Source organism: Lactuca virosa, chromosome 5 (assembly GCF_052849685.1).
Source record: "Lactuca virosa cultivar CGN04683 chromosome 5, Lactuca_virosa_CGN04683_v6, whole genome shotgun sequence".
In the NCBI taxonomy this organism is placed as follows: Eukaryota; Viridiplantae; Streptophyta; class Magnoliopsida; order Asterales; family Asteraceae; genus Lactuca; species Lactuca virosa.
The window spans coordinates 412,447,699-412,519,787 of NC_136430.1; the positions used below are offsets into that span (position 1 = coordinate 412,447,699).

The 72,089-nt window shown below is 36.3% G+C and overlaps 2 protein-coding genes, 1 long non-coding RNA gene and 3 pseudogenes across 4 annotated transcripts in view; 4 read left to right on the plus strand and 2 right to left on the minus strand.

Moving 5' to 3' along the window:
- Positions 1-838, plus strand: part of LOC145113578 (threonine-tRNA ligase 2) — a 1,570-nt gene extending 732 nt beyond the window's left edge. Inside the window, exons 3-4 of one of the 2 annotated variants that reach the window (XM_079049650.1) lie at positions 336-412; positions 567-838. In XM_079049650.1, the coding sequence (XP_078905776.1) occupies positions 336-412; positions 567-677 (188 nt within the window). In that variant the 3' untranslated portion in view covers positions 678-838. The remainder of the gene's footprint in view (positions 1-335; positions 413-566) is intronic. The other variant, XM_079049651.1, reaches the window with a different exon arrangement.
- Positions 839-1,939: 1,101 nt separating this feature from the next.
- Positions 1,940-3,147, minus strand: LOC145116110 (flavonol sulfotransferase-like pseudogene; annotated as a pseudogene).
- A 15,883-nt stretch (positions 3,148-19,030) lies between these two features.
- Positions 19,031-20,030, plus strand: LOC145117158 (uncharacterized). Its single transcript, XR_013712530.1, has 2 exons — positions 19,031-19,461; positions 19,769-20,030. It is a non-coding gene; the product is annotated as an uncharacterized LOC145117158 (long non-coding RNA).
- A 16,046-nt stretch (positions 20,031-36,076) lies between these two features.
- On the plus strand, positions 36,077-37,333 carry LOC145116375 (cytosolic sulfotransferase 12 pseudogene; annotated as a pseudogene).
- A 1,229-nt stretch (positions 37,334-38,562) lies between these two features.
- On the plus strand, positions 38,563-39,796 carry LOC145113698 (flavonol 4'-sulfotransferase pseudogene; annotated as a pseudogene).
- Positions 39,797-45,542: 5,746 nt separating this feature from the next.
- LOC145113984 (increased DNA methylation 1-like) lies at positions 45,543-47,402 on the minus strand. The gene has a single exon (XM_079050010.1). The coding sequence runs from the start codon at positions 47,400-47,402 to the stop codon at positions 45,543-45,545; it is 1,860 nt and encodes a 619-aa protein (XP_078906136.1).
- Between the last annotated feature and the right edge of the window lie 24,687 nt (positions 47,403-72,089).

Below are 72,089 nucleotides of genomic sequence, written 5' to 3' on the forward strand. Positions count from 1 at the left end.
TTAATATGATGGAATGGAATTACAAAGAAATGGAATGGAGTGAATACAATAGTTAACCACAAAAATGTGAAAATATAGTGGCTTTTATTTTTATGTTATTTTCCCTCAAGTAAAATACCATGAAATCTTGAAATAAGTTTATAATAGAAAATAGTTTTAGTTTAGTTTTGGAAAATAACAAAAATAAGTAATTAGTATTTTGATTTTTAACAAAACATTGGTGATTTGGTGTTATAGAATAGTTTATAAATACTTTTATAACTAATTAACTAATAACTATAATATATCATTTGATTCCAACATTTTACCTGTTTCCTTTTTATGGGATTTGGTAGTTGCAGACACTGGAAACGAGGAACTATTAAATAAAGTAGCTCAACTGCAAAGAATGTTAGAAGATGAAAAAGAAAAGGTGAACTGTTGTAGTACTATACTACCTTCATCTTAAAAAACTGCAATGTTTTATTTGACACGTATTTTATATAGAAAAGCTCTCTAAAAAGTAATAAGTATTTATCAATCAAAGAGTATATAATCTTGTCATTTTTTTTATAACTATAATCCAGGCTTTGAAGGAGGCGCAAAAGGCTAGTGAAGAAAATGCAAAACTTCGTTATCGTATAACTCATCTAACAAGAGCATTACAGAAGGCTGATAGTGATTTAGCTTCGAAATAAAATGAGTAAAAAATAGTTAAATATTATATTAGTTCAATGAATTTTGATGAAAGGAGTCAGAAGCATGCTTGTTGTAAGGTGAAATGGTTCCAAATTGATTCAAAGAACAATGTATTGCAATTTAATTGGGTTTTAGTGCTGGCATTTGGCAACAATTAAAATTGCTACATAGTACTTGTCTACTCATAGGCCGAACGTGAGGGTGGGACGTGTGTGTGTGTGTTAACATCATAACATAAACAAGACGTGTATAAAACTCAATGTATGAAATGGAAGAAAAATCCCCAAAAGGACAAGTCCTAAGTCCTAACTCCTAGTGATGTTTGGTTAAATATTTATCATCAAATGAGGGTCGAATGGTATTATGCCTTAGATTCCACTCGATTGAATGGCGCGTTTAACAATACAATTACAAATGTTTTTTTTGAGCCTCTAAAACATGTCCAATTCAACCCTAACCTCTTCTAATCCAATTCCAACAAACTAATGCGATTATATTACATTCAACTACTACTTATAAACCCTAATTTACATACTAAATCACATCATTAACATGGTTGATTTATAATTTAAAGAGGTCATCATCGTCCTACTCCGTATCATAACTTCAAAACACCATTCATGACTTATATATTGGATTTCCTGCCATGATTTGTACACTTTCCAAAAATTATAAATTGAAAATTACAATTTACTAAGTTATTGCAAAGTACATCCGCCTAGACCGTTACAATGACTCTACTCAGTAACGAATCTAGAATAGAAAACCACTTGGTTCACTAATGAAAACCTCTCACCGTATTCTTTTTGGAGTCGACTTGGGACTCCTTCGTACCACCAAATATTATGTCTTTTATTGTCTATAGTTTATACTTCTTTTTTCCCTCTTTTTTTTTGTCCAACACTATAAAATAGGTTTCAATATCTATCTATCTATCTATCTATCTATTATTATTATTATTATTATTATTATTATTATTATTATTATTTGCCAAATACTAGAAGGTAGGTCTTTCATATTTTATAAGGTAGGTTATAATATTTTTGGTATATATTTTGTTATATTTTTGGTCTAGACACTTTGAATTACGATGCCTAATGGTGTATATAATACAAAAACAAACGTTAAGGCTTTTGGATCAGTTTAACACTAGTTGCTGACAGAACATGATGTGTATTCTTGTTTCTTTGTAGCCGCACTATCTCTAAAAGAAGAAAAGGGAAAGTTGAATATGTTTTTAGCAACAATATTTATTAGCACTTGAAGTAATAAGTATTCGGATATTTTATTGGTACAAGATATATAAAACTACGTGAAAACTTTAGCTATCCATTATTCCTTAAATGAGTTTCTCATGTAGCCACTTAGAAGGAGATATCCAAACCATCAAACTTTTCTTTGGTGATTTGATCCAAAATTTGGCTCATTTCATTTGTAAGATGGTTGGTCCAATCTCCAGTTTTCCCTTCCCTAAAGAAAACATCATTACGAACACCCTCAGCAAGTATCCCATGCTTATTAACCTCTCTCATATTTTCAAAACTGCATAGTGCGACAATTTCTTGCACAACACCTTTGATCTCTTCCTCCTCCGTAAAAGGATATCCCATGAACTCTGCCAGACGCTTTACATTATTCACAGTATCCTTTTGCATGTCCTCGTATGTTAAAAATAGAATCTTTGATGGGCGCTCCATAGCAGCCTTGTAGTACCCTTTCACATGATCCCAATAAGGTCCACCTGGAATCAAACCATTACTAAACATCTCAAACGCCTCCTGGAATGTCATTTGACCAAGAGATTTATCTCTCAGCTTGTTTGCATAATGAAACAAAGAAACAAAAACATCTTTTGGGTTTCTGCACATGTAAACTACACGACACTCATTATCAAGAATGGATTGAGGCAATGAAGTGTAAGGTATATGGGTAGAAAATAGACGAGGTGATTGTCCATCGGCATAACTGGGAATGGTTCGTAAACTTTCCATCTCAATGTAAGGAACGCATTTATGTGGGTTAAGAGTTTGTAGAGGGTGAGATGAAAGAGAACTGCTTTTGTACCTGGTTCTGTTCACTATAGCGAATGCAAGCGCCTTTAACCACGTTGTCCCAGCTTTTTGCAGTGTGGCCACATAGATGTCAGTTGGTTGAGCTTGAAAACTGTCCTGCGAGACCATTAGAGTTACAACCGAGATAACCCGGATCGACTCTTGCCAAAAACCCTCATACAGGCGTAGGTTTTCTGTTAACCAACCTTTCTCCTTTGGCAAAGTTGTCAACCTATCCTTGTATCTGTTAATAATTAAGGACATAGCCTTTCTCCGTTCATTATCTGCAGCAGTTGGTTGAGTGTCCATTGACCTAGGAATATCGGAGGTTACAGGCACTGACATTTGAAGGATTCTCTCTATAGGATAGATGGAGGTTTTGATTATTCACATTCTAAGAAGTCTATATATAGACAAAATAGCTGCCATAATATACAGGATCGAAGGGAAACGTTTTACCATGGGAAGCTATCGATCTTTTGAAAAAAGTGCTACAAGCTGCCATAAGTTGACTACATGGATACAAGATTCACTATGCTCTATTCGAGTAATATTATATCTTCACGAAATTACATAATTTGATCGATCTTTGAGTTTAGCATTTTTGTAGGGACATAAAGTATCAATTTGCGATTTTGCTTCAACGGCAAAAATGATATATTAAAACAAATTTAAAAGCATAATTAAAAAAGAAAATCTTTTTAAAACCTAAACAAAAAAGCGATTAAATAAAGGGATCCAAATTTGTAATTTAGTTTTATATATTTATATAGAATATTACTAGAAACATAAATAATTACTGTCATTGAACTTTAATTTTTGTTCCCATTTCTCTTTATCATCTTTATATTCCTGGTTTTGTCTGTTTTTTTTTAACAACAAGAACCATTTTAATTAAAAAAGGACCCTAGCTAGGAGGTAGAGAACTAAACAACCAATTACAAAGGGATACTCGTAAGAGGATTTTCCACCCAAGAGCCAAAGGCGGAACACGACCATTAGGGGAGGGGACGAAATCAAAACTTTAAAGACAAAACAATATAAACATTAAACACATTTACTTTGAAAAAGTTATCACAAAATTATAATTATAAAATAACAATTATCATATACCAAAATTAACCATTAATAATTAACATAAAAAGCTAACTTTGAAATAAACGAAGTTATTTTATATATCGTACCCTTGAATTTTTGTAAGCTTTTTATTCTGTATAATTTTTTTTAACAAAGCTATTATGTCATGCATAAGATTTTTAACAAAAGATGGACAGAGAAATCTTATGTAGTACTATATGATTAGGATTTTGAGTTATGATTATATACTTTTAACAAACAAAATTGTTTAGATTTTTATAATATTATTTTGTTTAATTAAATAACAATTCATAGGCTATAAATAAATAACATAGCATTTTTTAGGGGAATTTGAGTAATTTAACCCTTATAAATGACCTTTTTGACAAATTTGACCCAAAGTTTTTTTTTTTAGTTTTTGTAAAGTAACCACATTCTCCGGAATTCTAGAGTATGATTCCGGACTATGATTCTGGAATACATTTTACTTGTTTTTTTTTTTTTTCGTGTAACATATGGGTTTCTGAGTATTCTCTCGAGTTTTCTTTATAAGATGCCTTAATTTCAAAATGGTTAGAGGGAACTTATGGAATATGTTGGCGTTGTTTTAGAGATTCTAACCAAGACTGATTACAAGGACGAAATCTAATTTAAGCGGGGGAGAGTTCTAACACCTAGTTTTGGATGTTTCTTTTATCAGTATAACGGGCCGTAATTGAATTGAGTAAATGTATTGGACTTCAAGGGAATAAATCTTAGACCCTATAGGATGATGGCAATGCTTGGTTAAGTGTTTCAAACCCTCGAATTTGCGTTTCGAAGAAAAGGGTAATATGGGAAAAGTTATATATCAGGCTTCTTGCATGGGTTATGGTTTTATTTCGATATGTGGTAAGCTAAAGATAACTAGATATGATTGTGGGGCTCATCGATACCTTTATGTGCATATAAAGAACGCCGAAAACGGAGTTGAAACGAAGAAGTTATGGATGTTTGAAGTTGAAATGGAAATTGGGAACTTTTGGATTACACATGGCGTAACTAAAAGTTACGCAGGGCGTAACTTGCTGATTTTGGACACGTTTTTAATGAGTTACGCAGGGCGTAATCTGGGTAGATCAAAACCCTAATTCTTCAGTCTTGAGCCCTATTTAAGGGCTCTAACTTGTGGGAAACCCTCTCATTACGATCCTCCATCACATAAGACCATTTCTTGAGAAACCATAGCCTCCTCTTACTTGTCTTTGAGCCTTGACATCATTTATGAGCTTATTTCTCCATTGTAAGGTTGAATCTTGAAGAGCAAGGTGGTGGCAAAGTGTATTGAAGAAGGGTTCAAGTATAGATCCAACAAGGTTATATCATTCTTGGACTACTGTGAGTAAAAAGCTTCTATCTTGCGCATTGATTTCTTAGGTATAGTTATTTGTCATAATTGCCACTTTTTGGTCCTTTGAGCTTGTGTTTGGGAGTTGAGCAACTCCGACGCCTTTTGAGCTATAAGGAACACTCTTGGGACTTATTAGGCTAGGAAACTTGTGCTTTGGTGCTTGTTTATTAAGCCATGCAAGTTGTGTTAGTATTTTTGGTCATTTCAGTGCATAAAGTTTAGATCTTGAAAGTTTGTGATCTTGTTATGGATAAAGTTGGAAACTTTATCCATCTAAACATCATATTGATTCAGATCTAAAGGTTAGAGACTTGGACTTAATGGATTAAGTTGAGAAAGATGCATTTTGGTCCCTTTGAGACTTAAAGACTAGATCTTGGTTGTTCGGACTATCCTAATGGATAAAGTTGGAAACTTTATCCATTATGGAGCTATTAGGAGCCAGATATGAGAATTTGATGGTTAACTTTATGTATTAAGCACTTAATGGAAGTTTGGTTTCAGCATGAATATGTAGGGCATACATATAGGTACGCAACGCGTAGCTCTGTGTTGTCCCGTAAAAGCCAATCAATACTCTATGTAGGACGTAGATCTGGAGTACGCAGGCCGTACTCGGTCTGATGTTGACCTTTGACTTTTGATCGTTAACCGTTGACTTTGACCAAGTTTGACTTTAGGTCATTTGGGGTAATTTGAATAGTAGATTGAGGCTGGGTCCATGTTTGATGTTTAGGTGACCTGTAGAGCTGGTATTTGGAACAATGATCAGTTCAACTATCTTCTAGACTTTGAGGTGAGTTTTCCTCACTGTACTCGTGGGTCGAAGGCACCAATGTCGACCCACTAAGTTGCGTTATGTATCCCGATATATACGCAGGATTTTGCTATGCTGTAGTGACCTGTTAGATTAGTAGATATGTATGATTATTTTTATTTGCTGATTATTGTTTATCTGTTGCATATTTCGACATATTGGTGGATCGGTTGAGGCAGGAGTCCAACAAGCCCTGGATGGCTGGGTTGAGGTGGTACCGCTTTGTGCGGTAGATTAACAAACCCGGGATGGTTGATTTGAGGCTATAAACCAACAAACTCGCAATGGTTGAGTTGAGGCTATAAGCTAACAAACTCTGGATGGTTGGGTTGAGGCAATATGCCAACAAAACGTGGATGGTTGGGTTGAGGCAATACACCAACAAACCCTGGATGGTTGGGTTGAGGCCACGGGCCAACAAATTGTTGGATATAGTGTCTAAGTCCATAACTATATTTGGTATGTACTTGAACCGACCCGGCATGGTCCATTTGGGTTGCACTTCACCCGAACAATTTATGGATAATCGTTTGAGAATAGTATAAGTTATGATTTATTAATATATTATAAGTCCTAATATATTAATATAAAATCACATTATTTAATTAGTATTGATCTATAATTAATTTACAATTAATTTAGAGATCAAAAGTATGACTAATTAAATATGGGCTCTTGTATTTATATAGTGTGGGCTAATGCTTATTTGGAATGGGCTAGGCTTGCATGGAAAGTCCATGGATACTCCATGGAGCTTTAACCCATGGATCTCATGGAAATGAAAAGACATGGGTATTAGGGTTTACATGGATGTAACCCTAATCCACCACACTATATAAAGGAGGCTTTGGTTCTTGAAATCACACGAGTTGTGGTGAGTAAAGTAAGAGGGCCGATTTCAAGAAGGTGATTACTATTCTCTCAAAGTTCCAAGTTTGTGGTGATTTGTGATTTCCATTTGAGGCATCCACACTATTGGTGTTAGGCTCTAAAACTCCAAGCAATCAACTACAACTACAAGGTAAGTAATTCTACTAGCTTGATTTGATTCAAGTTCCCCATGCCATGCTAGATAGGATAAGAACCTTGGAAAAATAATTATTTGCATGTATCATAGTCAAACATAGATCCAAGGTTTCTAGGGTTGCATGTACACCATAAGAGTGTTAGAATGCTCAAAAACCCATCAGTGGTATCAGAGCCAGGTTTGTTTATTTGATACTTGATGCAAAAAAAAAAAAAAAACTTGAAAATCGAAGTTTTGTTCAAAAGCTCGTATCAAAATTTCAAGTTTTGTATATGTACTTACGATTCTTGAAATTTTTTGATATGAAAATTCATAAACATATGAGTTTAGAAGATCATAGAAATTATGTGCTAATAATTGATTAGATTAATTTTTGATCTTTATGTGTTTTAATGGAGTCCATAACTAGTTCTTAAGTTATGGATAACCAAAAGTCACATTTATAAATAACCATAAAAAGAACACATAGGTTACAAAAAATGAAGAGTCTTCATTTTTAATAACCATTAACTCATAAGTTATGAGAAATGAAAAGTCTTGAAAGTTTACAAAACTTGCCCTCAAGTTTTGCAACATGTAAAGTCATATTAAAAACTTTAGTTCCAACCCCTAGAATTTTAAAAGTTAAAATTCAACCCTTATACTTTATAATATTATAAGTTTAATAATATTTACATATGTATAAGATCAAGTCGTCTTACCGCTAGTACGCCTCATTCACGAAGCCAGTCTATAAGGGGGGTATAAGGTTGTTGCCTATAAAATGGCAACTTAATGGGTGTCCACTCTCACCCACTGCTTCCTTGATCGGTGGAGGGTCGTTAGCCGAACGGGTAGGACAAGGACTTATAAATTCTCATTAAAAGTATAATGATAATACTAAAGTAACTAAACTTTATTGAATTCCCAATCTTAGTTATTTTAGGAAAATGTGAATAAGGTGCTAATCCATGAAATTACACTTTACACTTTGTTTAAGTCGTTAGTGGAGTGTGTGTGGTTAACCGGCACACTAACTTGAACTTAACAAGGTAGGTAAAAGGTGACTTAATGTTTATCATAGTATCGATGGAGCGTGTGTGGTTAACCGGCACATCGATTGAGGGGTAATACATTAAGGGTACCAAGTAATTTGCATGGTTACTTCACACCTTGTTTTGTGATCCTCGGCATCCCAGTCACAAAACTTGAAGGGCACACTCGAGATTGAAACATGCCATTGAAGAAAGTTCAATGAATCTCAAAGAATCTAGGAGTTTCTAAACCAATTAAAACCTAATTAAATATTTCATTTTTCATGGTGGAAATTGGTGAATCGTCATTCACCTACCTTCAAATATCTTATAGCTTAGATTACGTCATCCCTCTTCTAAGTTATAAAATATTGTGTTGGGTCCTAGCCTTAATATTACATTTGGGTGTTTTGTTAAGGACTATCTCTATATCTAATCTAATCTATTCCCTCTTCTTTTCAGATGTCTTCCAATAACAATGCTTCTGGCTCAAACCCTACTAGCTCCTTCTCTCTCATGAATCTTTGTGGGAGAGTCATCTTTGATGGGTCCAACTTTACAGATTGGATCAGAAACATCAAGATGTTCACTCGGTATGAGAACAAAGAATATGTTCTCAACAAGGAGCTGAAGGTACCCGAGCCAAATGCTACTCCTGAAGAGCTTGCTGAATATGAGGTACATGAAAGAGATGCTACAAAAGTGGCATGCATCATGATGGCCACCATGACAGCCGAGCTCCAAAAGTCCTATGAGGACTATTATCCTTTTGAGATGCACCAGGACTTGATGGACCGCTACCATCAAAGTGCTCGTCAAGAGCGATATGAAATAATCTCCTCCATGATAACAACCCGAATGAAGGATGGTGAACCCATCACGGGCCACATACAGAAAATGCAAAGGTATGTGGACCGTTTACTGAAGCTGAATGTGAACTTCCCTGAGGAGTTAGCAATAGACATCATTTTGCACTCCTTGCCATCGTGTTATGATCAATTCCGCATGACATATCACATTAACAAGGAAGAAGTCACCCTCAGCAAACTTCAAGGACTCTTGAAGACCGCCGAAAGTGGTCTAAAGGGTAAGTCGGTTGTTACTACTCCTACTCCTACTCCAACTGAAGCCAATGTCTTGGCAATCGGGCATGGCAAAGGGAAGAAGAGAAAGAACCCTTCTAAGGGTACCAAGGGTAAGACCCTTGAAGGCTCCTCTTCAAGCAAAACCAAGAAAGGTTTTGTCACTCCTTCTGCTAACCCTAATGAGGCTGAATGCTTCTATTGCCATGAAAAGTCGCACTGGAAGCGAAACTGCCCAAAGTACCAGCAAGATTTGAAGGATGGGAAAGTAAAACCCAACCATGCAGGTATATACACTATATTGTCTAATAACTCACCTCATTCTAAGTCTTGGGTCCTTGATACAGGTTGTGGTATTCACATATGTTGTGATTTGAAGGGACTAAAAAGAAGTGAGAATGTGGAGTAGGGAAAGATAAACTTGATCATGGGAAACAGGAAAGCTTCACCTGTCACCAAGATAGGAGTTTATTCCTTAGTGCTAAATAGTGGGTTACATTAGATTTGAATAAATGTTATTATTCGCCAGAAATGGCAAGAAATGTTATTTCCTTTCATGCATTGTATAAACAAGGTTTTACCTTTTATTTTGATAACAATAATGGTAGTATTGATGCTTTATTTAATAATTTTCTTTATTTTAAAGCATTACCTTGTGATGACGTGTATGAAACTGTATCTGTTGTAGATAATCTAGGAAATAATGTATTGTGTATTAACTCTTCCACTAGCTTAGATAAAGCATCCTTATGGCATTGTCGTCTTGGACATGTAAGCAAGAAACGCATAGGCCAACTCCAAAAGGATGGAGTCTTGGAGTCATTTGACCTAAAGTCAGATGATAGTTGTGAATCTTGTTTGCTTGGTAAAATGACAAAGTCACCTTTTACTGGCACTTGTGCTAGGGGTGAAGGTTTGTTGGACCTCATACACACGGATGTGTGTGGACCCTTCATAACCGCCACAAGAGATGCTAATCGGTTCTATGTGACTTTTACTGATGATTTTAATAGATATGGATATGTCTACCTAATCAAGCATAAGTCAGAAACCTTTGAGAAATTCAAAGAGTTTAAGCAAGAAGTGGAGAATCAGTTGGGCAGGAACATTAAGATGCTTCGATCCGATCGTGGTGGTGAGTATCTTAGTACTGAGTTCCTTGACTATCTTAAGGAATGTGGGATTGTCTCACAATTGACACCTCCTAGGACACCACAGTTGAATGGTGTAGCTGAGAGGCGCAATCGGACCTTGTTGGACATGGTTCGTTCCATGATGAGTCGAGCTTCGCTACCAATCTCATTTTGGGGGTATGCCTTAGAGACTGCCGCCCATATCCTTAATCTAGTCCCTACAAAGAAGGTTGCCAAAACACTTCACGAGGTGTGGACTGGAAAAGTTCCCAATCTAGACCACATCAAGATTTGGGGTTGCGAGGCTTTCGTGAGACGCGAGACTCTCGATAAGCTCGAACCCCGAAGCGAAAGGTGTATTTTCATCGGCTACCCACAAAAATCCTTTGGTTACATCTTCTACAGACCCAATGATAATGTGGTCTTTGTAGCAAGAAGAGGATTCTTTCGAGAGAGAGAATTCATGAGCCAAGGAGACAGTGGGAGGCAAATTGACCTTGAGGAAATTCAAGAGTCAAGTGGTGAAGGAACCTCAAACCCTAGCCCTCAACCTGAGGAGGAAACTCCTGTTGAGCCGACTGAAGAATCTATACCTCTGAGGCGTTCCACCAGAGTTAGGAATGCACCTGAGCATTATTATGGTTTTCATATTACTGCAGAAGGTGAGACACTTATCAGTGATAACACACTGGTAAATCTGGATGAGCCTAACAGCTACACGGAAGCCATGGCAGGCCCTGAGGCTGCTAAATGGAAAGAGGCTATGGATAGCGAGATACAGTCCATGTATGACAATCAAGTTTGGAACTTGGTTGACAATGTACCTGATCGTAAGATAGTTGGGTGCAAATGGATCTTCAAGAAGAAGACCGACATGGATGGTAATGTACACACTTATAAGGCACGACTAGTTGCAAAGGGTTATTCTCAAACTCCGGGAGTTGATTATGATGAGACCTTTTCACCAGTGGCCAAGATTAAGTCTATTAGGGTTCTGTTAGCCATTGCTGCATTTCATGATTATGAAATATGGCAAATGGATGTCAAAACCGTTTTCCTTAATGGAAAGTTGGCTGAAGATGTTTACATGGTTCAGCCAGAGGGTTTTGTCAGTACAGAGTACTCCAGTAGAGTGTGTAAGCTCGAGAAGTCCATTTATGGATTAAAACAGGCACCTCGCAGATGGAATCTTTGCTTTGATGAGAAAATCAAAGAATTTGGCTTTTCATGGAGTGAAGATGAATCTTGTGTCTATATCAAGGCTAGTGGGAGTATAGTCAGCTTTTTGGTACTGTATGTGGATGACATACTACTCATAGGAAATGACATCCCAACCCTGCAGGAAGTAAAGTCCTGGCTTGGGAAGTGTTTCGCTATGAAGGACCTTGGAGAAGCTGCCTATATCCTAGGGATAAGGATTTTGAGAAACAGGAGTAAAAGACTAATTGGAATTAGTCAAAGCACCTATGTAGACAAAGTGTTGAAAAGGTTCAACATGCATAACTCCAAGAAAGGAGAGTTACCCATCCAGAGTAACGCCAGATTGAGTAAGACACAAAGCCCTAGTACTGAGGCTGAGATAGCAGAAATGAGTCGAATACCTTATGCTTCAGCTGTAAGATCGATCATGTATGCTATGACGTGTACTCGACCTGATGTAGCCTTTGCTTTGAGCATGGTTAGCAGGTATCAGGGGAACCTTGGCAAGGCACACTGGACTGCGGTAAAGAATATCCTCAAGTACCTACGGAGGACTAAGGACTGGGTCCTTACCCTCGGTGGCAGTGAGGACTTGAGAGTTGTAGGGTACAGTGATGCTAGCTTTCAGACTGACAGGGATAATTTCCGCTCTCAGTCGGGCTGGGTCTTTACTCTAAACGAAGGGGCAATTACTTGGAAAAGTTCCAAGCAGGAGACAGTGGCTGATTCCACTTGTGAATCAGAGTATATAGCAGGAAGCGAGGCAGCAAAGGAGGCTATATGGCTAAAGAACTTCATCGGAGACCTTGGAGTTGTACCAGCTATAAAGGAGCCAATGGAGATTTTCTGTGACAGCAATAGTGCGGTTGCCTTAGCCAAGGAACCAAGAGATCATGGGAGATCCAGACACATTGACAGAAAATATCACTTCATTAGACATCGAATAGAAGAAGGAATCCTCGTGGCAAAGAGGGTATCATTGGATGAGAACCCAGCAGATCCCCTCACGAAGGGACTGACTCGGGCTAAGCATCTCCAGCATGCTCGGAGCATAGGGCTGAAGGATGATATTAGTTTTAGTAGTTAGATAATCTTGAAATTTGTAAAATGTAATTGACATTTGATGATAAATAAAAGCTGTTATTTATGAGTAAAGTGTTGCTATCTCTTGTCAATCGTTTACTATTATTTCTTTTTGCATGTTTTGACTTCCAGAATAATTATGTTATGGTTTATATCATATTATTCAAACTCTCCACAGTCGGTCATATGTTGGAAGTAGATATGAATCAAGACTGTCATGGGTTGGCTTGTAGAGGTCTAAGATGTTAGACAAAGTGGGGCTACAGCACTCATGAGTGCTCATAAGTTCTGAGTATTGGATTCAACCCACGCTCACTTGTATCACTTCATGGAATTTATCTCGAGTGATCGTGAGACGGTAATATCATATAAGTCTTCAAACCTAGAGATATGATTTGTTGCCTATGAGTTGGTTATGCATTGATTGCACGAAAACGCATTGGTAACTCGATGTTATAAACCGCGCTTTTGTGTGTAATTCAACAAGTAGTAGAGCAAACATATGAGTCGAAGTTTATCTGTTCCTTCTAGAATTAGAAGCGATATCTGGGCCCCTCGATGATTTTGTTTTGACCTATGTACCGGGCCCGATCAGAACTAAATTGATGTGTTCAGTTAAGTTCTATGTCAAACAAATCGGAAATCGGGAAAAAAATGCTGGACAATAAGCAAGACCATGTTCCATGTATTTATCTGGCTGATATCTAGAACAGAGGATTATATGATCACTTATCTAAAATGGCGCTTCATAGTTCAACAGAGTTTAAAGAGATACGATTGTTGATCGGTTCCTGAAGTCATACTTGCAACTATAGTTATTAGACTTATCCAAGTGGGAGACTGTTGGATATAGTGTCTAAGTCCATAACTATATTTGGTATGTACTTGACCCGACCCGGCATGGTCCATTTGGGTTGCACTTCACCCGAACAATTTATGGATAATCGTTTGAGAATAGTATAAGTTATGATTTATTAATATATTATAAGTCCTAATATATTAATATAAAATCATATTATTTAATTAGTATTGATCTATAATTAATTTAGAATTAATTTAGAGATCAAAAGTATGACTAATTAAATACGGGCTCTTGTATTTATATAGTGTGGGCTAATGCTTATTTGGAATGGGCTAGGCTTGCATGGAAAGTCCATGGATACTCCATGGAGCTTTAACCCATGGATCTCATGGAAATGAAAAGACATGGGTATTAGGGTTTACATGGATGTAACCCTAATCCACCACACTATATAAAGGAGGCTTTGGTTCTTGAAATCACACGAGTTGTGGTGAGTAAAGTAAGAGGGCCGATTTCAAGAAGGTGATTACTATTCTCTCAAAGTTCCAAGTTTGTGGTGATTTGTGATTTCCATTTGAGGCATCCACACTATTGGTGCTAGGCTCTTAAACTCCAAGCAATCAACTACAACTACAAGGTAAGTAATTCTACTAGCTTGATTTGATTCAAGTTCCCCATGCCGTGCTAGATAGGATAAGAACCTTGGAAAAATAATTATTTGCATGTATCATAGTCAAACATAGATCCAAGGTTTCTAGGGTTGCATGTACACCATATGAGTGTTAGAATGCTCAAAAACCCATCACAAACCCTATATGCATGTATTGTAATTGTTATTGTGTATTATGTGAGGTATTTTGGAGGAAACTCACTAAGCTTTGGCTTACAATTTGATTTCATGGTTCAGGTACATCAGATGATCGGGGCAAGGCGAAGGTGTGATTGTGCACATCGTAATTGGATATTTTATTGATAAATGATTTGGGATACTCTGGTTTACGATTATGGCTTTTAGAACAATGTTTTGAATGATTTATGGATTATTAAGATGGTTTTAAAAATGAAATTTTTTACTATGATTTTTGGGATTTTACAATTTAAGATTAAAACTTAGAGTATATTGCATCTTTTTAGAATGCAAAGAAAACTATGTGTTTGAAAGAAATACATTTGTGACATCATTATAGAAATTCAATCAATGATGGTCCTTATGTAAGGTTCTTGTGACTATATGGGTGAGCTTACCTCAAGGTCCTAAGTCACACAAGCTAACATGTCATATACTAAAGAAGTATCATTACATTTTTGCTCGAATGTGACAACATCATTGTCAATAGGATCATATCGGAAGATAATCTTCCCAATCCATTCACTAAGCCAGTGTAACTGACCAAGTCTGTTAGTCACACAAAGTCTTGAGACATTTGATTTACAAATAAATTGGCTTAACCACTTGTGTTTTTTTTGATATAATTCAGAACATATAACAATATGAATTGTAACCATTTTGATGTTTATTTCGTAGATACTTAATAAAGAGCATTTGTTGCTATCAAAGATGTGTTATTCATTATTGTGTTTCACTTTTGCCTGTTCTGAACCAACTTCTAGCATACTTAATTGTATTCAAAAACCCACAATCGGTCGTACTCTCAGGAGTGAGTATTGGAATTTAAGACTGTCATGAGTATTAGTTGATTGGCTAAGTTGATTTGGATATTACAACAACATTCATGTGTACTTGAAATATAGATTTTAAGTATTGGAACAACCCAATATTAGAGATTACTTCATGGATATTATCACAAGTAATTCTAAGACGATAATATCTTTTATTCTTCAAACTAAGATGCATATGGGGTTTTTCTTATGAAATTTGTCGTGTAATGGTGTACTCCAACGTTATCTGTAATTGGTAGTCATAAACGGTATGTCCTTGTATGATTAGACTTCCAGAAAAAACTATGTAGTCAAAGTTTATTTGTTCCTTCCGCCTGAACAGGAGAAGCAATATCCTTGCCCGACTGATGATTTAGTAATGACATCTGATGTGCTTGGCCAGGTCCTGATTAAATTGATTTGTTTGATTTAAAAGTCAGTTGTGATTGTCAGAAATCTTTATCGTGAAAACAAAATTTTAAACTTTGAGATTGACCCATTATCCATGTATCAAGTTCATACGGATATCTAGGACAAAAGAATAAATGATCACTTATCTAAGGGCTAAACTTGATTAAGATCAAGGGTTTGGCAGTTGCATTGGATGACTAACTCTCTGTTAGTTATTTGAGAAGTATTAAGACCTTAAAAAGTTAACGACTTGTCTAAGTGGAAGACTGTTGGAAATAGTGTCCAATGTCATTAACTAGTTGATAACATCTCTAAATAATAACAAAATCCTTTTAGGTTGGCCTCATGATACAAATAACATTAAGGAAATAGAGAAAATAAGTTGTTAATTTATTAAGGAATTAATAAATTAATTATTTTGGCAATTAATTAAATTATTTTTAATTAATTAAAGAGTTTGAATATCAATTAATCCGAGAGATTAATTGGAATATTCCAGAAGATCCTGGAGAGGAGATATGGACAAAACCTAGAAGATATTTTAGAATATGACAGGTTTTGAATAAGGAAAGGATAAACCCTAAGAGTTTGAATCTCTTGAAGATTTATTTGCTGCCTATAAATTGGGAGCTAGGGATCAAACCCTAGATGCTTTTTCCCTCACAAAATTCTTTCACCCTCTAAACATGGATGAAAATATAACCCTTCTATAAAGGGTTATAGATTTTCAACCTAAACCTAATTAGGGTTTATTCTTTTTTTTTTTACTTTTGGAGTCTTAGGCGTGAATACATTAGAGGAGTTCTACTTTGGGCTCTTTATCCATTGTAATAAATGGTAAAAATAGGTCAATGTTCATCGGTCAAACCACTGTGAACCCCATTGTAAAAGGACTTACTGTGTATTATTCCTTGTTTTTGAATGCAATTGAAGTCATTACACCTAGAATTACACCTAGAAAGAAAGAACAAAAACATATTTTTTGAGAATTAGACAAAAGGAAAAGATAAGAAACAAAAATAAGAAGGGTTTTTGAGTGTTTTATACCAAGAAAAAGTTAAGAAACGAAAGTAAGAAAGAGTTTATGAAAGTTTCAGAGTTGGGAAAAATTATCTTTAAAATGCCGCGGTGACTACTTGACAATAACCCTTTGGGGTTGATTGCATTCCAACTTTGGGACAATACTGTCCCAACTTCTAACCTTCATAAATTCTTTGTTTCGTACTTGTTTTGATGTTCTTTAGATACACACGAAGGTGGGAACATACTCTACACTTATGTTAAGTTATATCTCATATGTTGGTTTTCTATCTGGAAAATGAAAACAGTTTCGGTTGGTGGCAGGCTTTCATTAATCAAGTTGGAGCCGGACTCTCTTCTGACTTATTATATGTTGGTTTTTAAGGCGGGTGGGGTTATTCTTAATCATGTAGAGTCGCTTCAAAATAGGTTCTTCATCGGGGATGATACATAAGAGAAAAAGATGACATGCGTGAGTTCGAAAAAAAGTCATGGCTCAAAAGCAGCTTAGTAGTCTTGGGGTTAGTAGTTTGTTTGTTATTAATAGGGTTCACATGTTCAAATGGATTTGGCGGTTCCATAATTTTCCTGATTTGTTGTGGGTTAGAGTTGTCAAGGTGATTCATGGTACACATGGATGCTTAGATCCTTCAAATCGTTTTGGAGAGTATAAATCAGTTTGGGTTCATGTTATTAAGGCAGCTGACACTTTACGTATCTTTATATTCATTATAAAAAGGGTGGGGGATGGTTCTTTTACTATAATTTGGAAAGATGTGTGGCTCGGAGATGTTACGTTTAAACATAGGTTCCCGAGACTTTATGCGTTAGCGTTTTTTTTTTATAAGTTATGTCTCGTCTAAAATGATTCAGGATAGGTTGTTATCTTCTTTTAAGCATCATCCTAGAGGTGGAGCTCATGGGTTCAATATGAGTAGATACTTAACATGCTTGCCACAATTTTGATGTTTTCGCCCAAAGACAGGTGGATTTGGGATTTGTTAGGGTCTGGTGATTTCTCGATGGCTTATGTGTGGTCTCATATTGACATAAATTTTTTGATTACGAGTCTCACCCCGACGCGATGGTTTCAATTAGTACCTATTAAAGTTAACATATTTATTTGGTTGTCAGGGTTAAATAAACTTCCTATTATATCTAACCTTACTAGTAGAGGTTTAGATATTCCTTTGGCGACTTGCATGCTACGTGACGCGATGATTGAGTATATAAATCACATGTTTTTTGGTTGCTCGATCTTTGCTGATTTATTTCTTAATTTGAGGGCGTGGTGGGATATTCAAATTCCGACCTTTGATTCATTTGATGATTGAGATTTTTGGTTTTCTTCTGTGAGATTTTAGAATTTACATAAAGATTTGGATGCGTGTTTTTTTTCACTCTTTGGTATTGTACTTGGATTTTTAGGAATGATTTTCTCTTTGGTAAGGAGAAACCTAAAAAAGCTTTGTTATTTGGTAAAATTGTCTCCCATTCTTTTTGTTTGGTGTCTAGTAGGCCTAGAAATGGTGAATTGAATAGGGTAGGGTGGCTTCAAGATCTCAAATTGGCTATTTTCTTAATGTAATTGTTCTGTTTTTATTTCTAACTTCTTGCTAGTTTTTAATGGAATCTTTGTTGTTCTAAAAAGATAACAAAGTAGCGTCTTTTAAGATAATTTTTTCAAAAAATGTAACGACTTATATGATAATATCCCTTTAAATCGTTAATAAATATTTAAAATTTAAATTATATTTGAAACAAGTACGAAATATGAATTAGTAAACTACAAGAATAGTCGATATGATTTTGCATGTTTGGTCCTTTATTCTTTTTAAACTCACATCATCTTTATAGATTAGTTTTGTTTTGATTTTATTAGCTACCATACTTTTTCTAAAAACTTTTCTTTATTAGTCGTTTTACATTCTTAGTAAAAAATAAATTAAAGAGGTCATTCCACACCCCATCCCCTACACCACGGACGACCATCCCTCTGAAAACCAATGTTTTAAAATCGGGTTTTTAGTTGAATTGGTCTACTAACAATTCACGGTTCAACCGGTTCGACCACCGGTTCAACCGCCCGTCTACAACTGACAGTGGTGTGCGTAAGCATTCGAGTAGTGTACACTTTAGATAACCTAATCGATTGAGATATTCAATTTCTTTGGAAATATATTGTTTTTTAATGGGCTAAGTGAAGTTTTACTATTCAAGTCCAATAAACCGATTCAAACGGTTTTTATCGCTTCTATCACACCGGTTCAATCCGGTCTAAAACTTAACATAAAGTCGATCGTTGTTGAACCTCTCTTGTCCTCGGTTCCAGTCCGACCGTTTCAACCGACCGACTTGAACCAGTTTTTAAAACACTGCTGAAAACCTTATCACTTACGGACTTCCTTCCCAATCACCATTGATGACTACTCAACCTTTACACATTCAGGGGCTGCTTAGTAACCTCTTAATTGGAAAATTAAGAGGTATGCTCTTAAAAATTCAGATTCAGACCATTTGATAGGATCTTATTTTTTTTCTACTTAATAAAAAATATCCTCTTATTTTCTCAGACCTCATACTACATCTGAAAAAAAAGGCACATTCTACCCTCTACCCTCGTCACTCTTTTCTCCTCTCTTTTCATGCACAACATCTTCTCTATTTTCTACAGCTATCAAAGAACACATATTCTCTCCCTTGCACCTCGTTGGACTTATGCATGTCCTTATCGCATACCACCACCCTCGCATGCCCCCTTCTCCATCCCACTCACTCTCCAATCTGCAACCTCTGCTTGCCTCCATCTCCGATATACAACCTTCGTGTGTGTGTTCATCGATTTCAGTTAGAGGAACAAAATAGATTAGATAGATGGTGAGAACTAGAGGCATAAGGGTTATGGTGGTGTTCTGATGGTAATAGACAGCATATGGTGCCGAGGATTGCCGGGTTGGCCGGAATTGACAAGGAACAACCCCCAAATGAAGTGCTTGTATGTAATTGATCATTATAAAGGTAACCTTTCAAACTCTTACAGATTTGGAGCATCAATTTTGGTTTCTTTGCCTATAATATTAGTTGAACAAACTTTTTATTTGTAGTTTTACATGCACCCTATGTGTTTGATAAAATGCTTGACTGAAATCATGAAACAAGAATAATAAGCAATTAATATGTACTCATTTGTTAATGTTCTCTCTTAACATGTTTGCTATGGTTTGTGGATGCTAACATTAATTTCAATTTCTTTGCCTATAATCTCATCTGAAATCTGATATGCTTGAAAAACTAATGCTGAAAATTTGCATTTGTTTTTCTGAAGATGTGTAGGGATTGTTGGATGAAAAGGAAGCTCAAGGTATTTCTTGGAAAGTTTTCAAATTCTGATTTTTTTTGTGTGTTCTGTTAGATAAGTTCATAAGGGTATTGATAGATAAGCGTGTTGTACTTGCATGGTATGTAAACGAATCACGTTGTATACATGTAATGTGATCCATATAAGCACACAATTCATGCTAAAATACAAGAAATAACAATGTAATTTTATTGATTTTTTTTATCATAATATCATACTTTCATTCTTTCATATTAGATCATTGGATTTTGAAAATCTATTTAATTATAGCAATATCATCGAAAACAAAACAATTTTGATTAATATAATTGGATAGATTTATCAAACATTTATGTTTGATTTGGTTTTTTGTTTAATTTTGATTTATGTTTAATTTGGATTTTGCATGGTATATATATATATATATATATATATATATATATATATATATATATATATATATATATATATATATATATAGGGATAATGTCATAAAAAGCCTTAAGTTTGGCAGAAAATGTCTGTTTTACCCTTCGACAAAATTTTGGTTCGTTTATGCCGCAAACTTGTCATTTTTTTTTGTCAGTTTTGCTCTTTTTACCTGTAATAGCAGGTTTCCAAATTACCATGAATTATTTTTTGCGAAAAAGCCCTTAAGTTTACAAATATTTTGCAAAAAAACCCTTAAGATTATAAACATATAAAATATAAATATATATTCAAAATTTGACAAAACTAAATAGTTTTTTAAAATTTAAATGTCAAAAGTTAATATCAAATTAACATAAGTTTTACTGTACTTATATTATGAAATCAAAACTGAAACATATTTTTAGTTTTACGTACGATAAATTTTATATTGGTTCGATATAAACTTTTTATATTTAAATTTTAAAAAACTTAACTAGTTTTATCAAAATTTGAATATATTCCTTAATTAATACTTCAACTTTTAAAGCAAAATTAACAAACGTCTCTTAGTTAATAATTAATTATGCTAAAATAGTTAAACATATGAATAATATGACATTAATTACATTCAATTAATTTTTATAAAAAGAAAATAAAAATATTTTATATGTTTAAAAGGTTTGTATTTCAGAAATAATAACATATCTTATATATATATATATATATATATATATATATATATATATATATATACACACACACACACACACACACACACACACACACACACACACACACACACACACTGTTTACTCGCGCCAAACAACAGGTGCGAATAGTTTTTAAATAAATTAGTTTGTACAGGAGATTAGTTATTTTGCGCATACAATTTACTACATCTAAACAATTATCAATAAAAGTCATGCTAGTAGAAACAGAATCAATAAGAATTAAAAATCAAAAATTGGGATTTTTTACAAATGTACATGAACACATGTTTGATTATGCATTATTAATTATGCAACACTTATATATACACCACATTTGATGTATAGAATTCACTGTCGTTGAATTGTTCGTCAGACTTCACTAATACTTTTGTATTGATACGTGATATCCCTCTGGATAATGACACATATAGTTGGCCATGCGAGAAAACCGATTCTGGAAGATAAATACCTACATTTGGAATTGTTTGTACATGAGCTTTGTTAATTGTCAATGCGAAACATAATCGAACTGGAAATTGTTTTCTCTTCAGCTTGAATGAGAACATGTCATCTTCAGACGGACAATGATTAGTTTCAATTCAACGATTAATTTGTTTTAGGAAACATGTCATATTAAAAATAAGACTCAATGTATTGGCAAGTATCACTAAGCATTAGTTTTTTTCGACGGATAATGATTAGTTTGCTAGAGGAAATATGTCATATTAAAAATAAGAAACAATGTTTTGGAAAGTATCACCAAACACAATGGGGTGGACGACGATTAGTATGTTGCTTTTATTTGTAAAAAATAAAAGTATGTTGTTATTTTTGGTTAAGAATAAATTTATATTGTTGTTTTGGGTTAAAAAAATAGTATGTATGATGTTTAAAATAATAGACAATACGTACGTCCTTTTTAGTAGTTATATGGTTTGGGTTTTTTGATTTTGAAGTTACTTGTTAGTAGTTTTATGGCTAGGTGAAAATAGTTTTCTTTCGACTAATCTTTTTTAGGAGACCTCGAATTTATTTCCTTAGTTGGTTGATTTTTTAAAAGCAATTAAACAAATGACCAAAAATGACGGTGGAACAACCAGCCTTGGACGCAATAATCACACAAAAAACCATTAGCATATTTGAAATTAAAAAAAAAAAAAATCTAAAGGATTTTGATTTTAAAGAATTTAATTTCTTTTATCAATTTGGTTCATAGTATTTGGAATAGAATTAAAGTTCATCTTATGTTAAATCTTGTTGGATTTATAATATCTCAAAATATTTGGAGTGAATATTTTTATCACTATTTGGTTTCCATTTAGGAAGGGTAGCCTTGGGCATTTGGAATAATCATATGCTACGAAAATGTGTTTTTACAGGAAAAAAATTGTGGTTATTTTGATGATAAATTGGATTTGTCATTTCGAAGAAAATCTATATTTTTTATTCCAATAAAGAACGATCAAATGACAACTTTTGCTTTATAAATTCTCTTACATTGAGCTAAATGTGACAATTAGCATGTGGAACACAAGGTAGATTACCTAATCAAAATTTGAATGTGAAAAAAATAATAAAGAACATGATTTACAAGGAAAAGTATTACTTTATAGATCTATAATCTTTTTCTTTTTTCTAAATGTAAACAATTATTATCATAACTCAGAGTAAAACATATATCAAATGGACACCATAATTAATTTTTCCTAAAACAATGTGAATTTCTAAAATCTAATAACCTTTAAAAAGAATCAATTAGAGAGATAGGGAAAACCGTATCAAACTGCAAAAAGGTCCCAAAGGCATAAGAACAAATAGTTAGGGTCTAATCTTTTTAGGATTAGAAGAAAGAAAAAAGGATGATAGGGAACTCCTATAGAAATATAGAAATTAAGCCAATTCAGTATCCTAACCTAACCAACCTTCTTGAAAAAATCTTGAATCTCCAGGGCTCCATCTACAAATCAATTTTAGCTTAAAATTAGCCATGTGGACTGCCGTTAACCACTATATTTACAACACAATCAAAACATTATATAATTAGGTGTTGTTACATGTGTTAAGTGGTAACATTTGGGCTTGTATGCAGAAAATGAAAGTAGAAACACTAATCAAACAAGGTTACTTCAAGTGGAATGAAAGAACACTAACTTATCTTTGTTGCAGACAGTAAACACACACATTTGGCAACCAATTATATAACTCTCTCTGCAGATAACTAATTTATAATGAAAACAAAAGATCCATACACTCAAATTCCATATTTTATTACTCATCTTTACTAATAAAAAGATACAATTTGAAAACATGCTACCATTATCGAATTTATCAAACTCAAAAAGGCCTAGCTTTGTTCAATTTTTCATTTTGGACAAGCATTTTGAATATCATCCCAATCAAGTCATCACAATTAGGTTGTAATGCTTCAGAGTTGATGGAGAAATTAGAAATTGGAAAAAAAACACAATAAACATAATCATACCTTAAACCCAAATTTTCAAAAATCCATACTTTTGATGTGAATATAGAGTTTACCAGAGGAATGACATTTTTCGAAGGTGGTGAGGTGTTTGAGTGACCAGAAAGAGAGAGAACCGATGCTCAATGTATGTGTTTGTTCCTGATTCGATAGTTTAGGGAGATGAGAACACACCCACATAGAGATATGAAATTATGGTGGTGTGGGATCGATTGGTGACCAAATTGAAAATCGCTATTATTAAATCTTAGCAGCATTAGAAAGCCTTAACTTTCAAAACCGAGATTCTGAACATAAACATACAAAACAAAATAAAATCAGAGAAAATAAGCATACCCCTTTAGATTATACGGGAATCCAAAGGAACTAAAGAGGAATGAACATACAATGGTTTGAATCGATTAGTGTTTCTTATGGTGAGAGAGATAGATCGAAGCTGAAGAGATGGACATGGAATTGTCTGTTCCCGAAGAGGCACAACAAACAAACATATAAATGTCAGATTTTTAAAATAAGAGAACGAAGCTACATGGATCATTCATTGACAACACAATCAAGCCTTCTAGTTCTTTTATTGCGACATATATGTGTGGCTAAAGGCGGCTTTATAGAGTATTTCCACTTGACCGATTCAATTGACAGAACTTGAGGAATAACGATTCTTCTTTGACTATTGACCAGCTCAATTTGAAGACGAGAGCGGAAGACCTATCCAAAACGTGCATAATTCAATAACTTGTTGATCGGATAAGATGGTTTTTTTGTATGCATAAATTCATTGTACAAATTGCATTTGGGCATGTACCTCTTATATATATATATATATATATATATATATATATATATATATATATATATATATATATATACACACGGTAAATTTTTTTTTGTTAGGAAGGTAAGAAGTTTTTTTCGGCATATTTTTTTTGGCAAACAAAACAAATGAATCAATAGATGAATCAAAAATAATATGACTCACACAAAAAATTCTCGAAAAAAAATCTTGAAGATTCATTCTACGATGATTTTGTTATTATTCACTAAAATTGTCGTAAAAGTGAGTTTTTTTCTTGATTTACTTAAAAATGAATCATGAAGGTGTTTTTTGGGAATTTTTTATTGTGAATAATTCTACTTTTGAATCATCTAGTGATTCATTTTGTTTGTTTGCTAATATGTATATAGAAAATTTCTTACCTTCCTACCAAAATTCTCTTTCTTATTTGATCATATATATATATATATATATATATATATATATATATATATATATATATATAATCCGGTGTATGTGCGTCCAATATAGAAGTTTACATCCATTCCCTTGGCCGTTGATCATTATGATTTCTGACGCTCACGATTGGTTCCTTGGTTCCTTGTTAATAATGGTTCTCTATTGAACCTCACTATATATATATATATATATATATATATATATATATATATATATATATATATATATATATATATATATATATATATATATATATATAACATCCTAAAAACCAAGACAAAATTTTAAAACCATTCCAAAAATCCATAAGTTTTACTAAATAATTTCTCAAAAGTCACTATCATTAATCAGAGTATCCCAAAATCGTAAAACACATAAAATCCAGGATGACGTGCACGCTCAAGCCTTTGCCTTGCCCCTGCCCTTTGAAATACCTGAAACCATAACAATCAGACTGTAAGTCAAAGCTTAGTGAGTTCCCCAAAGTATCACACACAACCAACCAGATAACAACATGCATATATGAGCCTTTAGCCTGACTGGACCGCCTCGCATGGCCTACAACCTATATGGACCGCTCTCTGGGCCTTCGGCCTGACTGGACTTCCTCGCATTCCTTTAGTCTATCTGGACAACCCCTGGTATCTTGGCCTTCAGCACAAAGCATGATCTCCTCAACCCAACAAACCATAACATGTCGATATATACAATAACAATCAATAACTAGCAAGTGCTGTAATCATACAGATCTACCGGTCTAACACATAATCAGTTAACGCATGTAATCATACAGATCTACCGGTCTATCATATAACCAACATAACATTAATCCAATATATCAAGATACATAATCGAGTGGTCGGCATTGGTGCATTCGAGCCACAAATATAGTGAGGAAAACTCACCTCACACTCTAAAAGATAGCTGAACAGATCACTGCCCCAAATGCTGCCTCTACAGGTCACCTATATATTTAACAGGGACCCAAATCTCAAACTACTATTCAAATTACCCAAAATGCCCTTAGGTCAAATTTGATCAAAACCCTAGTCAAAGGTATAAGTCAAAGAAAGTCAAGGCCCACATTATGCTGAGTACGCACTACATACTCCATATGTATGCATGACGTACCTGACTTCAGCCTTGTATGTGTTGCGTACCACTTAGGTACGCCCAACGTACGCAAGGCAGATCCAATTTCCTATTAAGCACTTATTCTCTTAAGATCTTTCTTCCAAAGCTCAGATCTGAATCCAAATGACATTCTAAATCATAAAGTTTCCAACTTTATGACTTTGCATGGCAAGAAAGTGCCCCAAACGAAAATCCTAACTTATTACACAACTCCAAGCTTCATATCTCTTGTATGGTGAAAGGAAAGAATCAAGATGACATTTTAATGAATCAAAGCACCCAAAAACGTGTGAAAGGACAACTCATTTGGTCTAGAGTTGGAGGCTCAAGAACTCATATATATACAAAGATTATGTGACCAAAAGGCACAAAACTCAAGAACTAGCAAGATATAATAAAGTATTCATCAAGTTTCAAGCTTTATACCTTCTGGAGCTGAGAAAAGCAATGTAGGCTCTGGATCTACAAGTTTGAGCTCCAAAAATCAAAAAGCTTGGACTTCTCTTTCTTACAAAATGCACCCAAAACCCATAAAAAGGCTCAAGATTTTCTCTAGGGGGCTAGGTTTCGAGTTGGAGGCTCAAGAGGGTAGACGCTTAAAACTACGAAATTAGGGTTTTAACACTGCGGCGGTACGCCCAGTCATAAGTTACGCCCATCGTAACCCCCTAAAAACACGCCCCCTTCAGCCAGTACGCCCAACATACTACCTAGTGTACGCCCAACGTACTGCCCTCGCTTTTCCAGCTTAACTTCAAACAACCATAACATCTTCGTTTCAACTTCGTTTTCAATGATCTTTATATCCACGGAAAGCTAACGACGAGCTCTACAACTCTATCTTGATACTTACGAATAAAAACATCTCGAACTAAAATCCTTAATTTATGCAAGAAGCCCAAAACATAACCTTTCTCATTTTACCCCTCAACTTCCATCAAACAATCCAAGGTTTAAATCGCTTATCCAACATCATACACTTACAATAGAGTCTAAAATTCATTCCATTGAAGACCCAGGCCTCCATTTGATCCCTTTATTGTCCACAATCTTGAAATAAGAACTTCAAGATAAAACCACTCCAGCCAGGAACTCTCAGAACTACAATTGCAAACCAAATACGATAATATACTCCCCGAGACGGGAACCGATCAGTCTAAACTTTAGAAACCATACCCTAGGGCCGATGATCATCCAAACGTTGTATTTACCCCCAGTTCCCTGACTAGGAACACCACCCAACCATGAAGAAAGAATACTCAAAACATCCTGATTGTGAATTTCCCCAAACTCCAAATTCTGAAAATCATGCCTGAAAACCTTGTATACATACTTGAATTCCCGACAAGTTATCACCGACCCGCTATCACCACGAGTATAATGATGGTCAATCCAAGAATTCTCACGTTGTGTCCAAATCCTTGATCAGCTCAGGTGTATACCCACCTGACAAAACACTCGAGACATTTACAACGAACTTCATGACTCGAGATTTCAAAACTGATACCCAACATTGATAAACCAACCCCTAAAAAATCACCCTCTAGAAAACAGGCTCCACAATTGTAAACATTCATCAAGCGACTTCCGATGTACCGTTAATACATCCACCGAAACAAACTTCTACTATCCTTAAGATCCAACCCAGCTGGTAATGGAGTCTCCTGACTCCCAACAATGCACTAACACCCAAACATGCCAATAAGACTAACGATCTTGAGACCTAAGAGTCTCAATCAAATGAATACCAGGTCCCACCCATATGAAACATACAACCACTGGCTCACGACACACCGTGACACTTTCTAACCACTAAAACGATAAGCTCATAGCACTACACCGATCTTGCCGTCATTCCATCATTAGCCTGAAAACTTACCACCAGCACCACAGGGGCCTAAAGATACTTAACCGTCAATACACCATCTTGCAGGAACCCAATCAACATCCTTCTTAATGCTGACCGAACACAACACATGACATACCCTTTTATCATGCACAATTCTGTTCACAGCACAAGCTGCTACCAATGCAAAATCAAACGAAAACATGGTCGCACACAACTAGAGAATGGGATAGGCTGTCACACTCTTGTTCCAATTCAAAGGCTATAACCCAAATAAGAACCATGCATATAATTCAAACTAAGTGCTCCATTGCTATCTTGCCCAGTCCACATACACCCCGCATGACAATATCTAATGAACTTACCACAATACACACCCTTAAGGGAACCCATAATCAACCTTGGATCTACTGCGTTACTTTTTCCTCACAACCTTACCCAAAGGGTGAAGTACCAGTAGATCTAACGAAATGACGAACCTCAATCATTAACAAAAACATCCTCATGGACAAACGAAACAAGATCCCATACCTTGATTGAGGCTGAACAGATCTCATCGATACATAATCCAATGATCCAATACACTACTGAACCAAAACACACATGGAGCTAAACATGCCCAACTCTGAAGCTGATTTACCGATTAACAGCTGCCCAGCTTAGGCTATAGACAGCAATCTATACAACAACCTGAAAAATCCCACAACAACCGATACTCAATCTGAGCGACCCTGGCACCTCCTGATATATTCATAAGTATCCCAAAAGGAACCAATGGCTACAACGAGTTCCTTGACCAACCACTTCCTGCCGCGAGACGACTCGTGCATTTCATGAGTAGATACATCTGATGACAACTTGCTCTACACCCCCGACTTGACCAAATCTTGAATCGGTACATACCATCCTTGACTCTTGCAATGTATAACACAATGCAAGATGATCTTCCAGATAAAGACCAAGCAAACCCAAAGAGATTCTGAATCTCATATGGAGACCTCGGAAACTTCCAATCATAACCACTTCTAACATCAAGAATCCCATGCAGATGCACAATCAATAATTCTGACAGTCCGTTCATAGCACCGATTCTCTATCTAGAAACAAATGGACTACCATTACCTCGTCCATAAATCCCTAACCACCAATTCATCATGAGGATCATTCATATATATAAGAGGCATCACTCTCATAGTCTGGATACATCAGATACAAAAAAAGTTGTCACTCCCGATTTACTTCCCTGATCACCTGAAACCATCAACCAGCACCTGACATGGCTATGTCCAAAGAAAGCAGACCCTTGATCTCATCTCAAGGCAACCATAACACAAGAATCCTATTGTGCATTCCTACACTGTCATACTACCACTAAAGACCGCAACCATCTAGCCTCATGTTGGGTCTACATCCAACTCTGAAAATTACATGTCTGATCTCTCTTTCCTCCGAACATGGAAAGTTGGAAGAACATAGCCCTCACCGTAGATAGTGACATTCCAATCCATCTGCCAGTCACTCAACCTCCGGCTGCAATCCTTGAGCCGGTTATAACAATCGCTTCTTTCTTGAGTCCCACGACTCAACTAGCACTACCTCGAGCAAGGCCTTCGAGACCTCGAAATTGACTAACTCACCTAGGTCTAAAGGATTTTGATTTTAAAGAATTTAATTTATTTTATCAATTTGGTTCATAGTATTTGGAATAGAATTAAAGTTCATCTTATGTTAAATCTTGTTGGATTTATAATATCTCAAAGTATTTGGAGTGAATATTTTTATCACTATTTGGTTTCCATTTAGGAAGGGTAGCCTTGGGCATTTGGAATAATCATATGCTACGAAAATGTGTTTTTACAGGAAAAAAATTGTGGTTATTTTGATGATAAATTGGATTTGTCATTTCGAAGAAAATCTATATTTTTTATTCCAATAAAGAACGATCAAATGACAACTTTTGCTTTATAAATTCTCTTACATTGAGCTAAATGTGACAATTAGCATGTGGAACACAAGGTAGATTACCTAATCAAAATTTAATTGTGAAAAAATAATAAAGAACATGATTTACAAGGAAAAGTATTACTTTATAGATCTATAATCTTTTTCTTTTTTCTAAATGTAAACAATTATTATCATAACTCAGAGTAAAACATATATCAAATGGACACCATAATTAATTTTTCCTAAAACAATGTGAATTTCTAAAATCTAATAACCTTTAAAAAGAATCAATTAGAGAGATAGGGAAAACCGTATCAAACTGCAAAAAGGTCCCAAAGGCATAAGAACAAATAGTTAGGGTCTAATCTTTTTAGGATTAGAAGAAAGAAAAAGGATGATAGGGAACTCCTATAGAAATATAGCAATTAAGCCAATTCAGTATCCTAACCTAACCAACCTTCTTGAAAAGATCTTGAATCTCCAGGGCTCCATCTACAAATCAATTTTAGCTTAAAATTAGCCATGTGGACTGCCGTTAACCACTATATTTACAACACAATCAAAACATTATATAATTAGGTGTTGTTACATGTGTTAAGTGGTAACATTTGGGCTTGTATGCAGAAAATGAAAGTAGAAACACTAATCAAACAAGGTTACTTCAAGTGGAATGAAAGAACACTAACTTATCTTTGTTGCAGACAGTAAACACACACATTTGGCAACCAATTATATAACTCTCTCTGCAGATAACTAATTTATAATGAAAACAAAAGATCCATACACTCAAATACCATATTTTATTACTCATCTTTACTAATAAAAAGATAAAATTTGAAAACATGCTACCATTATCGAATTTATCAAACTCAAAAAGGCCTAGGTTTGTTCAATTTTTCATTTTGGACAATCATTTTGAATATCATCCCAATCAAGTCATCACAATTAGGTTGTAATGCTTCAGAGTTGATGGAGAAATTAGAAATTGGAAAAAAACACAATAAACATAATCATACCTTAAACCCAAATTTTCAAAAATCCATACTTTTGATGTGAATATAGAGTTTACCAGAGGAATGACGTTTGTCGAAGGTGGTGAGGTGTTTGAGTGACCAGAAAGAGAGAGAACTGATGCTCAATGTATGTATGTGTTCCTGATTCGATAGTTTAGGGAGATGAGAACACACCCACATAGAGATATGATATTATGGTGGTGTGGGATCGATTGGTGACCAAATTGAAAATCGCTATCATTAAATCTTAGCAGCATTAGAAAGCCTTAACTTTCAAAACCGAGATTAAACCCAAACTAACATGGCCACTAAGGCCCAAAAAATCACCAGACTCATCCTCAGCCTGAACAACCATAACCAAAAGATCGACAGATAAAGAAACACTGCCACGAATCATGGTATCAAACAATGCTATCTACCCTCAACCAGTTCCTTAGAATCCCCGTGACTTCTCTCGATTCGAGTATGGATCCTGTGCTTCCAGTAGTATGGGCCCAATACTACCTTCCACACCCATCCATACTTTCCTCAAGAAGCATCCCGAGTCCTCTAAGTCATCTACTCCTAATAATTCTCCCAATACCCGCTAAACAACATATCACCCGCACTAAAGCACTTCCTAGGCTCTCCTAGGATCCCCACATCACTCCGCCATCGGCTGAAAGAAGACTCCTCTTAATGTCAGCTATCTACTTCATGAATACAATTGCACGCAACAAAACTTAAATAATCTTAGGCTAAAAGACTCAACCCCATAACGGTTAGACTCAGACGAGAGCTGCACAATAGGACCAATTCTTTCACTCTAAGATTATTTAACCTTTGTAGCATGTAACTTAACATATTTATGTAGTAGTTAACTCACATCAATACGTGTCCCACAAAGCACAAGGCAAGCAACATTCGAGCAATGAAACCGACTGACAGTAGAACATCATAAAAACCAGGAAGATCCTCACACACAATTCCTAACCAATAGGCCCAAGCATCCAGGATACACATACACGCTATATCCACTCTCTCGAGAGTAACCAACAATTCCTTACTTGCTGGATTTCTTCTACAACCACACTCACTCATGAAACTTCCACCAACTTTACAGCCGCTTTTTCCTACTAATCATACATAACGATGGATTCCATAGACAGCCGAATATTTGATTCTACCCTAAGCCCACAACCGGACGAGGAGCAAGAAATAAGGCTAAATCAAACATTCTCAAGCTATAAAATCTTAATTATGTACAACCATTATGCACACACTAAGCAACTACAGTAATGATGTCAATTCCATCTAGCATACAAGAGATCCTCTTAGGCTATTAGGCATCACACACCAGACAATTCTATCATGCAATTCCTGAGGATCCCTAGCCTACAAACTAGCATGCAATTTTATCATAATCATCATAAGAAAATAACAGTCTGGGTATCTTGGGGTACACTTTCTTGCTCCGGTTGATCGTACACATCTCATCCTTCTTTGGTTACCTTTGAAAACAATTTGAAAACTTTTACAGATCCTTAGTTTGAGTCTGCATTCACACGAATGCTCATCCAATTCACTCAAATCAAGGCTATGATACCAACTTGTAACATCCCAAAAATCAAGGCAAAATTTTCATTTTTAAAACCATTCCAAAAATCCATAAGTTTTATAAAACAAGTTCTCAAAATTTACTATCATGAATCGCAGTATCCGAAAATCGTAAAACACATAAAATCCAAGATGATGTGCACGGTAAAGCGTTTGCCTTGCCCCTGCCCTCTGAAATACCTGAAACCATAATAATCAAACTGTAAGCCAAAGCTTAGTGACTTTCCCCAAAGTACCACACACAACCAACCAGATAACAACATGCATATATGATCCTTCAGGCTGACTCGACCGCCTCGCAGGACCTACAACTTATCTGGACCGATCTCTGGGCCTTCAGCCTGACTGGAACGCCTTTCAGGCAATCAATCTATCCAGACCGCCTGGGGTATCTTAGCGTTCAACAAAAAGCAGGACCGTCTCAACCCAACAAACCATAACATGTTGACATATATAATAACAATCAATAACCAGCAAGTACATGTAATCATATAGATCTACCAGTCCAACACATCATTAGTGAACGCATGTAATCATATAGATCTACCAATCTAACACATAATCAGTGAACGCATGTAATCATACATAGCTACCGGTCTATCATATAACCAACATAACATCGATCCAATATACCAGGATATATAATCTAGTGGGCCGTCATTGGTGCCTTCGACCCACAAGTAGAGTGAGGAAAACTCACCTCGCAGTCTGAAAGATAGCTGAACAAATTACTCCTCCAAATGCTGCCTCTACAGGTCACCTATATCGTTAACCGGGACCCAAATCTCAAACTTCTATTCAAATTACTCAAAATACCCTTAGGTCAAACTTGGTTAAAACCCTATTCAAAGGTCAAAGTAAAAGAAAGTCAAGGCCCACATTATGCTGAGTACGCACTACATACTCCATATGTATGCATGGCGTACCTGACTTCAGCCTTGTATGTGTTGCATACCACTTAGGTACGCCCAACGTACGCAAGACAAATCTAATTTCCTATTAAGCACTTATTCTCTTAAGATCTTTCTTCCAAAGCTCAGATCTGAATCCAAATGACATTCTAAATCACAAAGTTTCCAACTTTATGACTTTGCATGGCAAGAAAGTGCTCAAAACCAAAATCCTAACTTATTACACAACTCCAAGCTTCATATCTCTTGTATGGTGAAAGGAAAGAATCAAGATGACATTTTTATGACTCAAAGCACCCAAAAACGTCTGAAAGGACAACTCATTTGGTCTAGAGTAAGCAAAACTCATATATACCAAGATTATGGGTCCAAAAGGCATAAAACTTAAGAACTAGCAAGATCTAACGAAGTATTCAGCAGGCTTCAAGCTTTATATATTCTGGAGTTGAGAAAAGCAATGTAAGCTCTGCATCTACAAACTTGAGCCCCAATAATCAAAACGCTTAGACTTCTCTTTCTTCCAAAAAGTACCCTAAACACATAAAACGGCTCAATATTTTCTCTAGGGGGATAGGGTTTCCAGTTGGAGGCTCAAGATGGTGGAGGCTGATGATAAGAAGGACCCCAAGGGGTTAGAGTCCTTAAATAGGGCTCAAAACCACGAAATTAGGGTTTTAACACCGTGGAAGTACGCCCAACGTACCATAAGTTACGCCCAACGTAACCCCCCCAAAAACGCGTCCCCCTTCAGGCAGTACGCCCAACGTACTACCTAGTGTACGCCCAACGTACTGCCAGACTCCCTTTTCCAGCTTAACTTCAAATAACCATAACTTCTTCGTTTCAACTTCGTTTTCGAGGATCTTTATATCCATGTAAAGGTACCGACGAGCTCTACAATTCTATCTTAATACTTACGACTAAAAACATCTCGAACTAAAATCCTTAATTTTTGCAAGAAGCCCGAAACATAACCTTTTCCAATTTACCCCTCAGCTTCTATCGAACAATCCAATGTTTAAATCACTTATCCAACATCATACACCTCCAATAGAGTCTAAACTTCATTACATTGAAGCCCAAGGTCTCTATTTGATCCATGTATTGTCCACAATCCTGAAATACGAACTTCTCAAATATATATATATATATATATATATATATATATATATATATATATATAATTATTCAAGAAGTTGGTTTGGATATTTTATAAATAGAAACATTGAATTCAACAAAAAATAATACAAAAGGGTAAAATAGTCATTTTTATAATTCGGCACAACAGTTCAGAGGTTCGAACCACACAACAAGTTAAAAATCCAGATCTTAAAAATTCAGACTTCTTAAAAATTTGGATCCTACCAAACAACTCCCCAGTTTTCACCAAATTTGGATCTTAATAGCACTTCACCAAATCTGGATATAGATAACACTTCACGAGAATCATACACACCCAACCTTCACGAGATCTTATATCCTTCTCCCTCGTTCAATAAAATTGATTCTTTGTATTTGATTCATGGTTTAGACATGTGTTTGATTTATAGGTTGTTACGCGTGATTAGGTTCTTAGAAAATTAAGTGTTTAATTTGAACCTCGATTTCTAGGTTTTATTTGGGTTTCAATAAATTTGATTATCTTAGTTTGATATATGGTTAGTGAGAAGTTATGTGGAGTTTTATCTTTAGTTATTTAGGTTTGATCTTGATTATTTATTTATTTATTTTGGGTTTGTTCTTGATTTATTATCTCCCTTTTGATTTTAATGTCGATGAAATTACAGGTGGGCTTACCGGAGAAAGCAGTGTGTTCAATGTATCTTCGGAGATGGTGCTGGAGTGTCGAGTTGCGAAAGCTATCTACGGTGGTGGAAGGGGAAGGAAAGTGAAAAGAGGGCATGAGTGGGTCCAGAGCCATGTGTTTCAGTTTTGAAGTGTTCAAGACAAACTCTCGAAGTTTTGGGGTTTTGATTCAACAAATAATGGTGATGAAGGTGGTTTGGATTTTCGATGAAAATGAGGGGAGAAAGATGAACACAAGTGATGAAGGTGGCGGAGGAAGCCATGAGATTTCTCCTCAGATCGATTTTGCAAAAAGAGGCGACAACCATGGGAGTTGTTTTCAAAAGCTGGTGTGTCAGATTTAATGCACGTGGGCAGTGGTGGTGGAGAAGATCGATCAGGCTAAGGGGTATCATTACAATACATTTATGGGTGAAAACGATTCTACATCAGCATCATGCATTTTCACAACACACCTACTATATACATATAGGGGTGGTGTTCACTATTGAAGAAAGAGAGAGAGAGAGAGAGAGAGAGAGAGAGAGAGAGAGAGAGAGAGAGAGAGAGAGAGAGAGAGAGAGAGAGAGAGAGAGAGAGAGAGAGAGAGAGAGAGAGAGAGAGAGAGAGAGAGAGACTTACGTAAGCATCCATGACCACCCTTATTCCACAAGAAAATTACTATGCTTTAGTGTGATGTTCGCTAGTAAAAATCCCCTCCACATAGGATTCATAATCATAAAATAGCCTCCGGATGGCCGTGTAGTAAAGGGCAAGAAAGATGATGGTTAAAACAGCGGTATGTTTAAAAAACTAGTTTCAAAACGTACGAAATAATTAAATGATTGTTTTATTTATTTATTTATTTTTATTTTTTTTATTTTACTGAATATTATATACAAAACTTGTTCATTAACTGCTTCTTTGACCAATATAAAGAATTCTTGGTTCATGCAATGTATCATATCAGATCGTTACAGAATCACGCAACACAAGTTTCAATCGTGCAAAACAAGCTTCATGGAATCTGATCACATGAATATTACAAGCTTCATGGAATCTGATCACATGAATATTTTCACCTGAATTTTATAAGATTTCTTGGTTCTTTAAATGTAATGTATTATATATCCATTCATGACCAATATTAAATTTAGAAAAGTAAACACGAAAACGAATTGGATCTATAAATAAAAGAAAAAATATCGTTTCATTTCATTGAATAGATATAACCTTCATATGTCATAATGTCAATGTCTATAGCTTCTCATGCTTTCTCTCTTTCATCTGTACCTAAATGCAGTCACGAAGGTCAAAAAGAAAGAGCCAATATGGCCCTCACTTTTGATAAATACAAGGGTAGGCTTCAAATGCTTCCCAAGGAGAGAGGTTGGATAACAGGAAACCTATACATGTACCAAGGCTTTTGGCACCAGTCGATGCGTATAATCTCAATAGAAACTGTGATGGCCTTACAAGACACTTTCAAAGCTCACCCAACAGATATCTACTTGGCCACACTGCCAAAATCTGGCACAACATGGCTCAAGGCGCTCGTGTTTGCTATAGTTAACAGAAATCGCTACAAAAACAACTCTCTTTCAACTCACCCTCTACTCATCTCCAACCCTCACAACTGTTTGCCTTTCATTGAGACTGAAATATATAGACACACACCTACTTATGCCAAAGCACATTCACCACGACTGTTTGCTACCCATATACCCTACATTTCATTGCCTCAATCCATTCTTCAGTCGAATTGTCGACTAATTTATTTATGTAGAAACCCTAAAGATGTTTTGGTCTCTATGTTTCACTTTGCAAACAAGTTGAGAGACAAATCGGGCAGTCTACTGACATTTGAGGAGGCGTTCGAGTTGTTTAGTAATGGTTTCATGCCAATAGGACCTTACTGGGACCATATTAAAGGGTACCACAAGGTTAGTTCAGAACACCCGGGAAAGGTTCTATTTTTAACGTACGAGGATATGAAAACGGATACTTTAAATCATGTCAAGCGAGTTGCAAAGTTCTTGGGCTACCCATTCACAGAGAAAGAAGAGACTGAAGGTGCAGTCCAAGAGATTATCAGACTATGCAGTTTCGAAAATTTAAGCGAGGTTAATAAGCATGGAAATCTACGTGAGGGTATACCTAATGATGCTTTTTTCAGGAAAGGGGAAGTTGGAGATTGGACCAACCATCTCACCAATGAAATGAGCCAGACTTTAGATCGAATTACCAGAGAAAAGTTCCATGGTTTGGATATCTCCTTCAACTAAAGGTGGATTCGCTACTCCTTTGCTGTTCTTGAAAAAAGACATTCGATCTTAGGAAACTCGTTTTTTGGAAACTAATTGACGTAATAAATTGTTTATTTCTGATTATTATTATTTTTTTATACGATCACTGTGTTCCTTACCATAATTAATATGTATATGGGGGATTTCCCACTTATTTTTTTATCATTATAATCATTTTCGTGAATCAATGATAGTTTAAGGGTAAGGTGTTTGTGTTACTGTGCCACTACATTTCCAGGCATTAGCGGCGACGCCTGTCGCCGCGAAAGATAGGGGTTGTCGTCACTAAAGGTATTAGTGGCGACATGTCGCTGCAAAAAGGTCGCCACTAATGCTTCGTCACAAATTCTCTATTAGCCACCTGTCGCTACTAATACAACGTCGCCACCAATAGCTTTGTGTCGCCGCTAAAAGAATTTTCATTTTTTTTTGTTTATTTAACATTAAAATTATAAAAAAAAATAACATATATAAAGTTGCTACAATTTTACAGGAATATTAACCCAAAATATTAATTCATACACAACCAATCCAAAATATTAATTAATCCATTCACAACCAATCCACAATATTAATCCAGAGCACTCATGATCTCAATTGTATGGTGTAATTTTTAGCTTTCTTTTGGTTGAAAAATAGGACGATGAGAGGTGATAGTTTATGTTGGTTTATATGGTGTAAACATCCTACACGTGCTTGCCTAAACTGCTTATAGCTTTAGCTTTTGCTAGTTTTTCATGCTAAAGAATTTCATTTTCAAAAAAAAAATAATAATAATAAAGAAAAAATTAAATAATTCAAAACCCACTTGATTTATATATTTACCAAAACCATATTGGATGCACCACTCATCAAAGCATTATTTTGGTGAATATCCGGATTGAAATTAAAGAATTATTTATTATTTATTGTTATTTATTATTATTTTTTTTTTTGAATGTTTAAAATATGGATGTGTGAAAAATATGTTACCTTCTTTTACCGATTATATAGAAATAAACTTGATAAAATCAAGTTTTATTTAGATTTCTGAAGGTGAGCGACATGGTGTAGATATATTCTTACCTACACTCTTTGCAAAATTGATGGAGGGATGTAACATTTTGTATAATCAGATAGGAAAACAAATATCATATAGTAAAAATTGTTGTGTTGTTGAGTAGTCAGTTCACCTGAATCATGCTATCTTATATAGGATTAAACAATACACAAACACGTCACAATATCATTAATAATAGTTATAAATGTATGGTCACTTCGTTTCATTTTGGTCAAAAGATACGCATTGATATGGTTTGGAATACAGTCATAAACGTCATTGCCAACCTGGCAAATATTGAAACTTTTACTCCAATGTCAATATTGTTTTAGTATATATAGACAAGTGAGAGTGTTAATTAAACAATAGAAACTCCTTTTATTCAATTCCACAAAGATGACTTTTCAAATATCAGTCCCTGATGTCTACCCTCTTTCATTTGTAGACGATAATGACCATGAAAAGACCAATCTAGCGCTCTTGTATGATAGATACAAGGATAGGTTCACAACTTTTCCTAAGGAGAAAGGCTGGATGACTGAAGACCTTTATATGTACCAAGGGTTTTGGCACCAGTCAAAGAACGTAGTCTCGGTTGAAACTGTGATGGCCACACAAGACAGTTTCAAAGCTCATCCATCCGATGTGTACTTAGCCACACTTCCAAAATCTGGCACAACATGGCTCAAAGCCTTAGCTTTTGCTATTGTAAACCGAAACCGATATAAAAACAAGCCACCTTCAACCCACCCACTACAAAACTCTAATCCCCATAACTGTTTGCCTTTCGTTGAGACTGAAGTTTTAAGAACTAGCCCTACTTATGATAATGCACATACTCCACGTCTCTATGCTACCCATATGCCTTACACTTCCTTGCCTCAATCCATTCTTGATTCTTCATGTCGCATAGTTTATATGTGTCGAAACCCTAAAGATGTTTTAGTCTCTTTGTTTCACTTTGCAAACAGTTTGAGAGGCCAATCTCGGGATTTGATGACATTCGAGGAGGGGTTTGATATGTTCTGTAAAGGTGTCATACCAAACGGACCTTATTGGGATCATGTTAACAGGTACTACAAAGTAAGTTTAGAACAGCCGACAAGGATTCTGTTTTTGACATACGAGGAGATGAAAATGGATACTAGGAATAATGTGAAGCTTTTGGCAAAGTTCTTGGGCCACCCTTTTACAGAGGAAGAAGAGGGGAAAGGTGTGGTGGAAGAGATTATGAGCCTATGTGGTTTTGAAAACTTGAGTGAGGTTAATAAGCATGGGAGTTTAAGTATTGGTATACCAAATCATGCCTTCTTTAGGGAAGGGAAAGTTGGAGATTGGAGGAACCATCTCACAATTGAAATGGGTCAAAATGTGGATCAAATTACCAAAGAAAAGTTTCATTGTTGGGATCTTCTTCTAAATACATGTTTATGATAAATGGACATAAAAAGTTTTCACCCTTGGGTTTACTTGTATTCAAATAAAGGTCTCTTGTTTCAAGAATTGTTCTAGCTTAAATGTCTCATTCCAAAAAAGAAATCCCAATTGACTGTATTATATTAATAAATTGTTGTTATTCTGTTATATGAATGAAAACTTTTTTTTCTAGCTTTTCTTAGAGGGCGGTGTTAGGATCGAGACACTTAACACACGACTCTAAACACACGCACAGCTCACGAAAGAAAACAAGAACACAAGAATGAACACGAGGGATTTAACGTGGTTCGGTCTTTCTCTGACCTACGTCCACACGAGGGTAACTAGGAGTGTTTATTTCTTGGTGCTATGCACTCTTTCTTTTTTTGTGTATATCAGACTACAGATACAATACAATCTTATATAGGATTGAATGGAGAAAAGGAAAGCCACAAAACATGGTCCGTAAGAACCGGATCACCATTCCTTTTTAATCAACCTTTTTGACTAACTTTTCTGTGGACCACATTGACGTGGATTCACACTCAACAATCTCCCACTTGAAGCCACGGAACAATCTTCACCTGTGCTTCAACTGTGCATCTGTATTTCGGTAAAACACTTTTGATCTTGACTCCATCCTAGTTACCCGGCTTTCTCTTCAATTATCCTGAAGGCCAGTTGAAGCTATGCAAAGCTTCAACTTCTCTAAGGTGACAACCTTAGTCAACATATCAGCTGGATTTTTAGTTCCTTTGATCTTATTCATCTTCAGAGTGCCATCATTAATTCTTTCTCTGATGAAGTGATATCTCAGCTGTATGTGCTTTGTCTTCGAATGGAAGACGTGATTCTTTGCAAGATGAATTGCACTTTGATTGTCACAAAATAATGCACAATCATCTTGTTCTTTGCCAAGTTCGTTGAGAAAATTCTTCAACCATATAAGCTCTTTGCTTGCTTCAGCAACTGCCATATACTCTGCTTATGTGGTTGAAAGGGCAACACTTTTCTGTAGTTTGGATATCCAACTTACCGCAGTGCCTCCCACTGTAAAGACATACCCTGTGGTGCTTTTGTATGACTCTTTACAACCACCAAGGTCTGCATCTGCATAACCCCTCAGAATGACATCTTTTCCCTTGAAATGCAATGTCATCTTTGAAGTCCCCTTCAAATATCTTAGCAACCATTTAACTGCTTCCCAATGTTCTCTCCCCGAATTGGACATAAACCGACTAATAACTCCCACTGCATGAGCGATATCTGGTCTTATGCATACCATTGCATACATGAGGCTACCAACAGCAGATGCATACGGAACTTTAGCCATTTCTTTCTTGTCTTCATTTGATTTGGGTGACTGAACTTTAGAAAGCTTAAAGTGACTTCCCAAAGGTGTGCTTCTGATCTTGGCATCTTTAAGGCTGAATTTCTCTAACACTTTCTCAATGTACTTCTCTTGAGAGAGTGTCAAAGAGCCATCTTCTTTGTTTCTGGAAATACTCATCCCGAGTATTTGGTTTGCAGCTCCCAAGTCTTTCATCTCGAATTCTTCAGACATTTGTTTCTTTAACTTCTTGATCTCTGAAATGTCTGAACCGGTAATCAACATATCATCTACATAGAGTAATAGAATGATATAAGAACCCTTAAACTTCTTGATGTAACAACAATGATCATTGTCACATCTCTTGTAACCAACTCTTCTCATGAAGTTATCAAACTTCAAATACCATTGTCTGGGTGCTTGTTTCAGACCATACAAACTCTTCTTCAATTTACACACCAAGTTTCCTTTGCCTTTAACTTGGAAACCCTCTGGTTGTGTCATGTAAATGTCTTCTTCTAGGTCACCGTGTAGAAAAGCTGTTTTGACATCTAGCTGCTCTAGATGCAAACCTTCTGCTGCTACAATACTGAGAACAAGTCTGATAGTGGTCATCTTTACTACTGGAGAGAATATTTCATTGAAATCGATTCCCTCTTTCTGTTGAAAACCCTTGACTACTAATCTTGCTTTGTACCGTTTGGTACCATCATGTTCATCTTTGACCCTGAAAACCCATTTATTTTGAAGAGCCTTCTTCCCAACTGGAAGCTTTGTTAAGTGCCAGGTGTTGTTCTTCTCAAGCGACTTCATTTCATCTTTCATTGCTAGCTCCCACTGCAATGAATCTTTCAACCCTATAGCTTCAGAGTAACACTGGGGTTCACCATTTTCTGTCAGGAGAATGTAGTTAACAGATGGTGAGTATCTTTTTGGTGGTCTGGTGACTCTGGAAGATCTTCTTAGTTGAACTTGAGGTGTTACTGGGGACTCTGGAGTTAGAGGACTGGTTTCATCTTCTTCAGAATCATTACTGGAATTATCCCCTGAGCTCCCACTGTCAGTTGAGTCATCCCCAGATTCAGGGATTTCGACTGAAGCTTCTTTCTTCTTTTCATCATCTTCAAACTCAACATACTCCTTCTGAATTTCTGGACTTTTGTTGTTTCTGTCTTTGTATAACTCAGTTTCGTTAAAGGTGACGTTCTTGCTTCGGATTAACTTTCTGTTTTCACTATCCCAAAGCCTGTAACCCATTTCGTCTGACCCATAACCAATGAATGTACACTTCTTGGTCTTTGAATCAAGTTTATCTCTGTCACCATCTTTTAACAAACTGTAAGCAGTACAACCAAAAACTTTCAGGTGTTTGAGACTTACTTCCTTCCCTTGCCACATTTCTTCTGGTAATTTAAAATCCAAGGGAACACACGGTGAACGGTTGATCAAGTAGGCTGCAGTGTTAACTGCATCAGCTCAAAATGTCTTAGGTAAACCAGAATTCAACCTCATGCTTCTAGCCCTTTCATTCAGAGTTCTATTCATTCTTTCAGCTACACCATTCTGCTGAGGGGTTCCTGGGACCGTCTTGATCATCTTTATCCCTTGCTTGGCACAATAGTCAACAAACTCCTTGCTTATGTATTCACCACCATTATCCGACTTCAGGCATTTTACCTTCAAATCAGTTTCATTTTCAACAGTAGATTTCCATATCTTAAAAGTATCAAATACATCAGATTTATTTTTAAGAAAATAGACCCATACCTTGCGTGTTGAATCATCGATAAAGGTTACATAGTAGTTTTTGCCTCTTAGAGATGAAACTGGTGTTGGTCCAAATACATCCGAGTGAACAAGCTCCAACTTCTGAGCTTTCGGTGTCTTCCCCGTTTTTACAAAAGTAACCCGCTTTTGTTTCCCGAGAACACAACATTCACAAAATTCAGTTTCGACTTTCTTCAAGTCTGGAAACTTTCCTTTCTGAGCCAACATCTTCAATCCCTTATCGCTCATGTGTCCGAGTCGTTGGTGCTATAAATTAGATGGACTTGGATTGGTGGTTACGGCATGAACACCATCACCAGGTATCTCTACCATGTATAGAGTGCCTTTCTTCTTTCCTTTGGTAATCACCAAGTTGCCTTTGATTGCTTTCCATTGTCCACCCCCAAAGTGAACATCAAGTCCTTCATCATCCAACTTACCAACTGAAATCAACTTTTTCCTTAAGTTTGGGATAACCCTGACATCTTTCAATGTCCAGGTGGTTCCCATGGAGGTCTTCAAATCTACGTCTCCTATACCCGTAATATCAAGCACTTGATCATCGGCCAAACTAACTTTGCCAAAGTCACCTGTCTGTAGGTTCTTGACAATATCTGGGCATGAGACAGCATGGAAAGAAGCACCCGAATCCATAATCCAGGATTCCATTGAATTCTCAACACAACATATGAGACAATCTCCCGATTCTTCAGAGGATATATTGTGTACTTCTTTCTTTGCAGCTTGTGGTTTTGGACATTGGTTTCTAAAGTGACCCTTTTCTTTGCAATTCCAACATTCAATATCTTTTCGGTTCTTGGACTGCCCCCTTTTTCTGGACTTTGACCTGCCTCGACTATGTCCTCTTTCGTTTCTTCTTCCTCTACTTTCTGTATGCAATAGAGAACTAGAATTAGAAGTCTCACCATTGCTTCTCCGTCTGATATCTTCATTTACAATCAAGTCACGAATACTCTCGAAAGTGAGTTTGATAGTGCCGGATGCACTACTAACAGCTGTGACTGTGCCTGACCAACTATCGGGTAAAGATGATAAAAGGAGGAGCGCTTGTACTTCATCTTCAAACTTTATTGCAACTGAGGCTAAACGAGAGATAATCGAGTTAAACTCGTTTATGTGAGCGGTAACTGACATGCCTTCCTTCATTTTGGTGTTAACCAATTGTTTGATGAGGAACACTTTGTTGGAAGCGGACGGCTTCTCGTACATGTTGGACAAAGCCTTAAATACTCCATAAGTAGTTGTTTCATTAACAATGTTATACGCAACACTCTTTGCCAATGAAAGACTAACTACACCCAAGGCTTGTCGATCCAACAACTTCCATTCTTCATCATACATGTCATCCGGTTGTACGCCCAACATAGGCAAATGCAAACTTTTCTGATACAACAAATCTTCAATTTGCATCTTCCAAAATCCATAATCGGTTCCATCAAACTTGTCAATCTTGATTTTACCATCTTCTGCCATTTTTGCAATTTTCTGAAAGAACAGGGACCTGTTTTGCAATTTTCTGAAACTTCAGGGACCTGTCTTGCAATTTTCTGGAACTTTAGGGACCAAATCTGAGTTTTTCAAATTCTGCTACAGTGACGCTACAGTGTCGCTACAGTGATGCTACAGTGTCGTTACAGTGTCGTCTTCTCCGGCAGGTCTCCGGCGTACAGTGTCGTCTTCTCCGGCAAGGCTCCGGCACTACAGTGTCGTCTTCTCTGGCGAACTGGTTTTCCGGTCACTATTCCGGCGAACCTTTGACCGGCGATTTGGACGTCTTCCGGTGGTCGAAAAATTCAGAAAAAAATATTTTCGGAATCTTCAGAACGAGACCTTTCCAACGGTATACACCAAAATCGTTTTTGACGAAAACAAATTTCGACCAAAAAACTGAAAATCACCTTCTGGAGCTAAACCAACGCTCTGATACCACTTGTTAGGATCGAGACACTTAACACACGACTCTAAACACACGCACAGCTCACGAAAGAAAACAAGAACACAAGAATGAACACGAGGGATTTAACGTGGTTCGGTCTTTCTCTGACCTACGTCCACACGAGGGTAACTAGGAGTGTTTATTTCTTGGTGCTATGCACTCTTTCTTTTTTTGTGTATATCAGACTACAGATACAATACAATCTTATATAGGATTGAATAGAGAAAAGGAAAGCCACAAAACATGGTCCGTAAGAACCGGATCACCATTCCTTTTTAATCAACCTTTTTGACTAACTTTTCTGTGGACCACATTGACGTGGATTCACACTCAACAGGCGGAAGTACAAACTCTTTTAGAAGAAATCTAAGCATTGCATGTTCTAAATAATAGATGTATTTTAAACATATTTTTTAGAGATAATGTAGCTACAAAGAACTTAGAAAATGCATAACTAGTTTTAAACCACATTTATTAAATCATTAATAAACGGATGTAAATCAATCATAAGAGGATGAAAATACATGAAGAATTGCTTATTGAAATCCATTTACTTTTGCATATTATTTGGCAATATTTGAATATTTGTTTCACCATTGTATCACCATATACCATAATTGGTAGATTTACACATAAGAAAAAAGTATATAACTCATTCAATTTAATAACAAACTAACAATAAAGTATCCATGCATATTCACCTCACCCACTTGGCCACTTTCATATCTATATAACCATATCATTATAAGACTCCGTCTACTAAAAAACGAGAAGTTTTCATATTATAACGCCAAGTTTTTTTTCGTAGAAGACAACTACAAGTATCTACAAATATATATATTGCTATGAATTACCAAAAGTCAAAACAAGTATAATAAACATATTCACATTCTCTTCAAGATTTTCTGACATTTCACCGTACCCGGAAAATCAAGGATCTTGCATTCAACAAGGCTCAATCGTTCTGAATCTGTCATCATCTTGAATCCAAATGCTTGAGTCCAAGTACTAACCATATCAGGAACCGCAGGCAAAACAAGCTTCTCAACACCCAACTCTCCCAATTTCCATTCCAGCTCATCCATCAACATGCTACACATCCCTAGTCGCCTGTACTGGAATCTTGTGGCAACAAATGGAATCTCCGCCATTTTACTACCATGAACTCGCACTATAACCACCGATATCACTTCCTCATCTCTCTCCAAAACCGCTGTAAAGAACCCTTTGAAATTCGACTTTTTTGAACATCTATTAAAGATAACGTCTTCAACCACATCATTATTGGACCACGGATGCTGTACAGGTTCGAAACACTCATTCATCACTTCTAATGCCAAGTTTAGTTTGCTATAAGTTTCTGTATATTCTTCCTTTATGTTGTTATCATCACTCACCATCTTCAATAAACTCCAACTCAGGTTGTTCGTTGTTAATGGAATCGATATGCCAGAAATCCCCATTAGGCCCGAAGATATTCCTTCACATTTTTTAGAACAGAACGTTTTATTACCATCAGAAGACATTGAGAGCACTTCTTTTTTCAGGCAATCAATGTGGAAATGGCGCTCACATTGTTCACACGTAATTTGGTCATGATCATGACCTTGAAGACAAATCCCACAACAGCAAGATGGGCAGAACCAGTACTCAGAATCAGGAACTCCATTCAATCCAATGCAAGATGAATGATAAGAAGAAGGACAAGAATCACATAACAATAAATCACCCCCATCATTGCAAAAAGAACAAAACTCATCTTGGCCAGATATCGCATGATCAGATGATTTTGTCGATTTAGTGACTGTATCAACTTCGGTTTCTAGGTTTAACTGTGTCTGACAATCCAAAAGAGACCTCCCATCATCTAGAAATATCCTGGCTGATGGTCTACGATATGTACTTCCAGCATGAGACTCGAATTTGCTTAGAAGAAAAAACATATTACAACAATCACACTGAATCCCCTTCTCATATATACGCCCGGATGCCATAATATGATCATCTAGTCTGTTAAGATAAGCGACTCTTGAACCACTTAACACAATTTTTCTTTGGATTAGGGAAGAAAGAGGGCACCTGCGGCTCACAGAAGAAGGTTTCACCTTTCGTATTCGTTTCTTGGGTTTAAACTCTTTTCTTTTCTTCCCGGATTCCTTCAATTTCTTAATCTCACGAAGAGCTTTTCCTGAACAATTTCTCAGAATACCCTCTTTCTTTTCATCATCGTCAACAATACCCGAATCATTACTGTTCCCAACCGATTCTTCACTCTGTTGACGGAAATACGAACTTTCAACATCTTCTATCCGAATCCTTTTCTTGGGTCGACTATTGCTGATCACTGACTCATCGCTATTCACCAATTTCGTATCCTGTTTTGTACCTTCTTCGATTATGGAACTACTCACGTCAAGATCGTGATGATCTTGATGATCAATGAGAGATCCACAGGCTGTTCGGAGGGAGATATAAGTTTTACCTTTCGGAGAACAATACCGAAGTTCTCGACGATTGGGTTTCTTCCAGAGGTAGAAGAAAGTCCAACCGAGTGCAGAGAGATGATTTTTTGCTTTCATGATTTTAGCTTTGATATCTGGATTCTTGCTTCTGCCTATTTGAACGCCACTTGAATAGTAATTTTTTATGGCTTCTGGGTTGTACTCTGGTTCATACTTAACGTACTCCATTGAAACAACAGTTGAAGAGGAATTAGGCAGAGTGGAGGATTGGCATAAGAGCATGGTGTTCGGAGACGACGATGACGATATAGGGTTTAACCTGTTTGAAAGTGTTATTAGGGTTTATGCTTGAATCTCACGTAAAAGTTTGATATATGCACCTATATTTTAAAAATTGCATTTTAATCACCTAGATTCTCGATAAATAACGATAGGATAGGACCCTACCGTAGGTGTAACTCTTGAACGGGATTTTTTAAGTCCAAAGTCTAACCGACTCATCACACACGGCCCAACTTTTGTTTATGATTTTCAGAACACATTTTTATTTTATTTTTTCCGATGGTTTCATTTATGTCCAGATATACAATTGTAATTCATTAAAGTTTTATATAGACGTACAGATAAACTGGCAAAAAGTTATGTCTTTTTTTTGTTTTTTTTACATCCCATGCGTTATCCATTTTCTTAAAACTTGATGACCACAAAAAACAAAAGAGAGACAGGAATGCTTCGTTCAGATATAATTGAAATGATTCCAATAGAACGTGTTGTTGATAAATTAACAACTACAAGTTGGGGCTAACTTACTTGGCTAACAATGTGTCTAACTAGGAGTTTCTAACCAAAGGGCTTCTCGCCCAACACTACAAGAAATGTTGGCATTACCGGCGACGTCTTTAGCAGCGACGCTGGGCAGTAGCGGCGACATGTAATTAACGCGTTACATGTCGCCGCTATTGCCCAGCGTCGCCGCTAAAGAGGTCGCCGCTAATGCTCACTAACAACGATCCGCGTCAAATTACCTCCATCCGTCCGATTTGTTTTCAAACCAATGGTTGTAGAGGAAAGCGAAAACACGTTGATTTTTCCCTCAAAGGTGTCGCCGCTAATACCTTTGCGTCGCCGCTATCGTCTGTCGCCGCGAAGCATCACCGGCGACGCATTTGGAGCGACAGGTCGCCGCTAAAGGTATTAGCGGCGACAACCCTAACCTTTAGCGACGACACGCGTCGCCGCTATTGTCCAATCTTCTTGTAGTGCAATGATATCAGGTGTTGCTCTCCCTCCTTGAGGTTGAGGGTTCAAGTCTCGTGGGAGACATATGTGGATTTAGGAGTAGTTTAGGATTATATTTTATTTGCCGTTCAAAAAAAAAACTATGAATTTCTAACCAGGAGGTCCTGGGTTCAATCCCAAACAAATACTGACATGGTCATTCAAAAAAAATTAACAACTACATTTCAATGAATTCACAAAATAACCTTTTAGTTGTTTCTTTAAAAAAGTGATTTTAAAACTTTTTTTGTAGACTAAACGCGGTATTCTTATGAGATATTCATTACATTGATCATAAATGTGGTCGTTAATTAACTAACCACATTTCATTGAATTTACAGAAAATGCCTAGCAATTCGCAAAATAACCTTTTAAGTTTTTTCTTGTAGAAAGTAATTTTAAAACTTTCTTTCTAGACTAAGTTACAAATTTAATCTATGTAGTATGTGTTATTGATTTTAATGTAACCAGGCATAGACATTTTATGTAATTTGAACTAATATGTGAGCTAAAGGGTTTATCATTTGTACTCTATATTATATGTTTGGAGTATGTCAAGTGCATGCATATATAAGATCGAATTATAAGCTGGTACAACGGAATGATGGGGTCAAGGGGGGCACAACCCCCTTGCAGGGTCCTAAAGGCAGCGCCCCTAGCAGTGGTCCCGTTAATGGGTGATTATGGTAAAATTGATAAATCTTATCAATTTTGGTAACCATTGATTATGTAATTAAATTTGTGATTCTCCTAACTAATATAGAAGACGGAAACCCTAATCTGTCTAGTATAAATACGGATCCTTAATTAAGTTGTAATACACAGAGTAATATACCCTTATCAGTTCTTCTTCTTCTTCTTCTCAAACTCAGAACCTTCTGGCGATTTGGCTTGTGTTTTTGTGCCTAGATACAGAAGTGTCCTTTTGGATTATCATAGGCTGGATTTCCTGTAACCCATGCATAGGGTGGAAATATCAGTTCAGAAAGTGAACTTACACGATCCAAGAGAAATCCGATTCTCCACCACCACCTACTCAAATATCCTCCAACAATTTGCGCTCATCTATAGATCTGGTCAAAGTTTTGAAAAACTAATAGAGATGATGTTCGTGGTTTCAAAGTGCATCACAATTGGTCCTTTTGTTTGTTACCTTTTGTCAGTCTCTCTCATGCATGTAAAATGACAATTTTACACTATTTTTTCTGAACACTGAATTTAATTGTTGCCAAGTAAACATATTGTGTACCGAGTCAGAGAGCCATCATACGTTTTAACCACATTCGTCATTCAATATTCACCATCAGGGTCATGGAACAAGGACACACAAGGACACAAGTGTCGTTAGTAATAAGTGCATTACACTCATCATTTATGTCTTGAAACTAGTTAAGATCCTATAAAACTTACAAATATGAATAGAGCATGAGTGCAATGGTGGTCGTGTGTATGTTAAGGCATTGAACGTGCTTAAGATCATTGTATTTAGAACAGGTTATCATATGGTGAGCTCTTGGTTGGGTCAAAAGGGGGTGGAGTACAGGTTATCAAAGTCAACGTTATGGGTTGACTCAACTCGCCGAGTTATCCTATCAACTCGTCGAGTTCTACAACTCAAAAATCCTGAAAACGCGATCCAACTCGCCGAGTCATCCCCTAACTCGTCGAGTTCCCTAGCTACTCCTAGTCGCGATTAAGCGAGTCAACTCGTCGAGTCCTCATCAGACTCGTCGAGTTCCACCATAATCAGAATCGGGACAACTCGTCTCAACTCGTCGAGTTCCTCTATGGACTCGACGAGTTACCCTGTCTATTTGGGCCATCTTAAAGGATTAAGCCCCTAATCTTCAGATCCAAGCTTCTTGTTTCTCCTACACACTGAATATGTCCTTTTAGAGGTAAAGTTTCCAACTTTACCCATTAATAGCCCTCCTTCAAGGGTTTAGCTCAAACCCTAGTTCTCTAGGACATATATCTTGGTCCAAAAACCATATTACTCCAAACCAAAGCATACTAACATAGATCTAGGCCTTAGACATCATTTGGACGCGTAAAGTTTCTGCCTTTATCCCCATGCATGGCCTTTTGGGCTAAAAAGGCCAAGATATCATCCTAAAGCTTACATGGGAGCTCCAATGGCATAAAGTTTGCACCTTTATGCCATATCAGCCCTTCAAAGTCTTAGATCTAGTAGAATACCCACTTGGGTCCACCATTCTCCAAAAGCTATCATTCTTGGACCAAAAACCATCATAAAGGTGAAATAAATAGATCTAAGAAACCATTGAGCAAGGTTGAGACTTGCTTACCCGAAATTGTAGCAAATGAAGTGTTGTCTCTGGATTTACTCTCTTTCTCTTGAGCCCTCTAGCTTCCTTTTCTTCCACAAGCTTCAAATGCACACAAAGATCACTCAAAATGGCTCACAACCTCAAACAAGGCACTAGGGTTTCGTGGATTAGGGTTTGGGACTTGGAGGCTGTAAATGAGACTGAGGGGTGGGGATTAAGATGCTTAAATAGGGTGAAAACCCCCGAAATTAGGGTTTCACTCTGGCAGAACTACTCGCCGAGTTGAGGGCTCTCAACTCGTCGAGTAGATTGCTTAAACACCGCGTCCAAATCTCGTTTCTACTCGACGAGTCTGGGGCTCCCAACTCGTCGAGTAGCTATACTAAAATGAATAAATTATAAATAAATGCGTACCAGGAATCAGGCGTTACAATTCTCCCCCACTTGTCTTAGACTTCGTCCTCGAAGTCTGCTGTCTCGAATAACTTTGGGTAGCGCTCCCTGATCTCCTCCTCGGGCTCCCAAGTCCACTCTGAACCTCTGCGGTGCTGCCACTGCACCTTCACCAACTCAACCATCTTGTTCCTTAACTCCTTCTTCTTCTTCTTCTTATCGAGAATAGTTACTGGTCTCTCGATGTAATTCAGGCTGTCATCCACCTGAATGTCCTCTAGAGGCACAACCGCTGAGTCATCCACTAAGCACTTCCGTAGCTGGGAAATGTGGAAAGTGTTGTGGATCTGGTTGAGCTCTGCTGGAAGACCTAGCCAAAACCCTGAACGAACTGATGTATCTGGGGCCCAGCTTGCCCCACTTCCTGAACCGGGTGACACCTTTCCAAGGTGACACCTTCAGGAGGACCATTCCGCCCACCTAAAACTCCAAGTCTGAACGTCGCTTTTCGGCATAGCTCTTCTGCCGACTCTGAGCAGTCCGGAGCCTGCTCCGTACCTGCTGGATCCTCTCAATAGTCTTGAGTACTACCTCAGTACTCCCCATGACTCTATGACCGACCTCGCCCCAACAAATTGGGGTCCTACACTTCCTCCCATAGAGCATCTCAAAGGGAGGTCGGTCTATGTTGGCGTAGTAACTGTTGTTATACGAAAATTCCACTAACGAAAGATACGTATCCCAACTGCCACCGAAATCCAAAACACATGCGCGTAGCATGTCCTCAAGAGTCTGAATAGTCCTCTCGCTCTGTCCGCCCGTCTGAGGGTGGAAAGCGGTGCTGAAGTGGAGACAAGTACCCATCTCTTCGTGAAACCACTTCCAAAATCTGGAAGTGAAACAGACATCTTGGTCTAACACCACCGAAACAGGCACTCCATGTCGTGCCACTATCTTGCACATGTAAATCTCGGCCAGCTTCTCAGCCGATATACTCTCCTGGATTGGGATAAAATGAGCACTCTTGGTCAACCAATCCACGATGACCCATATCGAATCTACTCCGCGTACGGTCCTGGGAAGCTTGGTGATGAAATCCATGGTGATATCTTCCCATTTCCACACGGGAATGTCTAGCGGCCGCATCTTGCCGTGTGATCTCTGGTGCTCGGCCTTGACCTTCCTGTGCATCTTGTCGTGTGGTCTCTGGTGCTCGGCCTTGACCTTCCTGCAGGTCAAGCACCGCTCTACATACCATGCTACGTCCCGCTTCATGCAGGGCCACCAGTAATCAGGGCGAAGATCCCGATACATCTTCGTCGCCCCGGGATGAATAGAGAACCTCGACTTATGGGCCTCATCCATCAGTACATGCCGTACTCCGCCCCAATACGGAACCCAAACCCTCCCATTCAGGGTCAACAACCCACGACTGTCGTAATCAAACGAGGCCACCTGGCCTATGATCCACTCACACGTCTGGCGCTCCTCCTTCATACCCTCGACCTGCGCCTCTTGGATCTGCTCCAACAATGGAGTAATCACTGTCATCCTCAGACATATGTCTCTGATCGGAGCCGCCACCGCCTTGCGGCTAAGAGCATCGGCCACCACGTCGGCCTTTCCCGGGTGGTAAAGGATCTCACAATCGTAATCCTTCACCACATCTAACCACCGACGATGCCTCATGTTCAGATTTGGCTGATCCATGAGGTACCTCAAACTCTTGTGGTCCGTGTAAATGGTACAACGGACCCCATAGAGGTAATGCCGCCAAATCTTGAGGGCGAAAACCACAGCCCCCAGCTCTAAATCATGTGTCGGATAGTTAGCCTCGTGAGGCTTCAACTGCCTCAAGGCGTAAGCTATCACGTGATCCCGCTGCATCAATACCGCACCCATGCCCGTGATCGAAGCGTCACAGTAAACCACAAAGTCGACTCCCTCCGGCAAAGTTAAAATCGGTGCCTTGCATAACCGCTGCCTGAGATTCTCGAAGGTTGCTTGCTGCTCAGGCCCCCAACGGAATGACACCGACTTCTTGGTCAGTCGGGTCAGAGGAACGGCAATCTTGGAGAAGTCCTGAATGAATCTCCAGTAATGACCCGCTAGACCAAGGAAACTCTGAATCTCAGATGGAGACCTCAGAACCTCCCACTGCATCACGGCCTCTATCTTGGTCGGATCGACCATAATACCCTTCTAGTTGACAAGGTGCCCCAGAAACTGCACCTCGCGCAACCAGAGCTCACACTTGGAGAGCTTTGCGAAAAGTATCTCCTACCTCAGTGTCTCCAGCACCTCCCTCAGGTGCTCCTCGTGCTGCTCCTCAGTCTTGGAATAAACCAAGATATCATCTATGAAAACTATCACAACCCGGTCCAACATCGGTCTGCACACGCGGTTCATGAGATCCATGAACGAGGCTGGAGCATTGGTGAACCCAAATGACATCACCACGAACTCGTAATGACCATAGCGAGTCCGAAAGGCTGTCTTCTGCACATCATCATCCCTGACTCGCATCTGGTGATAACCAGATCGCAGATCAATCTTGGAGAACCAAGATGCTCCCTGAAGCTGGTCAAACAAATCATCAATCTCCGGGAGAGGATAACTGTTCTTCACCGTTACCTTGTTCAGCTCCCGATAATCTATACACATCCGATGTGAGCCATCCTTCTTCTTCACAAACAGGATCTGGGCTCCCCATGGTGAACTGCTCGGCCTGATGAGTCCCTTGTCCAACAGATCATGCAGCTGCATGGACAACTCCTGCATCTCGGGAGGAGCCAACCGATATGGTGCCTTGGCTATCGGAGCCGCACCAGGGACTAGGTCAATCCTGAACTCAACCTGCCTCTCCGGAGGTACCCCGGGCAGATCCTCTGGAAATACATCTGGGTACTCCCGTACGACCGGTACATCGTGCATTGTCGCCTTACCCTTATCCTGGGTATCCATCACATAGGCGACATAACCTGCGCAACCCTGCTGAAGGTAGCGCCTCGCCCTCACTGCTGAACATAGAGTCGGTCCACTTTGTGGCCTCTCACCCTGAATCACTAACCCTCCCCGGCTGGGAGTCCGAACTCTCACTAGCTGCTGCTCGCAGTCGATTACTGCCTCATTGGGGCTCAACCTGTCCATACCAACTATAACCTGATTCCCTCGCAGGGGAATAGGGACCAAATCCACGGAAAACTGTTCATCGAACAACTGCAGTATACATCCTTTGTGAACCATCGCAACCCTAACGGTCCTATCATCTGCTATCTCCACATCAAGTGGGCAGTCCAGCTCCCCCGGAGCTCCTACGAATCGTTTGTTGAGCGCGAGCGACACAAAAGATCGGGTAGCCCCCGAATCAAACAATACGAGAGCAGATATACCGTTCATAAGGAACGATCCTATAATGAAACACATAAACATAAGCAATAATCAATATAAATAAAGATATAAGGAGAGAAGCATTCCCGTCACAACATTGGGAGCCGCACGTGCCTCCTCTGCAGTAAGCTGAAAGGCCCTGCTCCTTGCCGTAGGCGCCTCAGCTCGGCCTTGACGGCCATCTGTAATCCTCAACGTAGCAGGAGCGGGCGCCGCCTCCTGTCCTGCCGCTGCTAAACTCGGACACTGGGCCCTCTTAGGCCCCTCTGATTGATTGAAAGCAAATCAGATCGGAAACTGCTGTGGTGGTGGTGGTAGCTGTACATTCCCTGCTCATGTGATCAGCTCGGGCGCACTTGAAGCAGCCCGAACTCCCCGCCCTGCAAGTCCCCTTGTGCATCTTGCCGCACTTGCCACACCGGCTACCGCCCTGCTGGCTCCTCGATCTGTGATCTGATACCTTGGGCTTCTTGCCCGCACTACCTGTCTGAACTCCATATGGTTTCCTCTTCCTCCCCATCTCCAAATCCACCCTCTCCCGAGCCCTATTAATCATATCCTCCAGCGTCTTGCAGCTGGATCGACTCACAAACTGGCGGATATCACTCCGCAGCATCTCATGATATCGGGCCTTTTTCATCTCCTCGTCCGCTACGTACTGCGGAACAAGAAGGGCCCTCTCCCTGAACATAGCGGTGATCTCGGCCACCGTCTTCGTAGTCTGCTGGAGGTCCTGGAACTCCCTCGCAAGCTGTTGCACCTCTATCACAGGTGCAAACTCGACCCTGAATCTGGCCGAGAAATCACTCCAAGTCATCGCATCAATAGCGGCATCATCTCTAATAGATCTCCCAACCTCCTCCCACCAATCGCGTGCCCTGTCCTTCAAGAGGCAGGAAGCAAGTCGAACCTTGTCCCCCTCGGGACATCTGCTGGTGCGGAAGGCGTTGGCTACATCTTCCAACCATCTGCCGCTCGCAATGGGGTCCCGAGCCCCATGATAGTCGGGAGCTCCACCAACTCTGACCTCCCTGAATGTCAGCGTTCGCGACCCCATCATGGCTGCTACCTTAGTGTGGAATGCACTCAGCCTCTCGTCCATAAGCTCCAGAATACCCTCCTTGATCGTACCGAAGATCACAAGAGTCTGCTCTAAAATACTGCGCGTGACCTCAGACGAAATGAACTCTCTCGTCTGCTCATCTAGCTGCTCGGCTCCAGAGCCCGAGGCTGATCCCTCACCAGTACCTGAAGTGCCGACTGGCCTAGTGCGTAGCGTCACCATACTGTAAACATATCATAACAAACATCAAAATACTAATCATATCTCGAGGGATCACATATACTACAAGTTCCCTGGATTCATCTCAGTCCTCCTTGATTCGAGTACGGATCCTCTGCTTTCAGTAGTACGGGCCCATACTACATTCCACATATATCCGTACTTTCCTCAAGAACTGCCTTGACTTCACCAAGTCCCTTCTACCACTACTGCTTCACGCGCTAATCTCATCCTAGGCTTGCCCTAGGGTAATCACCACCCCACTCTCCGCTATCAGTTGCATATGAAGTCCCTGCTATCTCTCCCTAACTAACTCGTGAATACCATTACATATCACTAAGACTAGATAATTCTTCGAATGAGAGGTCCTACCATACAACGGTTGGACTTAAACAAGAGCTGCGAAATAGAGCTAAACCTAACCTTCTGAAATTATTTAATCCTCGCAATATGTAACTTAACATATTCGTTTACTAGTTAGTTAGAGATAACTAGAACTCCTAAAAGCACAAAGCAAGCAGCATTCGAGCATCGAGTACACATAATCAAGCATATCCTAATCAGGCCATCATATCACTGACTAATATGTACTAGCATGCACTTCATAAAGCTGATACACATACAACAGACACATAAGACATCCTTCCTAGATCCTTAGCCCTAATCTAGCATGCAGTTCTCATAAGCATATCATAACATAAACTTGTATGGGTAATTTGGGAGTACTTACTTGAGCTCGGCTGATTGCATGCACCACACCCTTTTTCCTTTTCAATATTCTTTTCTCTTTTCGAAATTCTTTTCTCTTTTCAAAGTTCCTTGTTATAAAAATGATTTTCTTTTGAAAATTTTCATACCAAGTCCTCAATTTGAGTTCAGACACACCCGAGAGTGTGCCCGAATCCCTCAAACCAAGGCTCTGATACCAACTTGAAACATCCCAAAATACGGTCCAAAAATTTTCGTTTTATTCATTAAGAAAAACCATGAATATCAATCATCATGTAAAAATTATAAGTCATGTATCTCCAAATATAACATAACATTTGTCAATGTATCAAATCACATATAAAAAATCAGAGTAAATCATCCCAGGCTAAGAACGGTGGTGTGTGTCATGCAGTCATCTCGAGCTCTTCCCCTTGCTAGTGGAAGTACCTAAAACCAAAACTGAAACTGTAAGCACGAAGCTTAGTGAGTCTCCCCCAAACTACCACATATCATACACATATCAAATAAACATATCTTGGGCCCCGCCCTGCTACATCGGACCATAGCCCGACATCGGCTTTCCCGGCATCGGGCCCCGCCCGGCATCGAGCACAGCTCGGAACAAATATGAACATATCAAATACTACACATGAGCATAAGCATATAACATTAACCTATAAACATTCCTCGGGCCCCGACCGGCATCGGACCGAGATCCGGAAACATACTAACATTCTTCGGGAACCACCCCGACATCAGACTGTGGTCCGGAAACGTACAATACAAACACATGCAAGAATCACAAAGACATCAAGCATACAAGCATTCCTCGGGACCGCCCCGACATCGGATCAAAATCCGGAAACATATAATCTACATCGGGTCCCACCCGGCATCAGACCGTAGCCCGAAACTACTATCAACTAAACGGGCCGGCCTTGGTGCCTTAGACCCGTTCCTACAGGAGAAAACTCACCTCGTAAGCTAGCTGCTGAAATCTCGTGTGAAGAGTCCATGATGGCTACTCCAACGACTCCCTGGCTATCATTATCACAATAACACTTAGTCAAAATATGATAATCCTTCTTAGGGTAAAATGATCATTTTGCCCCTGGTCAAAGTCAACATTCTGGTCAAAGTCAACGTTCTAGGTTGACTCAACTCGTCGAGTTATCCTATCAACTCGTCGAGTTCTACAACTCAAAAATCCTGAAAACGCGATCCAACTCGCCGAGTCATCCTCCTGACTCGCCGAGTTCCCTGGCTACTCCTAGTCGCGATTAAGCGAGTCAACTCGTCGAGTCCTCCTCAGACTGGTCGAGTTCCACCATAATCAGAATCGGGACAACTTGTCTCAACTCGTCGAGTTCCTCTATGGACTCGACGAGTTAACCTGTCTGTTTGGGCCATCTTAAAGGATTAAGCCCGTAATCTTCAGATTCAAGCTTCTTGTTTCTCATACACACTGAATATGTCCTTTTAGGGGTAAAGTTTCCAACTTTACCCGTTAATAGCCCTCATTCAAGGGTTTAGCTCAAACCCTAGTTATCTAGGACATAGATCTTTATCCAAAAACCATATTACTCCAAACCAAAGCATACTAACATAAATCTAGGCCTTAGACATCATTTGGACTCGTAAAGTTTCTGCCTTTGCCCCCATGCATGGCCTTTTGGGCTAAAAAGGCCAAGATATCACCCTAAAGCTTACATGGGAGCTCCAATGGCATAAAGTTTGCACCTTTATGCCATATCAACCCTTCAAAGTCCTAGATCTGGTAGAATACCCACTTGGGTCGACCATTCTCCAAAAGCTATCATTCTTGGACCAAAAACCCTCATAAAGGTGAAATAAATAGATCTAAGAAACCATTGAGCAAGGTTGAGACTTGCTTACCCGAATATGTAGCAAATGAAGTATAGTCTCTAGATCTACTCTCTTCCTCTTGAGCCCTCTAGCTTACTCTTTTTCCACAAGCTTCAAAAGCACACAAAGATCACTCAAAATGGCTCACAACCTCAAACAAGGCACTAAGGTTTCGTGGATTAGGGTTTGGGACTTGGAGGCTGTAAATGAGACTGAGGGGTGGGGATTAAGATGCTTAAATAGGATGCAAAACCCCGAAATTAGGGTTTCACTCTGGCAGACCTACTCGCCGAGTTGAGGGCTCTCAACTCGTCGAGTAGATTGCTTAAACCCCGCGTCCAAAACTCATTTCTACTCGACGAGTCTGGGGCTCCCAACTCGTCGAGTAGCTATACTAAAATGAATAAATTATAAATAAATGCGTACCGGAAATCAGGTGTTACATAATGGGTTACACTAACAACAATTGATATGATTGATTATTTATTTAATAAACTCTTATAATTAAATTGGAAATTATTTATTTCTAGGAAATAAACATTACATAATTCATATGGTATGAATTATTAAGTCGTGTATAATATTTTGGACTAGATAAATTCTTTTGTCTTTTACCAAAAAGTTAAAGTTTATATTTTATAAACCAAAACCCATGATTTCTTTTTATATCTTAAAGGCCAGAAATTGATGAAGGGACAAGAAAGCTAGGAAACAACATGCTTGTATTAATTTATTCACAAAGCCATGCTTTTGCTTTTATAGACTTCTGTTGCTAGGGACATGGTGTCTTTAAGCACAAGACTCAATAAGTAAAGACATTGCTTTAAGTTGAATAAATTACTAACTTTTGGCTCTTGTTTTTTACTTTTACTAGTAAAAAACATGAGATACATAGGGATATCCAAGTCTTTCTCATTTTGTTTATCTTATGAAGATATTGTTTGCATCTGATACTCTCTTGAAGTTCATATTGGTTATGAACTTCAAGCTTAAGTGATTAAGAGTTTTACAAGACTGACATCTCAAATCAAGCTGGTAACTTGTTCGTGTCTCTAAAGTTCATCATTCTTCATCAACTTCCAAGCCTCCCAAGAGGACCCAATGAACTACAAAGGTTGTTATTTCTTCATCTCTTCGTTGGTTGGTGTTTAAATCTTTCTACAACTTGTAAAAAGATCATTGGTGTGTTATAAACTTGTTTTATGTTATTTAAATCATCAAGTCTTCCGTTGCTAAATATTATGTTTTTGAAACTAGTTTTTTGAATTAAAACCCAACAGTAGGACCCACCTTCAATGTAAATAGATACGCCTATAGAAACCACGGTTGATAAATTAAAATAACGTAGATCATATATAGACATGGTAATTATAATTCATGCGTATAAAAAGAAGTCAATTTAATTTCGGATCAATTCTTTTAAATTAAATAAAAAATATTTTATTTTTAAAAATATATTTTTAAAATACATTTCTACCTTCAAAACAAATAATTTCATGGTCTCCATGGCCCCTCATGATTAGTATGTAATTTTCATAAATGATGTAGAAGAAAAATAAAACACAACATGCAAACATTATTAAAAATGCATATTAGACATTCAATCACTTTTTCAATAGGTCTCTTTTAGAAATTGAATAATTAATAATCATATACCACTTTTTAAAAATAACTATTAGATAATACTTTACAACTTCATTCTTCATGAACCAAATTGATACAAAAATAAAGAGTTAAGGAAAGATTGTCATTTGCCAAAGAGATGTTCTATGTTGAAGTCATTGGGGTGAGATTAACCAATAATAATGTCTATTGTCTACTTATGTAACTTTGACTTCAACAAAGTCAAAGATCCTCTTTTGATTAAACAAAGATATTATAATCTATTATACCCATACATTCTTTGGTCACCCTATATTTTTTTTCTTAACACGTAAAATTTGGTGGAGAAATTAAAATAATATATAATTGGTTGGATGGATAATAGGTCAAAATTTATTAAATTTTTAGTACATGAAAAAAATAGGACAGATCCACGCATAAGGATATAAATTTCCAATTCAACTGCATACAGATTGAAAAAAAAACCATTAACTCTTTTTTGAAATATCAACACACACACACAAATATGAATGATTGTATTTAGAATCAAAACTATGGAAAAACCGAAAAACCATGCGAAGAAACTACAATAATGAGACTTACAGTAGGAAACACAAAGTAATTGGCTTCCTGACATGTAATATTACAAGAAAAGAACAACACATCATCAACAAAACAATATAATTTTCGATATTTTTGTACACGAATATGCATAATTTTGAAGGGTGAGAAGGCAAAAAAATGATGTTGATAATAAGGGAAAAAAATAAAAAAGATTTGAATATGAAAATGTGTTCAACCAAAAGAAATTAATACTCACACATTTGTAAATTATGAACTTTATGTTACCACATTTGCAAATATACATCAGGATTATATTAGGAACGCAATTGATGCAACAAATTAAATCACTTCACATTACACAATTCCATTTGGAATAAAGAAAAACAAACCTGTTACAGGAATGTCTCCTCTAATCTCTCATGTCTTGAAATAATTTGGAGCAATCAATCTGATTCATGATACAATTCCATTTTGATTAAAAAAATGTATTAGAATGGCAACGATGGAATCTATCTACATGAATTGAAAGAGATCCAAGTTACTTTACATCATCAGAAGTAGAGCACCAAGCAGGAATCCCAAGATGACCAAACCTCACCTTTTTCTGATCAGATACATCCTGACTGGTTAGAAATAGTGAAAAGTCTGATAGAATAATCTACCTCTTTATCCAAAGACCTGGAGGGATCCAAGAAAGTTGACATTGCAATGAGTTCAAAGGTATTATTAATATGCCTAGGCCATTGCTTTGAACTTTTTCTGAATCATTAGGCTGAAAAAACCAAAAACAATCAATGAAAATATGTATTATAAGACAGTTTTGTAACAAATATGCAAATCTTGAGAAGAAAAAACAAAAACCTTTTCGATTACTTTAGGAGTACGAATTGTAAACTCTTCTTCAAGCATAGCTTCAGAAAATCCAGTACCATGCACACATGTCACATCCTTAGGTGACGAAGAGAAGAAACGGAAAAATAAGAAACATAATGAAGGCACCTCCAACGACTATGAGAAAATGTCGTCGGAGGTGGACGGCGGCGGCTACGGGTTGTGGTCAGCAGTAGGGTTCTAACCTAGAGCTCTGATACCATGTAAGATAATAGATTGCTTGATTTCCAAAGACGACAATTACATAGGAATATATAAAGAACACCTAAACCCTAAAGGGCTTGGGCCTAAACCCTAATCACTAACAGTGTGGGATGTTGTTATTGATTTAGAACGAGTATGGGAGCGTCGAGGGAGGGCAAAGTGGGCAGCCTCATAAGGCCTAATTTTTTTTGGGCCCAATTTTATATATATATATATATATATATATATATATATATATATATATATATATATATATATATATATATATATAGAGAGAGAGAGAGAGAGAGAGAGAGAGAGGTTCTTTTGAGAACCAAAAGATTTGTGAGAACTTGTGAACTCATAATCAAATCATCATTTTTCAACATCAGAAACACCAATCTTCTCCAAATGGTGCGTCTAAGCCATATCTAGGCTAAAAAAAAGACTTGACGATTATTTTTATTTTTTGGTTTTTTTGTATGACTGCTGATGAGCACAATCAGCAGTTGTACGGACTGCTGATGATTGCTCAACAGCAGTCCATATTTCGTCATACTCAGTTTCAGGTACATTCATTCGAATGTTTTATAAAATGAAAGTACATTACTATTACTAAATTTTTTTATAAAAAAGCATAACAGTACAATCTAGGTTTTGGTGATGTTTAATATTCCAAAAAAAATTACATATTTGTCTTTGTTACTAACAACTACAAATTAACAAAAGTAAATAGTTATTTCTCACGTTTAATCCCTTCCAATTGTGCAGGAAAACTGTCAGCTTAAAAGGATCTATGTTGTTATGCAAAAACATTTTATATTTTTCAATGTTTTTCTTATTAGGACATCATACTCTATAAGTAATAAGAAGAAATGAAAGTATGATGCAATGTATGTTTTGTTGTTACGATTAACCATAATGGAAGTGTGTTTCTTTTTTTGGAATTGACCTTAAGCATTGAATAACACTTCTTGGATTATTAGCAAAATACATTACATTTCATTAAATTAATGTAAGTATTGAATAACATTTCTTGGATTATTTATTTTTGCATCTTAGATCAATACCAAAGCCTTAGCTACTTGTCTGTGTAGAAACCAAACGTGTATAGTCTTGATGGCAACAACCATGAGGTGGTGGCACCATCATGCTTGCCTTAAAGAAGAACTTTGTGTTATTGGATTGGGCTATTCTTATCATCTTTTAAACAATATTTTAATACGTTCAATTTTCAAAGTATAACTATATAGATTTTCAAAATATAATTAGTATCAGATTGGCAAATAAACTAAAAGTAGAATATCTTCTTAATAGGTACGATTTTGAAAATAAATTAGAATTTAATGCCATATTTGCTTAGATTTGTGAAAGTACAAAGTTTCAATACAAAAAAAAAATTAAGTGTAAAGTTATACTTTCATTGTGTTTATAGTTAGAAGGTATATAGATATAACTGAAGAATATTACTAGAGCTACATAGATTTTAGAAGTGTTAAGTCTAATGCTAAAATTGGTTGGATTTTCAAAATACGATGTATTAAAAGGAGAAAATATGACAATACAGTGACTTAAATATGTTACATTTTCAAAGGACAAGGTCTTATTAAGAAAAAACACGTGAAAGTACAATGTTGGATTTCAAAAATATAATGTTGTAAAGTATAATGTTATAGATGGTTAGATCATCAGCATACAATAACTTAAAAACTTGAACTATAAGACTATATTTGATAACCTAAATCAGACAAGTTTAGATACCCAAAGTATAATGTCTTAATATCTTGCTTTTAAAAGTATAATGTTCACATTTAATAGAAATTAATGTCATAAATGGTTATACTTCAATGTATAAAAATAAATAAAATCTTAATAGGAAAAAAATTAATATGAAAATATCTTAATAGATGCTGAGACTATACAATGTAACTGAAGGTATAATACTATAGTTGATCATATTTTCAAAATATAATGTTGTAATATGAAAAAAAATGAAAGTATAATGTTAAATATATAACCATAGTTAAACTAGTTTAGATTTAAAAGTAGAATGTACTTGAAACTACAATATCTTATGGTGGTAGATTTTGAAAATATAATGTTACAATTTAGAGTATAATGCTACAATTAGTTGGATTTTGAAAGTATAACGTCTTAATAAGAAAAGAAACTAGTACAATTTCTTAATAATAATAATAATAATAATTGAAGTTATAATGCTATAAATGGCAATAAAAACAAACATATTTAGTTTTTCAAAGTACAATGACTCAATATAAAAAAATAATTATAAGTGCTATGTCTTAATTTGATTATAAAAGTATAATGTTATAAGTGAAGGTTAAATGTTATAACCGGTTTGATATTCAAACTACAATGTCTTTATCAAAAAAGTTAAATTGAAGGTCTTAATAGCAAAAAATTATGGGATATGGTATAATTAGTAAACAAAATCAAACAAGTTTGCTATGTCTTGATCGAAAAAATAATAAAAATAATAAAACTATTGAAAGTATAATGACATAGTTGATTTCTTACCTTGGCAATGACATTGGATAATGGAAAGTCGTTTAGCTTTTTTCCAGATTTGTAGGTGCTCTCAACTGCTCCAGTTAGTTATTCTATCAAAAAAAGGATTTGTAAGATGACGATAATAATTAAAAAGGTAGGAATACATAAATGTGGCTGTTTATGTGTTGTTGTTAGCCAATATTACAATAACATTAAAATGAGTAAACAAACATGGTAAACCTAGATTGCACCTTGCTAAATTTATAATTTGTCCTAAACAAATTGAATTGAAGAAAATACCAAGTTTTAAAATCCATCCAAAATACTCTTCATCCTGATCAGATGATGTCTCTCCTAAAAATAAAATCACATTAATAGGAAAATACAGAGGAAAGTATAATGCTAAAACTAGTTAGATTTTTAAAGTATAGGAAAAAGATTAAAAGTAAAATGTTTGAATGTGAAAAAGATATAGATATAAGAGATTAGATTTTCAAAGGGTCATAAAAGTACAATGCTTTGAAAGGTTAGATTTTAAAAGTAACTTTCCTTCATCGAAAAAAAAATACAATGGACAAAAAATAACACCTGCATAATCTTCTATCCCTGTTAGAAAGTAAATGTTAGACAACTTTTAAAAAAAAAAAGATTATATAATATCAATTAAGCAGCTTTGTAGTATCTAATATCTTACTTCAGTTCTAATTTTTAATTTAACAAATGTGTTAAAAGTAGTAGCATTAATTTATGTAAATATGTAGTCCGGCTATCAATTTAAGGAATTTTCAAAATGCATAATTAAACTAACATCTTATGTAATCAAGTAAGATTGATGAGTATCTTACACACAAAGGATTCATCTTCCTATATGACACCCTCAAAGCTTCCATGCCATCATTGAATTGAATTCCTAAATAATAATCACAAACAAATGCAATAAGCAATATCATTCCCATTTCTATTTCTATTTCTATTTCTATTTCTATTTCATGCGTTGAGAGAGATATCAAGAATTACCTTCATACTACCCAAGCCATGGGAGCACCAATCTTGATTAATTGTCGTTGGAACCCCTGAAAACTTAAAATCTAAATATTAAAAGCACAATGCTTCTATCGAAAGAAATATCATAATAAAAAAATAAACTTCAAATCATAATTGTTAACAACCCATAGATTCCAAAAATATCAATCCAAACTGCAACAACTAATCCCTGTAAAATTAACAAACAAGAAGTCTATTCTTGTGTTTCATTTTTTATTCAGGTTTCCACCTAATCAAATGATTTTTCAAATTAACAATAATAGTAGCAATGTAATTAGGATTCCAAACAAAACTATACGATAAATTTATAGATGGGAAAGAATATGATGAATGTAAGGCTTAAAGATTTAAATTGAGTGAATAAGAATTTAGAGGGATGCAATGGTTGGGAGTTGGGACTTACTTACTTCCTGAATTTGTGATTGAAGTACAGCAATACCATTTCTTTTGGCATCAATCAATCTTTGCATTAATGTCAAAGGATAATTGCTCAAACTTTCAAGATTTTCCATTGAAGTTCTCTTTACATCATCACTAGCAGACTTCAGTATTGATTTATAATCCATCCAAAGCATCTCAGCATGTATTAAACCTATCAAATGACCCTTCTTGTTCCCATCAATATATCTCAATTTTCAATTAAAATTTCCATTTTAAAGTAGAAATCACAAAAAAAGTAATTAAAAAAAAATTGAGTAGAAGTAATAGTATCTTTAGAAGTTTTAATTGCTTCCTTTGGCTGTTTATTTGTTGCTCAAGAGACAAAGCTCAGGACCAAGAAAACGCATGGTCGATTTAAAGTGTCATAAAACTATATGAATCATATAACAAATACATATATACTGTAAACATCATTCTTCAGCTAGTAGGATTTAATGAATATTAAATAATATACCTTACCTAAACTGTAATAAAAAAAAATTCACAATATCATCATCATCATCATCATATTATAAAATTAAGGTTATAAAGTCTTACAACGATCAATAAGAACTGTTAGATAAAACTGTTTCAGACACTAGCCTGTATATATTCTTCACAAACCTGACATCAATATACATTAGAAAATGAATTGTGTTGTAAGCTAACCTCTAGAAGTCGGGGGATAAGTACACCACCATTTCCTGTGTTGCAATCAAGACCAAAAGAGTGAAGATAAAAAGAAAGATGCAGACTTTGTTACCATGTAAAAACAAGATGTTGGTGTCAAATAGGTGTGAAATCCATGTTGATTTTCAAGAATAATGAATCAACCTCAAGATGTATATCTTCTACCTATCAAAATGAATTCAAATGTTTTTAGGATCAATCAGCATACATATTATCTTTGTTATGAGTCCAAGAATTAAAACAATGAAACTGCAAGATGAATATTATTACCTATCAATCCCTCCCTCTGCTGCAAAATGAGAATATTAACAAGTTGAATGAAGGACTATTTCCTTCATTAATGTTGGATATGTAACAAGAAACGAAAGTTGCTTCCTAAATATTGTTGACAAAACAACAAAATTTACAGGAAGGACTACATAATACAAGAGAAGAAGAGAGGGGAGATACCTGTTAGTACCATCCTTTCATAAGAGTGGCAATGAAATTACAAGTATGCCCCTCATCATGTGATATTTGAATATTCATATATTTACCAACTGGACCACGTGCAAGGAAAGGATTTTGCTTCTACTAATTCCAACCTGCTAACAAAAAATATTCAAAATCAATAGAATGCATAATCAATAGAATGTTTACTTTTGATTTTAGATAAAGTTGCATCTTTTGGTCGCTTAGTATAGCTGATTTTTGCAAATTTGGTCATCTTACAGTTTTGGTCCTCATTAGAGGTTCTTGTAACATTTTAGGTCTCTATTCCAAGTAAAATGACTATTTTTGGTTAACGAGTAGAGCTAAACTTTGCAATTTTGGTCCCAAAACTATTGTCATTTTTCTTGGGACAGAGAAAAAAAAACATTACAAAGACCATAGAACATAGCTTTGTGGCCCTCTATAACAATGCACTAAGTGTGGGAACTGAAATGGAAAAAGAAAGTTACAAAAAGCCCCCAAAAAGAAAGAAATTTAAAAAATTTAAATTATTATCCATTCCATAACTGTTTTGCATATGTTCTATGGTCTCATCAACATTCTTCACTACTTCACTTGCCTTTTGAGTTATATTGATAATAGAATATAATTACCTTTGTAGGTTAACCAAACCATTCACTATAGGTTCAGAGCATAGTGTAACACCTACATATATAAGATATAATTAAATGGTAAATATAACCGCTTTTATACAAGCAATGCATTACATTTACATACACAAAAATAGAGTTCACTATAACAAAACCATCTAAACACACCACACACTATCAGATGATCAAAAAACCACATAAACACATTCAGATACAAGCCCACCAGACACAATGAATCAGGTTTTATAGAAAACCCCCCATAGGAAAACTGAAGAAAAAAACCCAAACAAAAAAAAGAAACATTCTGAGTTTCCTTCTTTTTAGAGTTGCAATGCAATTGGTGCAGTTACTTAAACCGAGGAAATCAGATTTTAAAGGAAAAAAAAACATCAAATAAAAATTGCTAACTCCTCATAGATTCAACCTGCTTCTTCACTCCTATGAAGAATCTGGAGCTCAACAACTACTCCCACAAACATCAATTCCAAGGTTAAGTGAAGATGTTTATGACCTATTTCAAAACTTCAACCCATAATTAATGTCTATTTACCTGCAAAAGATTAATTAATTGTTCATTAAAAGTTAATTTAAACACATTTTTAGATAGATTAAAGCTTTTTCGTAACCTCTATCACATGCTAATCTCACTCCATCAATATATCTCAATTCTCAATTAAAATTCCCATTTCAAAATTGATATCAATGATAGAATCGAGTAGAAGTAATGAGTAAATAGTGAATCGAAGGGAAAAGACAGAAGAAAAGAATGAGTAAATTTTAAATGAAGTTTTATTTCAAAGCAAAAACAATAAATTTTGACAATCTTAAAAGAATTTTGTCAAAAAATTTAATTTGTATCATTGTAGAAGTAATTTCTAGTTTTCAACTCTGAGAAAAGAATAACTTAAGATGTCGTAAAATTTTCCAATATGAAGATGCTTGAGACATCAAATGCTAATATAAAAAGATGCAACACTTTTTCCTTTTGATATCTTTGTTTGTATTTTTAGGTTTGCATGTGTTTATGTTGCTGTTTCAATCCCAGCATACCTACATAGCAAAACCAGATCAATTAATAAAACTCATAATAAAGCAACAGAAACAAATCAAATCAACAGATCAATCCTTCTTTGGTTGATTTTCTCTTGGAAATAGTAATGTTTTTAGAAAGCCATAGTCATCATATCTCCCTGCAAACCATACAAAACCCATGATTGCTTCATACAACAATAAAAAGGCCAATAATTTATGCATTGAATAACAACATAAAAAAATACCACAAAATCCTACATTCAGGCTGTTCTATAACTCTATATGTTAATATCCCAAAACTAACCCCTGTAACATAAACAAACAAAGTGATAAACATATTTTTTATTCAACAACATCCATGTTATGAGAATCAGCTTCAAACTTATCAATCAAATTTTTAGCTTCCATTGTTGTGTTACATTTTTTATCAGGTTTCCACCTAATCAAACGATTTTTTAAATGAACAATAATAGTAGCAATGTACTTAGGATTCCAAACAAAACTATATGATATTTGCTTGAAAACAGTCTCGAGATGATCAAACAGAGGTAAATTGAGAGTTGGGATCAATCAATCTTTGCATAATGTCAAAGGATAATTGCTGAAAAGATATCAAACTTTCAAGATTTTCCATTGAAGTTCTCTTTACATCATCACTAGCAGACTTCAGTATTGATTTATAATCCATCCCAAGCATCTCAGCATGTATTAAACCTATCAATTGACCCTTCTTGTTCCCATGCTTATATCTCAATTTTCAATTAAAATTTCCATTTTCACAAAAAAATTAATAAAAATTGAGTAGAAGTAATAGTATCTTTAGAATTTTTAGTTGCTTCCTTTGGCTGATTATTTGTTGCTCAAGAAACAAAACTCAGGATGTAGAAAACACATGGTAGATTTAAAGTGTCAGAAATCATTTCATACCTTATTATAAAACTATATGAAGCATATATACTGTAAACATCATTCTTCAGCTAGTAGTTTTTCATGAATATTAAATAATAGTATACCTTACCTAAACTGTAATAAAAAAAAATCACAATATCATCATCATCATCATCACATTATAAAAGTAAGGTTAAAAAGTCTTACAACGATCAATAAGAAGAAGTGTTAGATAAAATTGTTTCAGACGCTAGCCTGTATATATATTCTTCACAAACCTAGACATCAATAAAAATGTATTTATGAAGTTGTAATATATATTAGAAAATAGAAAATGAATTATGTTGTATGTAAGCTAACCTCTAGAAGCCGGTGGATAAGTAGACCACCATTATATTTCCTGTGTTGCACTGTTGCTTATCAGCTGAAGGTCTCCATTTTAGGTGATGAAGGTAATCATTCAAGAATAAAAGAGTGAAGATAAAAAAAAAAAAAAAAAAAAAGATGCAGACTTTGTTACCATGTAAAAACAAGATCTTGGTGTCAAATAAAATAGGTGTGAAATCCATTTTGATTTTCAAGAACCATGGATCAACCTCAAGATGTATATCTTCTACCTATCAATATGAATTGAAATGTTTTTTGGATTATTCAGCATGCATTATCTTTGTTATGAATTCAACAATTAAACAATGAAACTGCAAGATGAATATTATTACCTATCAATCCCTCCCTCTGCTGCAAAATGAGAATATTAACAAGTTGAATGAAGGACTATTGGATGTGTGTAGCCAAGCCCAACAAGAAACGAAAGTTGCTTCCTAAATATCATCACAAAACAACAAAATGGTTCTGCACTTAAAACAAAAGTTTCTTTTGCAAAGAACGACATTTAAAGATTATATACATGTTTGTTTGTCGTTTAGCTTTGTATCATTTTACCTAATTTTCCTTGTGCCTTGACTGTTTCTCCAGCCACACTGAAGCTTGCATATAAAATACAATTTTAAAAGTAAATGTTAAAAAGTTAATAAACAAATATAAAAAAATATAAACTACCAGGAGCCAAATTGGATTCATAAGGGCCAACAAGATAGTGAGAAGAATACCTGTTAGTACCATGTACAACCATCCTTTCATAAGAGTGGCAATGAAATTACAAGTATGCCCCTCATCATGTGATATTTGAATATTCATATATTTACTAACTGGACCACATGCAAGGATTTTGCTTCTACTAATTCCAACCTGCTAACAAAAAATATTCAAAAATAGTGTGAAAAACTACTTCACTGATAAAAGGGAAAAATGCATAATCAATAGAATGTTTACTTTTGATTTTAGATAAAGTTGCATCTTTTGGTCGCTCAGTATAGCTGATTTTTGAGAATTTGGTCATATTACAGTTTTGGTCCTCATTAGAGGTTCTTGTAACATTTTTGGTCTCTATTCCAAGTAAAATGATTTTTTTTGTCCCGAGTAGAGCTAAACTTTGCAATTTTGGTCCCAAAACTATTGTCATTTTTCTTGGGACAGGGAAAAAAACATTACAAAGACCATAGAACATAGCTTTGTGGCCCTCTATAACAATGCACTCAGTGTGGGAACTGAAATGGAAAAAGAAAGTTACAAAAAGTCCCTAAAAAGAAAGAAAATTTTAAATTTTAAATTATTATCCATTCCATAACTGTTTTGTATATGTTATGTTCTATGGTCTCATCAACATTCTTCACTACTTCAGCTGCATTTTGAGTTATACTGATAATGGAATATAGTTAACTTCATAGAAGTGACACATGCTTTAAGAAGATTGGTAGAAGCCAAATCCTTGGTAAAAGCCTAATGCATATACATATAACAGAGAGGAAGTTTCTGATTTTGCAGGTTGAGATTTATCAACAACAATCTCATACATCTAACTACTTTTAATCTTGTAAGGAAGATCACTCAACTGTAATAATATGTATCTAAAAAAATCTAGTTTTCTAAGCCCTAAATTCCACCTTGCTAAATATCATATAAGAAGTGGACACAAGTTGGCCTAAACAAATTGAATTGAAAAAAGTACCAACTTTTCAAATCCGGACAAATAAAATCTCATTAATTTCCCGACCACAAACCCAAGTATCAAAAAGTTGTTTGGTAAAAACTTATAAAATTTCAGTCTTTTATAAAAACATGGAATCAAAACCTGTGCATGCATATCTTCTATCCCTGTTAGAAAGTATAACATTTTATATAAAAGTTGCAGCTTTAATTAATGTATAATAGTAATTTCATTCCCATTTCTATTTCTATTTCTATTTCATGTGTTGAGAGAGAGATAGATATCAAGAATTACCTTCATACCACCCAAGCCATGGGAGAACCAATCAATTGATTAATTGTCCTGAAAGTTTAAAATCAAAATATTAATAGTACAATGCTTATATTATGTAAAGAATCACTGAGTAAAAGTAATAGTACACTTTTCTTTTGGCTGTTCATTTGATACTTTATTATAAAACTATAAGAAATACATATATATACCGTAAGCATCATTCTTTAATTAGTAAGAATATTAAATTGTAATAAAAAAATCATGTTTTGCAGAAAAAAAAAATTAAGGACATCATGTTTATATGGCACCCATTTAATCAATCAATCAATAAAATTCCCTCATTTATTCATTTGAACTGAAAAGTAAAAGTATACCACCTGATAGATCCTTGTTGAATCTATCGTAAACCCCAGGCATTCAAACAGATTCACAGCAGCAAAACACTCAATAATACCAGAAAATTAAGATAGAATTCTCATTCATTCGAGAGGAATGGACTCTCCAAAAGAAGAACAAAGTTCTTTACAAATC

Bases quoted from the DNA above. Each gene is read 5' to 3' on its own strand.
- LOC145113984 (XM_079050010.1), bottom strand. From the start codon at position 47,402: ATGCTCTTATGCCAATCCTCCACTCTGCCTAATTCCTCTTCAACTGTT.